Genomic DNA, 72,089 nt, shown 5'->3' with positions numbered 1-72,089 from the left:
GATTTTAAAATATATTTTTTTTAAAAAAAATTAAATATGAGTGTTGGTGCAGAATTCTGCCGAAACCAGAAAAGCTGGAGTTGGGATGACCGCGACCGCCGTCGGGACCTGCAAGGGAAGTCTAAATCGGAGTTGGGGGTGCTCCGGCAAGACCCTCCGATGCTCAAGTCAGTACTTTACTTTAATAGAAATGGAGTGCTTGAATGAGAATTTTAGCAGAGTTTTGAGATAGAGTCTAGAGCTTAGAGAAGAACGTATTTGGGAGTCCCTTTTTATAGATGGAGGGCGTAACTGATTGACAGCGACGTCTGTAACCGCCTGGTAGTGGGCCGTTCAGGATCACGCGGAGTTTGTTACGGAGAGTAGTGACGTCAGAGGACCGTTCAGGGCCACGTGGAGTTTGTTACGGAGAGTAGTGGCGTCAGAGGGCCGTTCAGGGCCACGTGAAGTTTGTTACGGAGAGTGGAGTGGTGTCCGTTGTCGTGACTTACCAGAGTATTCGGATCTGTTAGCTGGAGCTCGACTGGGATGTCTGATGGAGCAGAATGGCTCTCTTTCCCATCGATCTAGGAGAAGTTCGGATATTTTTGAGGTTGCTGTCGAGTCTACTGTTGTCGGATGCCTCGGGCACTGATGCTATAGGTGGGAGTCATCTGCTGTAGAAGCTCGGATGGAGACTTTCTGTTGGTGAAGTCCGATAGGAGTCCGATTGCTAGAGAAGTCCATCTGAAATTTGCCTGATGTGGAAGCTCGTCTGAAGATGATCCGTCGGAGAAGTTCGATTTCATGAAAAATCTGGTGGAGGGTCGGCTGGTGGTGGACTTCGGATGGCGTTAGGGAGGTTCGCCCGCTGGAGAAGTCTGGGGATCCTATGGAAGTCAGGCTGGGGAGGTTCGGCAGACACCGGAGGTGATCGACCGTTGTAGAAATCCAGCTGCTGGAGCCCGTCTGTTGTAGAAGCTCATCCGGAATCTATCCGCTATGGAAGTTCGGACGGAGTCCAGTTCTTGCAGAAGACTGAAAGGAGGCCGCTTATTATAGAGGCTCGGTCGAAGATCGATTATCGTGGAAGCTCAGAGTGGTGACCTGGCCGGTGGAGCCTGTCTCATTATAGAAGCTCATCCGGGATCTGGAGTAGATATCCAAAGTAGACCACCTGCAGTAGGAGTTCGGAGTAGACTGCTTGCTGTAGAAGTTCGGCTCTCGCAGGAGCTCGGGTGGAATTCGAAAGGCGGTCGACCATCGTAGAAACTTGAATGGAGTCTGGTTACTGTAGAAATCTTATTATCGGAGAAGCTCGGCTATTGATGAAGTTCGAAAGAAGTTCGGAGTAGGGTCATCCGTGGTCGGAAGAAGTCTGGAAGGGATTCGAAGAATAGTTGATCATTGTAGAAGATCGGCTGATAGTGAAGCCCAGAGAGCCTTTGGAGCGGCCTGGTAGATGAATGGAGAAGTTCATTGTCGGAGAAGTCTGGATGGTTTTATGAAAGCTTGGACGGTTGAGGGGGTTCAAAAAGATGCCACACAAGGTCGGAAGCCAAAAAAGTCCGAGAAGGGTCGGCCTTTTACAAACTTCGGTCGGAGGGTACTTTATACCCAACACTAGTCTCCCTAGTTTCGAGTTTGGGTTTCGAATGAAGAAAGTACAGAGAAATTCTCACGATCAAAGTTGCCCCCCTCGATTTTCGCACTCGGTGATTTTCAGATATTTTGGCATTTGACGCGCTGGTGATGGAGTCTTTTCAAATCAAGGCGATCCAAAAAGATTTTTTCAAAATTTCCGTCAGAGCGTGGCTCCAAGTACGGTGCAATAATAATTTTGTCAGCTGTCAGCTATTTTTAGCAGCCTGTCATGGTGAGTGGGACACGCAATGAGAGTAGGTCGGTCAGAGAAGATTCGCAATCATTATTGCATCGGACCTCGGGGTCTATTTAAACACGTCCTCTTTCTTCAGGGGTTTCACTCTGCCTGAGAGAATCTCTCAGTCTCCTCCTCTTCTCCGAGAGCTCCAGCTTCCTTTAGCATCCTTCTCGGCCTTAGACGTCCTCCAAGTCAACTTCCATCATTTTTGCCATCTTCCTACACTCCTCGGGCCAACCTAGGTTAGTTCTGAAATTTCTTGTCGTTTTTCTGTTCTTTCTTCTTCGTATTCCATTCATTTAGCCTCCTCGAGAGCTTGTTTGCTATTTTTTTCGATTTTTTTTTGAAGATTTTTTGTGGCTTCCATTTGATCCAAAATGTCTTCCGATATCTCCTCTTCTAGCAGTTCTAGGAGTTCGTCAGTCCCAGTTCTCCAAAGTCCTTGTACCGTAGACGAACCCGTAGTTAGGACTGAACCTCATCTGGTCTTTACGCTGGACACCATCCCCAGCTCTTTGACTCCGGACGAACTCTCACTGATAAGGATTTAGTATGGAGTTCCTTCGGAGTACGAGCTGGAGCTTCGCGGACCAACTGACCGGGCTAGCGCCCCTCCTCCCGACCGCTTCTATTTGTACTAGGAGGTCTTCCGTGCCGGACTTCGGCTTCCACTTCCGCCTTTTATCATCACTCTCTTTCATTTTCTGAATATTTCTCTACTCTCAGTAGCGCCGAACTCCTTTAGGTTTTTGATAGGATTTCTTTCTCTTTGTAGTTTAGCTGAAGTTCGGCCGACTCTTTCTTTGTTTAGAAATTTCTACATCTTCAAGCATCATTCCTCGGCAAAAGACTGGTGGTACTTTTTCCCCCAGTTCGGTAGAAAGGGATTGCTGAAAGGCGCCCCCTCTTCTATCAACAACTGGAAGGAGAGGTTCTTCTATGTCCGATGTCCGACCTTGGAGCTAGGATTACCCCCTTGGGGCTCTCTGAGGGATTCCATCCATCGGGCTTCTAGCCTGGAAAGGGATGACCTCGAAGCCTCCAAAAAGCTTGAGGCCTATCAAGCCCCCCTCCTCTCTGAACTTTTGAAAGAACAACTCTTGTTCAACGACGGCCTGAGTCCTCTTAACCCTGTCGGTACCATTATATATATATTTTTTGCTTCCCCTTTCTGTTATTCCATCTCTGAGCCGTGTTGATTTTCTTTTATTGCAGACATGGACGCAGGCGTGGCTCGAAGGTTAGCCCAGGGTCTCAAGATTCACAAGAGAAAAGGCACCTCAACCTCGGGGTCGGCGAAGAAAGCCAGGATAGAGGAGATAAGCTCGGCCGTGCTTGCGCAGGTGGCTGTCACCGTCGATGTCCCTTCCGACGCCGAACCCGAAGTCCCCCGAGCCCCTTCAAGGAGCCTCCCAGCCATGGATCCCGCTCTAGAGGCTCATCCCGAGGGGGCACCCGGGAGCAAAAAGAGGAGGAGAAAGAAGACTCTGGCTCGCAAGAGCCGCAGCCGCAAGGCTGCCGTCGAGGGGGCAGGCAGCTTCGAGGAAGATCTGGGGAAAAATCCCTTCCATAATAGGGATTTAATAAAGGAAATGGTCGACGGGTGCATCCTACCCGAGGTCATCCGTAGGATCATCCACGCCGACCCTGAGTAGCGGGCCTGAGACTCTCTGGGGTCCTTCTTCGAGGTAGATCAATTCACTCCTTCTTCCTGCCTCTTTACTTTGCCTACCTTTCGGCTTTTATATTGATTCTCTGGCCGCTCTTGCAGGTGGGACACCAGCTCATCGCCAACATCGAGGCGATGAACGATGCTAGGGAGGAGGCCGCCCGGGTGAAGGAAAGTCGCCTGGCCGAGGCCGCCCGCCTCGAGGAGAAGACTGTTGAAGTTACAAGTCTCCAAGAGGTGCTGTTGAAGGAGGGGCAGACCTCGGTGAACTTAAGGGCCACTTTGGAGGAGGAGAGGGAGAAGGCAGAGGCCGAGGTCTCCGAACTGAAGGCCCAGGTTTTCGAGCTGAAGGCGCGGATCCCATCCCTGATCTCAGAGGCAAGGGCCCGAGCAGTGGAGTTTAAGGCCTCCTCCGAGATGGAGGATCTGCAGGTCCAGTTCGACCAGGATGCCTTCATCAAGGGTTTCAAACTCTGCCAAGAGAAAGTGGCCGAAAAGTTTTTCGAACTGGATCTCGGCTTCCTGGATGAGGCGTCCGACGACGAAGCCAGACCTTCCAAAGCCGCTGCCGGTTCTCCTCCAGTCGGGACCTCTTCGACCACTGCAGCCACCGCTACTGACCTTTCGAGGGCATCGAGCCCCCTCACTTCTGCCCTAGAGGTCCGAGACCTCTAACTTTGTATTTTTCCTTTGTGGTGACTTTTCTTCATTCTCTTGTACTTGAAAATTATTTAATCAATAAAATCAGATTCTTCTTTACAGAGAGCCCCCCCTTTTTTTTCTGTATTCTTTTCCTTCTCTTTTGTCTTCTTGCACTGATTTGAGTCGTGGCGCTCTTGTCTCCCAACGACAGTGCCCTGCCGAAGCCCTTCCCCTGCCACTGGAGATTCCTCTGAAGTCGATGATTCGAGACCTCAAAAGGGAAGTTCGTCAGTTGACGAAGAAATCCAAGAAGCTAGAAGATGAACTTCACCGGCTGAGGGAGAGTCATTCAGAAGTTAATGCGGAGGCTACTCGCTTTCGGGACCTCCACAAGAAGGGTCTTATGGAATACACCCGAAAAAAGGCCGACTTCATGACGGAGCTTGAGGAACTCCGAAAACACACCAGCGATCGATCTTGGACTCAAGATTCCAAGATCAGCTCCCTCGAAGTTGAGCTGGCGGCTGCACGAGAAAAGATCGACCAGTTGGAAGGGAGCTCATCCTGGCTCGCAACTCAGGCCGAACACGATCGAGACTGGTCGATCAAATTCTTCGACCTTCAAAAGTAGCTGCAGGATGCTGAGGCGAACTACAACGCCTATCGGGTCAGCTGGAGTGGGCAGGTAGAGGACTACCGAAGGAAGCTCAAGACGGCGACCAACAAAGTTGCTCGCCTTCAGGGGCAGTTGTCTGAGAGAGCCCAGCCTGCCTTTGCACAAGGCTCCGACGAGCTCCACTCCTTGAGGGGGACCATGACAGAAATGTCTATGGCCTTTGGGCGGGAGGAGGCCAAACTGCAGCGGCTGAAGATCCAGCTGGTCCACGAGCAACAGGCGGTCAAAGATGTCGAGACGGAGTCTGAGGTCCTGAGGAAGAGGCTTCGAGAGTCGGAGGGCAAAGGCCGGCGGTTCCACTAGATGTACCGGGATATGCTACTAAGAAAGATAGAACTGGAAGAAGAAGTCGAAAACTTAAAGCAATCTCTAATAAAGACTGGAACCGAGAGCTCGAAGTCAGAAGAAGCTGAGCTTCCTTAGAGCTCCTTTTTTTTCTACCTTTCACCCTTCCATGTATTCTTTTTCTTTTCTTGTTCCTTTTCTTTTTTTTTTGCCTTCAAGGTCTTGTAATGTACACTTCACTAATGAAATGAAAAGAAAGTTTTCCATTATCTTGTCTATTCTTGTATTAAGTTATCATTTACTGAACTTCTTTTATTTTTTATCTTGTTCGATGTCGATGTTGTTTGAAGGTTCCTGATCACCGTCATGTTGATTTACCCCTTTTTGTTCATGACCGTAGGCCATTTGAGTTTGACGCTTCCTCCCGGTGCTCGAGCTTGGGGACCCGAACTTCTCATTACTTTGAGGAAGTCGATTTCTCCTCGGCCTGTGTTGAGTTCCCTCTTAGCGACTGAGGGTTTTTGATAGGAGTATCCTTTCCTGTTGAGACAAGGTTCCTTGTGTCTTTGGTGTAGTTTGTTTTTCACTTATCGCTGGTGTAGTTCGTTGCCTTCCCTTTTTATCTCTCTTTTTCTTTTTATTTGAGCGAGGGTTTTTCCTTTAGGCGAGGGTTTTTCCTATGCTCTTAGCGGGGTTGCGGGGATGTAGAGGAGCTGCTGAGGAGGCTTTTCTCCTCATCCGATCCTGATCGATCGGGTCTTTGTTTGTGTTAGGACGAGATTTTTCTTCTATCCCCGATATAGTCAATTTCAGCTCATGCTAGGATGAGGTCCTCCTCCTATTCCTAACAAGACTGTGGGGGCACATAAGGACCGTTGCAAGGGCCTCTCCCCCCATCTGGTCTTTAAGTAACCGGGCCTTCGAATTTACTCATGTTAGGATGAGATTCTTCTCCTGTTCCTAACAAGGCTGTGGAGGCACATAAGGGCCGTTGCAAGGGCCTCTCCCCCCATCCGGTCTTTAAGTAATCGGACCTTCGACTTTGCTCATGTTAGGACGAGGTTTTCCTCCTGTTTCTAACAATACTGTGGGGGCACATAAGGGCCATTGCAAGGGCCTCTCCCTCCGTCTGGTCTTTAAGTAATCTGGCCTTCGACTTTGCTCATGTTAGGACGAGATTCTCCTCCTGTTCCTAACAAGGCTGTGGGGGCACGTAAGGGCCGTTGCAAGGGCCTCTCCTCCCATCCGATCTTTAAGTAACCGGGCCTTCGACTTTGCTTGTGTTAGGATGAAGTTTTTCTCCTATTCCTAACGCGCTTAATTTTGATTGTATGCGGGAGTTACTTCTTGTTGTTATAAACCCGTGCTAAAAGAAAAAAAATATGCAAATATGAAATTTTTATTTAAGGCAAAGTTATTGGTAATACATTTGCAGGTTTTTTGAATTCCATGATCGCGGAAGGTCTGCTCCTCCGAGCTCTTTTAGATAGTATGTTCCGGACCGGACTATCTCCTTGACTTCATACGGGCCTTCCCAGTTCGGGGCAAGTTTTCCTTGATTCTGTGGTTATGAGACAACGGCTCGTCAAAGTATCAGGTCCCCCACTCTGAAGGCTTTGCTTTTGACCCAGGAATTATAGTAGCGGGCTACTTTCTGCTTGTAAGCCACCATCCAAACTTGAGTTGTCTCTCGCTTTTCTTCTAACAAGTCGAGGTTGGCCTTGAGATCCTGGGGGTTGCACTGCTCGTCGAATGCCATGACTCATGCCAACGGAAGCTTGAGTTCAATCAGGATCACGGTTTCTATTCCGAAGGCTAAGGCAAAGGGGGTCTCCCCTGTGGGCAATCTCTGAGTAGTTTGGTATGCCTATAACACATGATAAAGCTCATCTGCCCAAGTTTCCTTTGCTTTTTCAAGTCTCGCCTTGATGTCTTGCAACAGAGTCCTGTTAGTCACCTCGGCCTCGCCGTTTGCCTGCGGGTGGGCTACCGAAGTGAAGTTATGGGAGATATTTAGGTCCTCACAAAATTCAGCAAACCTTGCTTCCATAAATTGCCGCTCATTATCAGTAATGAGGATTCTAGATAAGCCGAACCTACAAACAATTGACTTCCAGACGAAGTCCTGCACTTTAGCTTTTGTGATTTTTGCCAAAGGTTCAGCTTCGACCCACTTGGTGAAATAGTCTATTGCCACCAGGAGGAACTTTCGCTGCCCGGATGCCATGGGAAAAGATCCGAGGATATCCATTCCCCACTACGCAAATGGTCATGGGGCACTCAATGGTGTGAGTTTGGAGGCAGGTTGCCTTTGGATATTTGCATATCTCTGACACCGATCACACCTTTTGACATATTCGACGAAGTCGTGGTACATGATAGGCCATTAATAGCCTTGTCGGAGCAGCTTGTGAGATAAAGATCTGGCCCCTAGGTGACTTCCACAGACTCCCTCATGTACCTCCCTCAAGGCGAAGTCGGCTTCAGAAGGCCGGAGACATTTCAGGAGGGACAAAGAGTACGATCTCTTGTATAGCTTGCCTTCATAAAGGATATATCGGGAGGCCTGGTTCCTAAGCTTTCGAGCTTCTTTTGCATCAGGAGAAAGAACCTCGTCCTTGAGGTATGCAACCAGTGGATCGATCCAGCTGGATTCATGACTGATCTCCATCACAAGCTGTGATTCTTCCGTACTTGGGTACTTCAGAACTTCGAAGAAGACTTCCTTAGACAGTTCAGTCGGAGCCAGGGTAGCCAACTTGGAGAGAAGGTCGGTCCTGATATTTTCTGCTCTTGGGATCTTCCTGATGTCAAAGCTACCGAAGGTAGAGATGATCTCGTTTACCTTTTCTAGATACTTGGCCATACTATCCTCCCGAGCTTCATAATTTTTGCTGACCTGTCCTACTACTAATTGAGAGTCACTGTAGGCTAGAAGCCGATCTACATCTAACTTTTTGGCGATCCTTAGTCCAGCAATCAGAGCTTCATATTCTGCTCCATTATTTGTCGCAGAGAATTCGAAGCGCAGCGCATACTCCGCGATAATTCTTTCTGGATTGACCAAGACCAGGCCCGCACCTGTGCCTGACATGTTGGAGGAACCATCCACGTAAAGGGCCCAAAAACCATTAGGGAGATCTGTTCTTTCTTCAGGGGAGTTCGGCTGGAGCCCTGGATTGTCGGCTTCATCTCGTCCAAGTTCGATCTCTTCCGGGATAGTGTATTCCACCACGAAGTCTGCTAATATCTGGGCTTTTATCGCCGGTCGAGGTCGATAGTCGATGTCAAACTCCGTGAGCTTGACTGCCCATTTCGCTACCCTCCCAGAGGCATCCGCTCGATGTAGAACCATCTTGATCGACTGATCGATGAGCAGTATTATGGTGTGTCCTTGAAAGTAAAATCGGAGCCTTCGAGCTGCAATCAACAAGGCATAAGTTAGTTTCTCTTAGTATACCTGATTTCGGCGTCTCTCAATACTCGACTTATGTAGTAGATCGGTCGTTGAATTTTTGCTTCTTCCTTAATCAGAACTGCTGCGAGAGCCACAGGGGAGACCGTCAGGTACAAGAACAACTCCTCTTCAGGTTCGGGCTTTGCCAACAGTGGGGATGAGCCGAGGTAGTCCTTCAGTTCTTCGAACGCTTGCTGACATCCGGTGGTCCAACAAAAGTTCTTCAGCTGCTTGAGAGTCTGAAAGAAAGGTAGGCACCGCTCGGCCAATCTTGAGATGAAGCGATTTAGAACCGCTACTCTCCCAGTAAGACGCTGAACTTCCTTTATTGACTTCGGAGCGGTCATTTCCTGGATGGCACGAATCTTTTTCGAATTTGCTTCGATCCCACGCCCCGATACCATGAAGCCCAAAAAATTTTTTGAGGTTACTCCAAAAGCATACTTGACTGGGTTCAACTTCATCCTATATTTTCGAAAGGCGCTGAAGGTCTCCTCAAGGTCGGCGACGTGGTTCATCGAGAATTTGCTTTTTACGAGCATATCATCCACGTAGACCTCCATGTTGCGGCCGATCTGTTCTTTGAAGATCTTGTTTACCAGCCGTTGATAGGTCGCCCCTGCATTTTTGAGACCAAAAGGCATGACCCTGTAACAATAAAGGCCACGGTTAGTAATAAAAATAGTTTTTTCTTCATCCTCCGGCATCATCTTGATTTGATTGTATCCGAAGAACGCATCCATGAAAGTGAGAAGCTCGTAGCCCAAGGTTGCATCCACTAATTGGTCGATTCTAGGCAGAGGGTAACTGTCCTTCGGGCAGGCTTTGTTCAGCTTTTTGAAGTCTATACACATCCTCTATTTTCCGTTCGCCTTCTTAACCAGGACTACATTGGAAACTCAGCTCGAATAGTTGACCTCTCTGATGAACCTGACTTTCAGAAGTTTATCAACTTCCTCAGCTATGGCCATTTGTCTTTCCGACGCATAACTTCGAATATTTTTCTTCGTTGGTTGGTGTTTGGAATCAACAGCCAGACGGTGTTCCATAACTTCAGCATCGATCCCCGACATGTCCGTCGGAGCCCAAGCGAAAACATCCGTATTCTTTTGTAGAAAATTGACAAGCTGTGTCCACACCTCTTTCCCCAAGTTGGAGCCGATCTTCACCACGTGCTCTTCATTCCCATCATTCAAAAGAATTGAGATAAGATCTTCTATTGGCTCACCCCGTTCTTCAGTCAGGTCATCGCGGGTGTCCAATCCATCAACCGGACAGGGGTCAGGCTGACCATTTCTTTGTAGGGCTATGTTATAGCAATATCTTGCCAGAGCTTGATCTCCTCTAACCTCTCCGACCCTCTGGCTAGTAAAAAATTTCAATTTCAAATGGTAGGTCGATACTACAGCTCGGAGGGTATTGAGGCTAGGTCGGTCGAGTATTGTGTTTAGGCAGACGGCGCCCTTACTACCAGAAAATCCACCAACGCTTTAGATTGTTTCGGATACCGACCTGCAACTACAGTCAAAGTTATTACTTCCTCCATCGGTACAGCATCGCCAGTAAATCCTACCAACGGGGAGCTAATCAGCCCCAACTGACCATCAGGGATGGATATTTTTGAGAATGCATCGTAAAATAAAATATCGATCGAGCTTCCACTATCAACAAGAATGCGGCGTACATCATAATCAACAATATTTAAAAAAACTACAACTGCATCATTATGGGAAAATTGGATCTCTCGGGCATCTTCTTCAGTAAAGGTTATAGATCCTTCAGTTTTTTGCCGCTTGAGCGGTCCGGCCGATCCACTGGCCGCTCCCTTTCGGGGCCCTCTAGAAATGGTGTTGATGATCCTGATCAGAGGTTGATCTCCAAGCTGTTCTTCCCTCCTTGGCGGGGCCCTCGATCGATCCTCCCTACCTTCAGACTGGCGTCGGATGAATCTGTCGAGCTGACCCCGCCTGATGAGCTCTTCGATTTCATCTCGGAGCTGAATACACTCCTCCGTGTCGTGGCCATAGTCACGATGATAGAGGCAGAATTTGTTTGGGTTACACTTTTCGGGGTGCGAGCACATCCTTTCAGGCCTCGGCAGCTGCTCCCTGACCTCCATCAGCACCTGGGCTTTTGGAGTATTGAGAGAGGTGTAGCTATGAAATCTTCCTGGGGAAGATCTCCGTCGAACTCTGCGGTCCGGGCTCTTCTGCTTACGAGCTCAGGGAGGAGTTCAAACATGCCTATGTCCGGAAGGAGTTCGAGAACGTGGCCGAGCTTCACTTGGCCCTTTTTCAGTTGCAGGCATGCCGGAGCCACCCGCCTGCCGCTCCTTCGCGGCCTCCTCATCCTTCAACTTGAAGGTTTCTTCTGCTCGGGCATATCCTTCAGCCCGAGCCAGCGAATCAGCGAAGTCTCTGGGATACTTCTTTCTTAGGAAGAACAGAAGATCATTCTTTTTAAGACTGCTCTTTAGGGCGGCCATTGCAATCGATTGATCCAAGTTTCAGACCTTCAATGCGACGGCGTTAAATCGGTTGACATAGGTTCGGATGGATTCTCCCTCCTTCTGCTTGATGTTGATAAGAGACTCCGAACCTCTCCTGGGATGCCGACTGCTAACAAAATGAGCTGCAAACTGGTGGCTCATCTGATCAAAAGAGAAGATAGTACCCGAATTCAGCATCGAGTATCAGTTCCTCGCTGCTCCCTTCAAGGTAGATGGGAAAGCCCAGCACAGGATGGCATCTGACGTGCCATGGAGCAGCATCATTATCCAAAAGGCCTCCAGATGGTCGACTGGATCTGAGGTCCCATCGTAGCTTTCGAATTGGGGGAGCTTGAAGTTTGGCGGGATCGGTTCCTGCATGATCATTTGAGAGAAAGAATGGTCAGTACAGATATCCTCACCATAACCAGGGGGTGTGGCAGAGCTCTTCGATCCATCGGTTCATCTCCTGGAGCCTTTGATCCAGGAGGTTCTCTCGACTGCGAGTATCGAGGGTCTTCTGGCAGAATGGAGGTAGGGACTCTCCGAGGGTGGAATCATGATCAGACTGAGGGCTCTCCACCCTTGGCTTTCCCTTTTCGGGGAAGACAGGACTACTGGCTCAAGTGGCCCGCCTTACTGCCGAATTTTGAAACTCCAGCGATGCTCTTTCCAGCCGTACTGACGTCAGCGGTTGTTGCTCTGCTGCTGCATGGCCTGCACTACTTCGGTGAGGCCTCTGACTTGCTGAACCAGCAGGTCGAACTACTCCATGCCGACTGTCGTTGTCGGAGGAGGAGGAGGAGTCTGAAAAATTGGAGATGAGGTCGGAGCTTGTGGAGCTCGCTGAGATCTAGCCACGGAGGTCATGGATCGCCTGGTAGATGCCTTTCGGGGAGGCATCAGGTGAAGATCTAGAGGGAGAAGGAGAAGAGGATGCCAGAGAAGATGATTGGAGTCAGTCCCGTTGAACATTCCTTTAAGAACAAGGGTACTGCGAAGACACTTCGCCCGACCCTTCCTCTAGCGCCAATTCTATTGGTGCAGAATTCTGCCGAAGCCGAAGAAGCTGGAGTTGGGATGACCACGGTCACCGTCGGGACCTGCAAGGAAAGTCTAAATCGGAGTTGGGGATGCTCCGGCAAGACCCTTCGATGCTCAAGTCAGTACTCTACTTCAACAGAAATGGAGTGCTCGAGTAAAAATTTTAGCAGAGTTTTGAGATAGAGTCTAGAGCTTAGAGAAGAATGTATCTGGGAGTCGCTTTTTATAGACGGAGGGCGTAACTGATTGACAGTGACATCTGTAACCGCCTGGTAGTGGGCCGTTCAGGGCCACGTGGAGTTTGTTACGGAGAGTAGTGGCATCAGAGGGCCGTTCAGGGCCACATGGAGTTTGTTACGGAGAGTAGTGGCGTCAGAGGGCCGTTCAGGGCCATGTGGAGTTTGTTACGGAGAGTGGAGTGGTGTCCGTTGTCGTGACTTGCCAGAGTGTTCAGATCTGTCGACTGGAGCTTGGCTGGGATGTCTGATGGAGCAGAATGGCTCTCTATCCCATCGATCTATGAGAAATTCGGATGTTTTCGAGGTTGCTGTCGAGTCTATTGTTGTCGAATGCCTTGGGTGCTGATGCTACAGGCGAAAGTCATCTGCTGTAGAAGCTCGGATGGAGACTTTCTGTTGGTGAAGTCGGATAGGAGTCCGATTACTAGAGAAGTCCATCTGGGATTTGCCTGATGTGAAAGCTCGTCTGAAGATTATCCATCGGAGAAGTTTAGTTTCATGAAGAATCTGGCGGAGGGTCGGCCGGCGATGGACTTCGAATGGCGTTGGGGAGGTTTGCCCGTTGGAGAAGTCTGGGGATCCTGTGAAAGTCGGGCTGGAGAGGTTCGGCAGACATCGGAGGTGATCGGTCGTTGTAAAAATCCAACTACTGGAGCCCATCTGTTGTAGACGCTCGTCCGGAATCCATCCGCTATGAAAGTTCGGATGGAGTCCGATTCTTGCAGAAGGCTGAAAGGAGGCCGCTTATTATAGAGGCTCGATCAAAGATCGGTTGTCGTGGAAGCTCGGAGTGGTGACCTGACTAGTGGAGCCTGTCCCATTGTAGAAGCCTGTCTGGGATCTGGAGTAGATATCCGAAGTAGACTGCCTGCAGTAGGAGTTCAGAGTAGACTGCTTGCTGTAGAAGTTCGGCTCTCGTAGGAGCTCGGGTGGAATCCGGAAGGCGGTCGACCATCGTAGAAACTTGAATGGAGTCTGGTTACTATAGAAATCTTGTTGTCGGAGAAGCTCGGCTATTGACGAAGTCCGGAAGAAGTTCGGAGTAGGATCGTTCGTGGCCGGAAGAAGTCTAGAAGGGATTCGGAGAATAGTTGATCATTGTAGAAGATCGACTGATAGTGAAGCCCAGAGAGCCTTTGGAGCAGTCCGATAGATGAATGGAGAAGCTCATTTTCGGAGAAGTCCGGATGGTATTATGGAAGCTCGGACGGTCGAGGGGGTTCAGAAAGATGCCACGTAAGGTCGGAAGCTGGAAAAATCCTGGAAGGGTTGGCCTTTTACAAACATCGGTGGAGGGGTATTTTATACCCAACAATGAGATAAAGAAGATGGTTAGAATTATTGAAAGATTATGATTTGATGATAAGTTATTATTCTGAAAAAGCTAACGTAGTTGCCGATACCTTGAGCAGAAAAACTATTGAGAACTTGGCTGTCTTAATCACCCAACAAAGGTGAAGTTTGGAAGACATGAGGAAACTTGAGTTAGAGGTTTGACTACATGATTCAAAGTTACAACTAGCAAATGTGAGAATTCAGCCGACACTTATAGAAAAGATTAAAGCTATTCAGAATTATAATCCACATTTATTAAAGATAAAGGAATCACTAGGATCAGCTGACCAATCTGAATTCAGGATTTACGATGATGGCTCTTTGAGTTTTCAAAATAGAATCTACATACCTATGGATTTAGAAAAACAAAATAATCTTCGAGAAGCTCATTAGATGGGATATACGGTTCATCCAGATGGTACTAAGATGTACAAAGACTTATTGGAGACATATCTATGGAATAACATGAAGAGAAAAATTGCTCAGTTTGGGGCTTAATGCTTAGTGTGCCAACGATTAAGGCTGAACACCAAAGGCTAGTAGGACTACTTCAATCTCTTGATATTCCAATATGGAAGTGAGAACATATCACTATAGATTTTGTAACTAGGTTGCCCAAGACTCCTGATGGTAATGATGCAGTTTGCATTGTTGTGGATAGATAAACAAAGTCTGCCCACTTTTTACTGATCAGAGTTGGTTTCAGTTTGGAAAAGTTAGCAAGATTTTATATAAAAGAAATTATGAGGCTACATAAAATTTTTGTGACCATCATTTCAGACCGAGACCTCAGATTCGTATCATAATTTTGGAAGAGTTTGCAAAAAGCCTTAAGAACTAAATTGAACTTCAGTATAGCTTTTCATCAACAAACTGATGGCTTGTCAGAGAGGATTATTCGGAGCTTAGAAAACATGCTTAAGACATATATTTTGGATATGAGATGTTCATCAGATGAGCATCTACCTTTGCTTGAGTTTGCTTATAATAACAATCATTAAGCTAGTATTAAAATGGTATCTTATGAAGCATTCTATGGTGCTGGTCGCCAATTCACTGGAATGATATTGGTGAGCAAAGATTATTGGGACCAAAAATTATACAGCAAGCAGTCGAGAAGATTCAGATAATCAGAAAATGAATTCCTATGGCCCAAAGTAGGCAAAAGAGTTGTACAGACGTTTGAAGATAAAAATTAGAGTTCTAAGTCAGGAAACATGTGTTTCTTAAAGTATCTCCTTCAAAAGGAGTTTCGAGGTTTGGTATCCGAGGTAAACTAAATCCCAGATATATTGAACTATTCAAGATTTTGGAAAGAATTGATGAGGTAATCTATTGAATTGCCTTACCGCCTTCACTTGTTGGGGTGCACAATGTTTTTCATGTCTCTATGTTAAAGAAATATATGCCAGACCCAAATCATGTTGTGGAACTTGAACCATTGTAAACTCAGAAGGACTTGTCATATGAAGAATATCCGGTATGGATAGTGGATCATAAAGATAAGGTGCTGAGACGCTGTGTTATTCCTTATGTCAAAGTGCAATGGAGTCATCATACCGGAACAAGAAGCTATATGGGAACTAGAGCAGACTGTTTCAAAAGGAATAAAACTCTCTATCTTTTCTTATATTATATTTTTTTCTATTTCTTTATGAGATAGAGATCGTCTTTCTTTCTTTTTCTTTTTTTTTTTTTTTGGGCATCTGAAAGAAATCTTTTGGGTGATTGTGCTGATTAAAAAAGGATCGGATTGAGCCAAGTTGTTGCATCTTTGGGATGAGATCACTGAAGACCCGCACGTAGAGGACGAATTATGTTCTTAGGGCAATATTTCACACACCTCGATTAAGACAAATCTTCTTAATCTTTTTCTTATTTTAGTATTTTGTTTTTCTTTATAAAACCATTTTAAAACCATATGAACAGCAATAGTAATTTCTAGGTATTTTGAATGTTTTCTCTAACAAGTATTCTAAAGAAGAGGCTTTTGTCCAGGATGATGTTTGTGGATACAAAGCCTAGTGTGTACTAGAAAGATGGCAATTTTGGAAAATGGTCACCAAGTAATTGGACTCCCTGTCATCAAGGTCTCAAATAAGGAGATTCCCTTTCTCTTTTTCTTTTCATCATTGCTGCCGATGTTTTCTCTTGTTTGATATCTATGGCTTATGAGGAAGGCCTCATTTCTAGCGTAGGGAATTCTTGGATATCTACTGGGTTTAAGAACTTACACTTTGCCGATGATACTTTGCTCTTTTATGTAGCTGACTTGAATTAATTGGGTAACTTATCCTCTAAGGTTTTTAATTGCTACTAAGTCCTAAGATTAACTTCTATATGAGTTTGATGATAGGTTTGGGACTGAGAGATGATGAAGAATGTTGCTTTTCTGCCATACTCCACCAAAAAAAAAAAAAATCTCCTATCAAGCATTTAGAGCCAGCTGTATCAAACAAGCGGTTTAGGAAGGAGTGAAAGAAATTAATTGAGATGTTTGACAAAAGATTAGCTTGGTTGGAAGAGGAAATATTATTTTTTTTGTTAGATGTATATTCTAAAAATTATATTGGCCGACACATATACATATTTTAGAGACATAATTTTATAATTAAATTTTTAAATAAATAAAATTTGAATTATTTTCATTCATATTGTGTTTGAATTATGTCTATGAATTGTCCGAGGAATTAATAGATGATGACACGTATTCTTAAGAATTGAGAATTTGAGGCACGTGTCATTAGTGGTTAATTCTTAAATACTTTTGATTGATAGATCGTCATGAGGACGATGACTGATCCAAAGAGAGCGGTGCACAGATCGCTTCCCTTCATGGGTAAATAAGTCTCAAATCGATAGTGTGAGGATACTAAAGCAAAAGTGCAGATGATTGATAGAGATTAAGGATATTGAGCATGACCAATATGAGAAGTCACTAGGATAGCTACCCACTCATCGATGATTTGCTCAAAGTTGTAATTGTGTGGATAGTGTTGGGATTTGGCGTCTCGAGATTCGATTCATATTGAGCCCACAATGAGATCCAAGATGACAAATGGAGTCCAATGAATCTAAGAACAATCCAAATAGAGTCCAGATTGAGAAACAACGCATAAAAGAAGGACAAGGCATGGTGGCACGGCCCACGAAATGGTGGAGGCCGGTGGATCGAGCACGCGGTGGTGCATGGGCCAGCCACGAGCGTGTGGCCCAGTGCACAAATGCGCGAGCGTGCGCAGGTGCGGCCCGTGTGGACTTTGCACGTGGTCCATGTACGTTGCGTGGACCGACGGTCCTTGGGGCATCGCGTGGACTGACCGGGTGTTTTCCGCTCGATTTCTCATGATCTACATGGATTGATGGATGGTTTCTCATCCATTTCACATGGTTTACAGGCATTTTGGTGGACCGAGGACTCAATATTGTGCAATCTGATGGATAGGAATGCAAGCGGCTGATGGCGTTGATCTTGAGAGTTGATCGGACAGCCAGAGGCTAGTTTGAGTTATAAACGGAATGTAGACTCCATGTTAAGCTGGGATTTTAGCCTTTAAGAGGCCTGTGACGAGACAGAGAGTGTGATGGTGAGTTTAATAGAATTCTGAGATGCAGTCGAGAGTGAGATCGGTAGCAACAGCAGCAGACCCGGAAGGGTGCCAACAGAGAGCAGAGGCAAGGATGCTTCAGACAGACTATCAGACAGTGGATAGCAGTCGCTTCAAAGATTCAGAGAATCTTTTTAGAGAAAAAACTTTTATGAGAGAGAGCTTCTTATTGAGAGGAAAATTGGATGGACGAGGGTTGAGGGTGTGATCTCCTCTTATAATTTTTTCTTTTTCATAGTGAAGCTTATATGTTCCGTAGAGGCGAGTCTTTTGGCTAATCCACATATTTGATTATGTTTCTATTTTATTTATTTTTTATTATAATACGTGGTATAAAAAAGATCTTATGGAGGTGGTATCTTAGTCAGACATCACCAACGAATGGTATCAGAGCAAGGTGGTACTAAAGCATAGGTTGCAACGATGGTGATCAAGATTGAAGATGGAGAAGACATGCTCAATCAAGATGGAGATCAACAGATTTGATGAGAAGAGCAATTTCTCCTTGTGGCAAGCAAAGGTGAAGAACGTGCTCATCTACCAAGGGTTGATCAATGTTCTCTTTTACAAGGAGAAGCCAACTATCCTAGAGATATAGGATTGGAGGTGGCTCTAGATGCAGGTGATAAGTATGATCTGTTTGTACCTAGCTGATGAGGTGGTAATCCATATGCTTGGCGAGACTTTTCTGATAGTACTGTGATCTAAACTCGAGGAGTTGTACATAGCAAAATCTTCTACCAACACTCTCTTCCTCTGGAGGTAGTTCTATTAGCTGTAGATGACTAAGGGATCGAGCATGCAGGAGTATCTCAGCCACTTCTAGGAGATCCTCACCAACCTCCTTAGTGTTGGCGAGAAAGTTAAGGAGAAGACTAGGGTGCTAGTTTTGCTAGCATTACTTCTCCCTTCGTATGAGTCTTTGGTGTCCACTCTTCTAGCGAAGAAGAGCATCATCAAGATGGACGAGGTCACCATGGTAATTCTCCAAAATGAGATTCTCAAGCGAGAGAATCTGGCTTTGAGCTCAGACAGCAGCTCAATTTTGGTGGTTTCTGGAAGAGAGAAGGTGGCAGATGGAGTGACAAGAGATCACGATGAGGGTGGTTCAAGTCCAAGACGAGAGACTTGAGCAAGATCAAATGTTACCAGTGTGACGAGTTAGAGCATCTAACCGGAGATTACCCTCAACTCAGGGATCAAATGAGGGCTACTGCAGCAACGGCTAGTAGCGAGTTAAAGGATGATGTCCTGAAGATATCTGATGAGATATCTACTTCTTTTCGGTAGTGAATTTAGATTCTGCATGCACCTATCATGTAGGTTGCAGAGAAGAGCAGTTTGACTCCCTAAAGAGCAGTGAGGGCATTGTTTATCTATCAAATGGATCAAGCTATGCGATCAGAGACATCGGGATGGTCAGTTGGAGGATATATGATAGTGTAGTGAGGAGATTGGGGGGGTCCAATACGTACTCGATTTCAGATGAAATTTTTTTTCACTGAGCAAACTAAATTCGAGATGCTACAAAATGATAGTTGGTGAGGAATCCTGAAGGTGTTGCACGACGATAAGATTATTCTGATGAAAAAAAAGAGGACAAAAGGATATCACTATCTGATGGAAAGTCTAGTACGTGGTGGAGCTTCAGGAGCCAAGAGGAGCCCAAAGTAAGATGAAGCTCTAGGTGGAGGTGGATTGGACACAAGATGCGAGACTCAGGAGGATGAGAGTAAATATCGCAGGTTGAGATTCCTATTACCATAGGAGGATATTCCGAATAGGTCTCAGATCAGGAAGAGCATAACACATGACAGAGATGGGATCAAGCAGCTTGGCTCGACTCCCATATTTGCCCATCCATAATCAATAGGCGATTGTCCTAGGGCATGGAGACGAGGAGATCCAAAAGCTCTCAGAATTAGGAGGCCAAATATCGAATCGAGATGAAGATTGTTAAAATTTAATGTCTCGAGATTCGATCTACATTGAGCCCATAATAAGATCCAAGATAATGAATAGAGTTCAATGAGCCCAAGAATAGTCCAAATGGAGTCTAAACGAAAAAACTACGTATGAAAGAAGAACAAGATGTGGTGGCACGGCCTACGAAGCATAGGCCTACGATGGAGAAAGCGCATGCAGCCTAAGCCTAGGTGGGTGCGTGTAGGCACAGCCCATGTGGACTTCTCATGCGGTCCATGCACGGTGCATGGACTGGCAGTCCATGGGGCATCGCATGGACTGGCAGGGCATTTTCCACCCGATTTCTCACGATCTACATGGACCAATGGGTGGTTTCTCATCCATTTCGCATGGTTTACAGATATTTTGATGGATTGGGGACTCAGTATTGCATGATTCGATAGATAGAAATGCGAGCGGCAGATGGCGTTGATCTTGAGAGTTGATCAGATGGCCAGAGGCTAGTTTGAGTTATAAATGGATTGCAGACTCCATCTTGAGCTAGGATTTTGGCTTTTAAGAGGCCTGTGGCGAAACAGAGGGTGGTGGTGAGTTCGACAAAATCCTAAGATGTGGCCAAGAGTGAGTTTGGTAGTAGCAGCAGCAGACCTTTAAGGGTGCCGATAGAGAGCAGAGGTAAGGATGTTTCAGACAGACTATCAGGCAGCGGACAACAGTCACTTTAGAAGTTCATGGGGTCTTTCTAGAGAGAGAGCTTTTATAAGAGAGAGCTTCTTGTTGAGAGGAAGATTGAGTGTATGAGGGTTCAGGGTGTGATCTTCTTTTATAATTTTTTTTTCATAGTGAAGCTTGCATGTCCCATGGAGGCGAGCCTTTTAGCTGATCTGCATATTTGATTGTGTTCTTGTTTTATTTTTTCTTGCTTTTTGGTATGATGTGTGGTATCGAAAAGATCCTATGGAGGTGGTGTCCTGGTCAGACATCCCTAACAGATAGTTTTTTGACTTACCATGCCTCGACTATTCATAGTAGGATTGCTATAGTTTGACTGTACAATTACTTGATTACCTAGTTATTTAAAATCTTACAGTGTATATTGGCTACAGTAGGTCCATCGTAGGAATAGGATGTGTATCTAGATGGGATCTATCAATCCTGATAGATACGAAAAGGTTCTATGCAGTTCATAAGACTAAGTCCTAAAATCCATGTCCATGGTATATGTAGGTGAATAATGGAAAGGAGTTTTCATAAGATTTCATATGGATCCGAGTCGATTGAATCTGACATATGACGGATCAATAAATTTGACGAGTTATCCTTGATGTGCATCTTATCGAGACTCATGATAGAAGAATCGAATTACACGATAACTGCACCTAGAGGTTCAATATTCCATTCTGCTGGCTTGCTGTACTACTACAGAAAGGGCCTATAACAGCATTTACTACTGCAGTAGTTTGAAAACCACTGCTATAGAATCTATGACAGTGATTATATATAACCACTGTCATAGTTTTGACCTATAGTAGCTGTTATTCATAACCGCTGCCACGGGTTGCATGTAGCTGTGGTTATTGTATAACTGCTGCCATAGGTCAAAATCTATGGCAGCGGTTATATGACCGCTGCCATAGGTCAAAACCTATGGCAGCGGTTACATATAACCACTGCCATACGTCTGATATATAGCGACAGTTAATCAATCGCTGCCATAGTTTTGACCTATTACAGTAGTTATGTGTAACCGTGACTATATCTTAAATCAATGGCAACGATTATAAATAACTGCTACCATATCTCGTAACTATAATGATGGTTATACTAACCGCTGTAATAGACCTATAGCAGTAATATTTTTTAACTGCTGCTATATAGGCAAAATATAATTTTTTTTCATATTTTTTTTAAATATCGTATAAATTTAAAATTTAAAATCTATCTTCATCATTCATTATCTAAATAATTATTGTTAGAGTATCGTGATAAAAGATCATCTCGATCTGATAGCTCTAGCTATGTCGATCAATAAAATTTGATTTCGTTGGTCATGAATGATCGCATAATGATTTGAGAGATAGAGATCAGTAATGGATCCAAAAACTTACAATATTGATCTCGATGATATTTTTAGCATACTATCAAAATTTTACTTCAATTGGACATCATTATCATGGTTGATTTAGCATGCAATGATTTTGACTGTTAAATAAAAAATGAGTGATCAAAAGATCAAACGGTATCTGATTAAGATAACTTTTTAAATAAATGATCTTTGTTATAACTTTAATCATTTGAATGGTGGTGATCATAAAATCCAAACTACATATATATGAACCATCAGAGAACTAATACTGAAGTTGTGAGAGAAGGAGCTAGCTCGTATTCATTTCGATCAAGGAATGGATACTAAAGTTGTATAAAATATTAATCAGAATCTAAAAGATGCCACTTTAATTATTAATTAAGAATTAAATAAATCTTATCCTTCAAATATGAGCTAATTTTTCTCTTGCAACTTCAGTATCTGTTCCTCGATCAAAATAAATACAAGCTAGCTCTTTTTTTTGCAACTTCAATATCTATTCTTCGATGGTTCATATACACATGATTTAGATTTTATGATCACTACCATTCAAATGATTAAAGTAAAAGCAAAGATCATTTATTTAAAAAATCATCTTAATCGGACATAGTTTGGCTTTTTGATCACTCATTTTTTATTTAACGATCAAAATTATTGCGTGCTAAATTGACCATGATAATAATATCTGATTGAAGTAAAATCTTGATAGTATTCTACAAATATCATCAAAATTATTATTGCAAATTTTTGGATCCATCGGTGGTCTCTATCTATTAAATTATTATGCGATCGTTCGTGACCGTCGAAATTAAATTTTATTGATCGATATAGCAAAGGCTATCAGATCGAGGTAGACTTTTATCACAGTATTTTAATAATAATTATTTAAATAATAAATAATGAAGATAGATTTTATCGTATTCAAAAAAAAATATGAAAAAATTTATATTTAGGCTCTATAGCCACTGCTATAGGTCTATAGCAGTGGTTGCTATAATTGTTGCTAAATGTTTGTTGCAGTGATTGATAACTGCTGCTATTGACCTATCGTATTGCCACCACTGGCTCCGGCCCCCTCGGCCCTGCCTCCCTCAGTCTCGGCCCCCTCGGTCCCGCCTCCCTTAGCCCCAGCCCCCTTTGGCTGCCGCCCTCCTTCCTCTAGTGCTGCCCCCATCCCTCGACCTTGGCCCCCTTTGGCCCCGTGCCCCGCCTCCCTCAGCCCCGGCCACCTTTGGCCGTCTCCCTCCTCCCCCTAGCTCCACCCCCTCCCTTGGCCCCAAGCTCCTTTGGCTGGCACCCTCCTCCCTCTAGCACTGCCCCTCCCTCAGCCTCGACCCCCATTGGCCGCCACCCTCCCTCTAGCGTTGCCCCCCCCACCCCCCCCACCGCCCCCTTCCTTTAGCACCACCATCGGTGACCCTCACAGCTTTGCGTGACACCCCTCCCTGCAGCAAATATGAATTTTTTTAATTTCATTTAATAATAATATTTATAATATTTATAATATTTATAATCATTTCATAATAATATTTAAAAAAAAAAATCTCATCGGTGGGTTCTGGGCCATGCCAATAGTTGTGGGCCGTACCATTGGATTCTGGGCCATTGGGTTCTAGGCCGTGCCGGTGGGTTCTGGGTCGTGCCGGTGAGTTCTAGACCATGCCGGTGGGTTTGGGCCATTAGATTCTAGGCCATGCTGGTGGGTTCTGGGCCATCAGATTCTAGACCATGCCGACGGGTTTTGGGTCGTGCCCACGAGTTTTGAGCTGTGCCAATGGGTTCTGGACCATGCCAGCGGCTGTGGGCCATGCTGTTGGATTCTGGGTCATCGGGTTCTGTGCTATGCTGGTGGGTTCTAAGCTATCAGATTCTGGACCGTGCTGGTGGGTTCTGGATTGTGCCCATGAGTTCTGGACTATAGAATTAATATAATTTTTGTTATGAAATTTATTGCATAAGATTTTCTGGATTGCTGTTTAGTCCCTATTGCTTTTGCTTATTATATTGCATAACGATAGACCCATCAATTGATTAGTGTACACGATCTACAATATCTATACATCTATATATTTTTTGTATCGATGGAAGAATTATGTATCATGATCAATTGATTATTCAATTTGGATAGTTTGAGAATTATAAATAATTCTATAAGTAATTACAGTAATCAAACGGTATGCTGAGGGTTCGAAAGAAATTTCGGACAGTATTTTTTTTGTTCTCCTTACATGAGAGAACTAAGTGAAAATACTGTCAAAATTTTTTTCGATCCCTATTGCTTATCATTTGATTATGGTAATGAACCTATAGAATTAATATAATTTTTGAATGAGATAGGACCTATCTTTACCTATTGCACTAGTAACTCTAAATTTGTTCCTTATGTAGCAAATACAAGGAGGTCATAAAAGTAAATACGGTGCTTTAAGTATGGGGAAAAAGGAGAAAATGCATAGCAAAGAGTTTCTTAAGTGGTTTAAAGATTATGTAAGCAAGTATATATTCCTACCTTATACATTCTATTTGAATATGTTTACTAATTAGGTGTCATATTCTTAGGTATGAAGATTATCGCTCAATGATGTGAGCCATAAAGTACGTGCCTCTACCAATAGGACCTAATCATACCGTGTGTGAGTACAAATAGCTCATCATCAACTGCTACAGATTCAATATTCATAGTCGAGCCCAAAACATGGCAACATAAAATAGTGGCATGATGTTGAGCTCTACCATTGGGTGTTATGCTAACTCGAGGGATTCACAGCCTCATATGGAGGATCTAAACTATATGAGATTGTGGAAAAGATTGATGAGTGTGGTTTTACTCTTGTCAACATGCAATATCATCTTCGTACTAAAAAACCGTATATACTTACCGCCTAAGCTAGTCAAATCTTCTACGTTAATGATCTCTTGGAGCCACAATGGGGTGTTGTTATGAGGATAGCGCTGGCATATCTTTGATGATATCGAGGTTGATGATGATGTTAGACCATGCATACAAAGTATTCCTCTAGAAAAAAATTTATTTAGTGTTGTTGAGATCCTAGATACATTTGTCAGGAGCAATGGTGATGTCCATATTGTGGATGTCAGTAGGTCAACATCTTAGTATAAATGTTAGTATTTATTTATTTATGCTCTACTAATATTATTATTTAACAACATATTATATTTGTTAATATTTATTAACGTTACAGATCATGATAGTACTGAAACTCATCTAGCTTTCACCCCCATCGCTCGACGGGCTACACAGAGCTCCGCCTCCGCATCCACCTCCGCATCGACTTTGAAGGCACATACTCCTCCCACTGCATCGGCCTCAGCTTCAGGATCATAGTATATCTCACTATCAAATAAAATAGAATTTATGGGGTCATACACAAAAGAGATTTTTATCTGATCAAATGGTTGATTAGCAATTATGAATTATTATTAGGTCTAATCATCAACATGATTGATGATTAATCTAGTGTAAGAGCTACAACAAAGCAATTCGCTAAGAGTTAGTGAGTTGTAGAAGGATTAATTAGTAATTGGATTGCTAATTGGCTCAATTTGATTGAGCAATGAGGCTGAAATCAGATCTAATTGAATTAGATTCAATTTGATTTGGTTTGGATTTGATTGGATCAAGCCTAATTGAGTTATGAGATAACTCAATCGCAAGAGAGACCAATTCCTGATTTGATCAGGATTTGGGTTTAACCAATTTTTTAATTGAATTAGGATCTAATTTGATTCTTAGTTGGACTAGGATTATTTTTTATTTAGGTATAACCAATTTCTAAATTGGTTAAGGCTAAATTAAGCACCAAAAGGAGGAGTCCCAATAGAAGTCTCAGTCTATTGGTACTCTCTCCCTTATCTCTTACGCTGCCCCATACCCACACTGCACTTCCTCATGCGCTTCTTTATATTTGAGTGAGTTTTCTCCATGCTACAAGCAGATCTCATCCCTCTTCTCAATGCCCCAATAAAGATAAGATAAGTTTGAATTTGATTTGAACTTCTTTATCCAGATGAGGTTTGACCTCATCCAAATCCCTTGACGCCATACCATAAAAGAGTTTTCTTTTGTGTGGCAAAAGAAGCATGATTTTCACTGTAAGAAACCACTTTTCACCATGAAAACACATCATCAGGGGCATGCAAAAAAATTGAGAGGGCGTGAGGCTTCTTTAGGGCTTCATCTTAGGTGTGAGAAAAAGAGAGGAAGAAAATAAAAGAAGGGGTTCTTCTCTAGGGTTTTTCTTAGTTCTCTTTGAGTGTATCTTTGAGAGAAAAGAGAGAGGAGTCTCTCTTTATCATCCTCTACATCTGTCATCCTCCTCCAGTTTCTCTTCAGAGATCTAAGAGAGTCTGAGAGATCTGAAGAAGAAATCAGAATCAACCATTAGGAGGCGTCTTCTGCAAAGGAACAAGCACCCCGGTGAAGACAGAGGCCTCTGATTGGATCAAGAGTTTCGTGTAGATATCCATAGAGGCTTGATGTGTATACGGCTCTACAAGAACCTCATCAGATTACTATGATCATCAATAGTGGATATCATCAACTCACGCAAAGATATAAAGATCAGATCTCTGGTTTTTGTTTTTGATTTAAATCTAATTTAATTTTCAGCATCCTAAGAGCATGTGATTAATCCTATTGTATATAGATTAGATCTACATCATGCATATTAGATAGATTAAAATATTTAATCTACATCAGATTTTATTCCATGATATTCATATTTTTAAAAGTTAAAAATCTATACATTCTGATTGCTACATGCATGATCCCAGAAGTGCGACATCCTTCATCTCTGCAGGAGATTGTCATGTTGAATGTGGTTTCAGTATCTCTTCCCTCTTATTTTATGTTTGTGTTCAAGCTCACTCGATGGGGGTGAAGAGGATTGTTTAGATTAGAAGAGCTTTTCTTGGGAGTGGAACTAAGCCACCATCGAGATTTTGTTGTCTGGTCAACTAGAAGAATGCCTGTAAATCAAAGAAACAAGATGGCATAGGGATTAACAATCATGAGTCAAATATACTTGGCCACTAAGTGGGTATGGAGATTCTTCATAAAAGAATGTTATGAAAGGAACTAATTGTAATTCAATAGTTGGTGACCAAGCTTAAGTACTTCTCCATGAAATTGTCATTATATTCAATGGAGAAGCATTTTTGTTGCTACATCACACATGCAATAGTTTAGTGACAGAATTTTTTCATCACTAGATTCAACTTTAGTAATGGAACTTGACTTATCAAAGAATCATCAAAATATTCTGTAACAAAATATTTTTTGTCACATATGATCATTACAAATGCAACATATTAGGGATAATATTTACTCGTTATGAATTCGGCATTTGGTGATGAAATCTGACTCATTACAAAATAACTCCAACATTTGGTGACAAAATATTTTTGTCTCCAAATATGAGCTATTGCATTCTATAAACTTGGCACACAACCTATTAATGAATATAGCAATGAAGAACATCCTTTATCGATGATTTTTTTATAAAATTTTTGATGATGAATAAAATCATCATAAAAAATATAACCTTTTTGATAATGAGTTTGTTTTCACCATTGGATATCAAACTTTGACGACAAAAAAATATTATATCATGATAAATTTTTTTATTTCTTGTGACAAAAAAATTGTCATCAAATATCTTACTTTTAAGTGATGAATATAATTTCATCACCATTAGTATATATTTTGTTAGGAAACATATGTTTCATCACTGTCCTATATTTGGTTGGGGTGGTGAACAGGAGGATGGATGGAGTTGAAAAGATAAATGGCCTCTATCCATTATTTGGCTCAAAAAATCTTACGAAGAATAGATGAAAAGGAGAAAGTACATATCCATCTTGGCCCACTAATTTGCATCCTCCCAAATTGAGAAGATACAAAGAAGGATGGATGGAATATACAATGAATGGATACAAAATTAACCTCATTAAGTTTTTGACAAACCCTAACACTTATTTATTTTTCATTTATTTTATATATACATTTTTATTTTACCTATACTATTTATCCTATGCTATTAAATTTTATTAAAAATTATTTTAATTTTAGTACATAATTTCTATAGTTATAAGTAAATAATTAGAATTGTCTTTTTTTTATTTATATTACTAGTTTTTGCTAACTATTTGTTTAAAATTAATTAACTATCTAAATTAAATTATAAATTAATTAGCTATTTAAATAACTAATACATAAATAAATTTATCCATATATAATTAATTTATAAAACTATTTATTAAATTAAATTAAATAAAAATTAAATATTTATATATTTTTCATATAATTATAAAGGTTATAAGTTTATATATGACCCTACTTCTCTAGTACAAATAAGTGATAAATTGATAATTATAATATTTTTTATCAAAAATAATTTAGTAAAATTATCATATAAATATAATTCATCATTTCTTTTGTTTTTACTATACCAAACAATCATTTTTATCAATCCTTTTATATTTTATCAAATACATAGAAGAATGGATGGGTCTTCCATCTTTCCTCTTTCTCATCTGTTACGGTGGTATCATGGATGTTTCGGATTCATAACCAAAACGTAGATTTGGAGGCATGCTGAAACATATGGTGTAAAGACTTGAGCCTCATTCATGTTGATAAGAGATATTCTGAGCCTCATTTATGCTGATAAGAGGTATCCTAAGTCTCATTTATGCTGAATTAAGGTTGGCCATTTCCATATCAAGCTAAGATATTCTATATTTAGCCATCTTCATGCCATGGTAACCATCCACACCATGCAGAAAAAGCCAAAAATAATAAATACCTCCAATCTCATGGGAGAAATTGAAGGCTGAATTATCTCGCCTACAATGGCATGTCCAACGGTCTTGCAATCTCGAGATCGCATGATCTCTCATTTGTACAACCAGTTATTCGACAGCCTTCTATATAAATCATCAAAGCTCTGAGGATCAGGTAAGCTTATCAATCCCTCTCAGAGAACTCATTGCTGCTTCACTATTCTCTGAATCTGACTTGAGCATCGGAGGGTCCTCGTCAGAGGCATAACCTCTGCTTTGGACTTGTTTTGCAGGTTACTCCAGCACCAGCAACCCTGCGTGAGGCTCAGCTTTCTTCTCTATAATCTCGATCGATTTCAAGTAGCAACAGATAGAGGAAGGGCCTACTTTCACATCATGCCACCAATGAAAACCACCACCAAATAATCGAGGCGATCTACTACCCCTCGAACTACCGTTGGTGTCAGAGAAAATCATGCACCGACATCACAACAACCGATCCCTCCACATGAAAGAGGACTCAGGCCCATTGTTAGAAAGTCAAGTAAGCATGAGATAGCACCATACAAAATTTCTTCATGGCATTCCAATGATGCCTTTTCCAAAAACAAAAGGGCCTGTGCCGATAGAGAGGCCCCTGTGTCGCCATCACCATCAGCACCGGCATCTCTATCGACTGTGGAGATAAGCATAGATCAGTTCAATGCACTGATTCAGTGAGTACGACTTCTATGGTGCAATGCTCACCACCTACATATAATGAAGATGGGGGAATCAATAAAATAGGAAAGGAGATTATAGAAATCCCTTGATGTCTTAAATATTTTTGCCTTCTGGTCTATGTTCGAACTTTAAATTTGAATTTTTGACAGAATTCAAATAAGAAAAGAGAAGACAATTGTCAGATCTAGAGAAAGAAAACCTTAATTCCTTTGCAAGCTCATCTGCAATGTCTCCAATGTACTAGATGAAAGCCAATTTGAGAGCCTCAAGAACAGGAGCTAGCCTTGTATCCAGCCAAAGTTCCTTATTCGCTCTCTTGGGACCAAAGAATTATGGGAGGCACTCGTGGCTGAGGCTGACCACGCATGGGAGTCCTAGCCAATGGATCATTTGAGAAGACCCCTCAAAAAGGTAACAATAATAAAATAAAATAATTTTTGCATGTTTATCAGACACGAGCTAGGATGATGCAGAAGTACCGAGCGACGACGAGTTCTATCTCTACTGCTGCTCCGCTTCTCCACCCAAAGGTTGACCTACTTATTCTTTGCCTCCATCTGCACTGAACTCACCATAGATCTGGGGGTTCGAGGTCACCTCACTCGTCCGATGCCCCTGACGGTGGTGAGCCTCAACTGATCCATGGGTTTGAGGCCCTCCCATGCACATGTAACACTCGTAAACAGCATCGAGGTCCCTTGTGGATTGATCTGAGGCCTCCACATGGGCACAAAGCCGTCCCACTTTGAAGGCCTCCAATTCTTAAACAAGAGTTTAGTCTCATTCTTAAATGAGGGTGAAGGCCCCTATTCTTAAATACAGGCGTCAGCTTTAAGCTGAACCTCATTCTTAAATGAGGTTGAAGGTCCTTATTCTTAAATGGAGGAGGATCGAAGCTCTTTCCACAATCAAAGATGCAACCGAACTACTCCATGTTCTTGAACAAAGGGGACAGAGTTGCTCAAGCTCGATCGGCTTTCTATGCCCTAGTTTCTCCAGTGTGCCCACACACCTTCGACCTCGAGTCTGACCAAGTTGGCGGCCACAAGCTCCTCCACATGAAAGCCGAGCTCACTGGAGCCAAGCTTCTGAGGCTCTGAAGCCTCTCCGAGCTTCCTTGCATGCCTTCATGCATGGCTGAGGTCACCGGATCCACGACCATAAGTTCTTCTCCGCTCGTGCCTCTCCTCTTCCTACACCTAGTTCACCATATTCGAGCTCCCCGACTCGCGTATTCCTACTTGCGTCGAGCTCATCCCAGATCTAGGGGTCCGAGGTCACTGCTATCCCTTCTCTTCCCCGACGGCACCTCTGACGGTGCGAAGAAGCTCACTCATGGGATCCCCTCCGAGCTCCCCAAAAGCTCCTTTGAGTTTCCTTTGTTGGGCTCCGAGACTACCATTTTCGCACCTTGCTTCTGACAGCACTGCCTCACCTAGATATGAACTTTGATGTCGCACAAGCGAGAAGGCTAGTTTCTCCGGATCGATAGAGCTCAGGACCTCTGCACATATGCAGACCTCTGGACGAAACTCAAGCAATGAGGGCTGAGTTCTCTGCCAATCCGAGGTAAAGCATACAGATCTGAGGTAAAAGCATACGGGTCCGAGGTAAACTACGGGTCTGAGATCCAAGGTGAGATCATGTAGATCCACGATGTAGGCCAATTTGAAGCAAAACAAGCCCAAACTGAGGCAAATAATAGGAGACAAGGAAAATCTAAAAGCTCTCAAATAGAGCTCACAACTCTCATAGTAAAAAACTTTCAGACCTTATTTATTATTCTGCATTATTCTTTTTGAACAACAGATCTTCAAATACTTAAGCTGGAGTGGAGGTCAGTCTAAGGCCATAATGATGATGTGAGATCTATGTCATCAGAGAGATGACTTCCTAAAAAACTAGCCTCAAAGGGTCAACAATACCAAAAGACCAACCTAAGCAAAATAGGGTAATATCAGTTTAATCACCTATTGTTTTGATTAAAAAATCAAAAGATCCATCTAAAGTCAGTCTGACGAGTCCTCTCATCTTTTGTGTGTAGTTCATAACTACAAACCTCAGATAGAGCCCATCGATCTCTATCCGGACCAGCTCGTCGAGTTTTCTACTGAGCCATACTCCTACGGAGGATAACCTACAGAACCTTTGCAACTTGTCGAGTTATCTCTGGATCCTCCAGCCCATCGATCTCTATCCGAACCAGCTCATCGAGCTTTCCTCCGAGCCGTACTCCTGCAGAGGATAACCTATGGGACCTCTACAACCCGTCGAGTTATGCTCAGATCCTCGAGCCTGTCGATCTCTATCCGGACTAGCTCGTCAAGTTTTTTTTTGAGCCATACTCCTGTGGAGGACAACCTACTGGACCTCCATAGCCCATCGAGTTATCTTCAGATCCTCCAGTCCATCGATCTCTATTCGAGCCAGCTCGTCGAGTTTTTCTTCGAATTGTATTTCTGTAGAGAACAATTTACGAAACCTCCGCAGCCCATCGAGTTATCTTCGGATCCTCCAGCATGTCGATCTCTATCTGGACCAGCTCGTTGAGTTTTCTTTCGAGCCATACCCTTACGGAGGACAACCTACAAGATCTCTACAGCCCATCGATCTATCTCCGGATCCTCCAGCCTGTTGATCTCTATTCGGGCTAGCTCATCGAGTTTTTCTCCGAGCCGTACTCTTACGGAGGACAACCTATGGGACCTCCGCAGCCCGTTGAATTATCTTCAGATCTTCCAGTCCATCAATCTCTATCCAGACCAGCTCGTCAAGTTTCTCTTTGAGCCATACTCCTATGAAGGACAACCTACGAGATCTCCACAGCCTGTCGAGTTATCTTTGGATCCTCTAGTCTGTCGATCTCTATCCAGATCAGCTCGTTGAGTTATTTTCTGGAATATACTCCTGTGAAAGACAATCTGTGGGACTTTCATAGCCCGTCGAGTTATCTCCAGATCCTCCACGCCGTCGATCTCTATCCGGGCTAGCTCATCAAGTTTCTTTTTGGATCGTACTCCTATGGAGGACAACCTACAGGACCTCCACAGCCTATCGAGTTATCTCCAGATACTTCAGTCCATCGATCTCTATTTGGACCAGCTCATTGAGTTTTTCTTCGATCCATACTCTTGTGGAAGATAACATATGGGACTCTGTAGCCCGTTGAGCTATCTCCAGATCCTTTAGTCCATCGATCTCTATTTGAGCTTGCTCGTCAAATTTTTCTCCAAGCTGTACTCCTACGGGGGACAACCTACAGGACCTCCACAGCCTATCGAGTTATTTTCAAGTCCTTTAGCCTGTCGATCTCTATCTAGGCTAGCTCATTGAGTTTTCCTCCAAGCCATACTCCTACAAAGGACAATCTATAGGACCTTTACAGTCCATCGAGTTATCTCCAGATCCTCCAGCCCGTCGATCTCTATCCAGACCAGCTCGTCAAATTTTCTTCCGAACCATACTCTTGCAGAAGATAATCTATGGGATCTCCACAGTCCATCGAGTTATCTCCGAATCCTCCAACCCTTCGATCTCTATCCAAACCAGCTCATCAAATTTTTCTCCGAGCCGTACTCCTGCAGAGAATAACCTATGGGACCTCCACAGCCCGTCATCTCTAGGTCCTTCAGCTTGTCGATCTTCATCCAGACTAGCCTTTGATCGACTGAAGATGAGCTATGCACAAGTTGCCTCTCATGTTCAAGTGCACATGCTGCCACTCACAAGATGAGTTGAGCACAAGATGCCACTCGCATAAAGACAGATGTCGCTCACAAGATAAGGAGTGCATAAAATGCCACTCGTGTGAAGAGCAGAGCAAAGATGGACGTCCCTAAACCTGAGGCATCATATCAGTAGTACTCCTTTCATCTGATTCTCAGACTCAGTAGTAGGGGATAGTATTATGGTGGTATCATGAATGCCTCGGATTCGTGATCGGGATGTAAATTTGGAAGCATGCTGAACCATATGCTGTGAAGACCTGAGCCTCATTCATGATGATAAGAGGTATCTTGAGCCTCATCTATGCTGAGCTGAGGTATACTTGGCTATTTTCATACCAAGCTGAGATATTCTATACTTAGCCATCTTTATGCTATAGCAACCATCTATACCATGCAGAAAAGGCCAAAAATAATAAATATCCCCAATCTCGTGGGAGCAATTGAAGGCTGAATTATCTCACCTACAATGGCATATCCAATGGTTCTACAATCTCAGAATTGCACGATCTCATAGCTGTGCAGCTAGCTCTTCGACAGCCTTCTATATAAACCATCAGAGCCTCGAGAACTAGGTAAGCCTATCAATTCCTCTCAAAGAATTTATTGCTGCTTCACTGTTCTCTGAATCTGACATGAACGTTAGAGGATCCTCGTCAAAGCCATAACCTTTAGTTTGAAATTATTTTATAGGTTATTCCAACACCAGCAATCCTGCGTGAGGCTCAGCTGCCCTCTCTCCGACCTCAACCAATTTCAAGCAGCAACATCATCTATCTTTCTTATCCTATTGATCCTTCATATCAATAGAGGGTCAGTGATGCACTTTTCATGATGAGTGCCAAGATGATATCTTTTGTTGCCTAAAATTTTGAATGCCGAGTTTGAATTTTCTTGGTGACAATTTTTATTATCAAGAATAATCCATTTTATTGTACGAGAAGTTAATGTATTATTTTTTTTTTTTGGCTTTTACTTTTCAGACATCCAAATTAGTCATATTTTCATAATATATTAATATAATCTTGAGTTTGTCTTCATCGGTATCAATCTTTGACTCTCCAGCCCTCACCATTGACACTCAATGGAGATAAGCGTAGCCTTCGCTAATGGTCAAGAACCACCCACGAGCCCCTATTTTCTTCTCTCTTCTCTCATTTTTTCCCTTCCTCTCTCTTTCTCTCTCTTTTTGTCTTTCTCTCAACTCTCTTTCCTCTCACTCTGTCATGGGTTGTGTGGATCCTCGTGGAGTGTCCCTACCTTGTGACCTTGGTTCACCCAAGTAAAAGGGCCTGAACCATCCCGATAGCTGTGTAGTATGTCAGCCTCATCCAAGTCCATGTTGGGTGCCAATATACTCCATTATCGTCCTTTGTTGTGCTATCATTTCCTTGGTTTGATCCTTGTTTCACAATTTTATCAGCTGGGTTACCTGATTAGACCAACCTAGATTGCTAGACACCACCATCCGATCAACCTTGTTTCCTTCTACCTTTTCTTCTATTTTTCTACAGTTGCTCATACTTTTTCTAATTGCTAGATCTGATTTTATGTAGAAGTGCAATCATTTGGACAAAAGGAAGTTCGGCAAAGGAGTGTTCTACTCATAGTCCTCAAATCAAGGTTTCAAGAGGAAAATTTCAAAATCTATATGGATTTGTCTTATACTTATCGAATAAGTAGTGATCCATTTTTCTAGATTTTTAAATTAATTAATATAAATTTTTTTACATCAAATAAATTATACATCAATTTACATGCAGTTTATAAATTTTATGAAACTATTTTTTGAACTAAAAATAAATTTGTAATTTGGGAGTCATATTTTTATTATGGAATATATATGCCATTTATAGATTTTATATGGAGTATGCATATTTTGATTGGAATATGATATATATTATTCTATAAAGGAGCTTCAATACATTTTGGATTTGGCCTCTTAGCTTGACTATGTTATTGACATACTAATGGGAGTTATAGCTTTACACTTATGACCATTTCGGGACTTGCTTATCATGAATCTATTCCATAGAAAGTGCAGTTATATAAATCTACTTTGTAGGGATTAATGTGGTATGATATTAGGTTAAGTGCAGTACTGTCGACCTACTTTGTAGGAGTTAGGTATGATATTATAAATCTACTGTATATAGATCAAGTAAATGGGTTAAACATGTTAAATGAGTTTTTAATGGGTTAAATAAATTAGATTAAATGGGTTAGAAACATGTTAAACAGATTTTAAATAGATTAAACAACTTTTAAATAAATTAAATCGATCAAATGAATTAAACAGGTTAAATAGATTATCTGACTTAACCCGATCTAAATAGTAAATAAATTAAATGGGTCAGATATCTAAAATTCAAATTTGACCTAAATATTAAACGGATTAAATGGATCAGCCGGTTATGATCTGAACCCATTTAGTCTAAACTCAAATTTGTTCATGATAGATTGAACATGAGTCAGATTGGTAGGTCAGATCACATTTTACCGGCCTTAGCAATAATACTATAGATGGAGATCAAGGTTGCAGCAAGTCCTACTATCCAAACAGCTTGCCACCAAGAAGAACTGGCCAAAAATTTCCAAATTCTGAAAGAGAATCTTTCAATATTTTAATAAAGTCTGATAAAGACAGCATCGCTATGTCTCAATAACATTACATAATGAGAATGGGAATGAAAAAAGTAGCATCATTTTATCAAAAACAAAAAAAAGTAGCACCTGAGAGTTCAAAAATGTATAAAATAGCATGGCATGAGTCACCACAATAATTAACCCAACAAGCATATGTTAACAAGTAACCTCACACTAGGGGTGAAAGTGGTATGGATATTATCCATCCGGATCCATTTTCATATCCAAATCAATCTGGATATAGATAGAAATTTGAGGATCTGACTAAATCTATATCCATATCCATCAAAGAAAAGTGAATATGGATATGGATAGAAAACTATCTGATCCGTATCTGAATATCCGAATCTACATATAATCCTATATAATTTTATATGGTACTTATTAATTTTTTAAAAAAATACTCAACTATATAAACATGTTATTAACTTGATTTATCATCTATTTAGTAATATATTTAACTTTGTAGTCATAAAATTTAATTATCTAAGTTATATCTGTCATTATATCCATACTTCTAGTATCTAAATTATATCCGCATCTGTTTAAAACAAATATAGATATAAATTTTTATATCTGAATAATATCCGTATCTGTATTTGTATTTGTTAAATAAAACAAATATGGATATGGATATGCTGGTATCCAAGCTGTATCCAATCCAATTTTAGCGCTACCTCACATTATAGCATATGAGGAATTGTTTGTTAATGTGCATTCCAACTGAAAATCATTATTTATTAACATGAGTTTGATGAACCCTTGTCGGGCAGGAAGCCCCATGAAATATGATAATTGTTGTGGTAGGTTAGTTCTAGCATACCGCCACGCATTATTTAGAGCTTCATTTCACATCATATATAGTATTCCGCATTACAACATTGTTTCATCAAAATGAGATTTCAAAAGCCCATTTTGATGAAAAGATTTAATTGACTAATAATTTGAGCATACTGTAGCCCATTTACCATTTGTTGCAATCAAAGATTCATAGCTCGACACGTGAGGCCGCTTTGGCTCATAACCATCTTTGGACTTTAGTGGGCCTGATCATTTAGAGCCTCATGATTTTGTCCTTTACAAGGCACCTTACGTTGGAAGGATGGTCCCTTCCTATATAAGCTAGATTTTTTCTTGACTTCAACCAATATGGGATTAATGATGCCCTTTTTTCTATACCACAACATAGCCATCTAGTCAAGAGAAAATCTGTATACTCCCATAGACTGTGTCTGTGTACTTCCACAAAGTAGTGTTTAGGCAAAAGGAGCCCACAGTCCATGGAGGGTGAAGCCCTCCTTCTAGCGCCAATATTGCAGTCAAGGGCTAATGGCTCAATACATGAGGTATTGTTCGCTTTGTCTCATAATCATCTTTGGACTTCAGTGGGCCTTAATCATTTAGAGCCTCACGATTTTGCTCTTTAAAAGATACCTTATGTGAGAAGAATGGTCCCTTCCTATATAAGCTAGATTCTCCCTTGACTCCAACTAATGTGGGACTAATGCCCTTTCTTCTACACCACAACGCCATTCATACCCCTTTTTAAGATAAAATGGTGGAAGCTTCATTTCTTTTCAATAATAGTATAATCCATATCATGTTATAGGAGAACATGTACAGCAATAGAGAGCAACTAACCTGCCCATGAAGTCCCCAACCAAAAGTAAGCAGTGCTCTTGTGTGAAATTCTTTGTGCACCATGGGCAGCACAGAAAATCCGATGTGGACTACACCGCCTCGTTCGATTGGTCTGCATAGTCACCACTTTCCAACACGCATTTAATGCCTACAAGTTAGCTTTTTTATTTAAAAATTTTGTATGACAAAAATGCCCCTGTCCTTTGAAAAAATTATGACATTTTATGTCCATATTATGACATCTTGTGTCCATAATATGCACAGGATGTCATAATTTTTTTTAAAGAATATGATATTTTCGTTATTCAAAATTTTCAAACGAAAAAGCCGACCTGCGAGCATTAAATGTACGTTGAAAAGTGACTGGACAAAAATATCCCTCTCATATTATGATATCCCAAAATCAAACTTCTGGAGGCTAAGGTGAAACAAATCGATTAAAATAGGGTAACACAAGCCTAATTATCTACCATTTTTTTTACTCCAAGGCTTGATTTAATTGAAAAATCAGAAGGTCCAGCCAGAGCCGATCCGATGAGTTTTCTTATCTTTTGTGTGCAGATCTATAACTTAAGACCTTGACGACTAAAAAGTGATGGCAAGCTATAAGGACCCTTGAAGGCCATACTTGCTTTTCAGCGAGTCAACCCCCATAAAAATCTTAGTCATATGAAAAGTGAGGGCTAGCCTATAAGAACCCCCAACACTCATCGATCCAACCTATATGAGCAAAAGACCTCATCAGTTTGGGAAGTGGGGGCTAACCTATAAGGACCTCTAAAGACCGTGCTTGCTTTTTAGCGAAGCCAGCGCTCATGAAAACTTCGATTAGTTGAGAAGCAAAAGCAAATCGAAAAAAACTTTTGAAGGGCTAACCAACAAGGACTCTCAACCCACTGACTTCGGCAACAAATAAGGAATAACTTATAGAACCCTCGAAGGCCCCTCGCTTTTCAGTGAGCCGAGCCAATAAAAATCTTGATGACTAAAAAGTACTCCCTTTGCCTCATCGAGAGCCACAGACATAGCATGTCTTCAGCAAAATTGAAGTACTCCCTTTATCCGATCTAATTCTGAATTGGACTCGGGAGTAGGAGGCATGTATTGGGGATGATTTTGTACTAGCCGAAGACGTGAAGTATACAAAGAAAAGATTGACCTTTATGGATCCTCAAGTCGTCCTTCTCTTTCAAAATACAAACAACCCTGAAATGATAGTTGGCCACAGAGCAAATAAGGAAGAAATAACAAATATATCTCTTTAGATAAAGAAAGATAATGGCTAAATCTTGCCTGATGAGGCAAGGCTAACTACTTGATTTTTTTTTCTCTCACGGCTCTTCAGTCTCTACCTATAAATAAAGACCCACAAGGGACCCCCAAAGTATGAAATCTTCTCTCTCCAAATATGCTCACTTCTTTCCTATATTGTTCAGAGTTCTGACTTGTGTCGAAGAATCTCCACTAGAACCATCCCAGTCGGAGACTTTTTCTACAGGTCTTGCCGTCGCTGCCCAATTCTGGTCAATCCAAGCTCGAGATGAAATTCTGCAGTAATACCTTTTAATAGTAGTATAATCTATATCATGTTACAGGAGAATATGTACAGCCATGGAGATTTACTTATCTGCCAATAAAGTCCCCAACCAAAAGTTAGGAGTGCTCCTGTATCTGCAAAAGCACAAAATAATGATTACAACTCATTATGAACATATACATGACCTAAAATATGACGATATCAATTAGGTATGGTGTTTGTATGCATGATGGGGATGGATGGAAGGAAGATCACATGAACAAGGTAACTGGCGAAAGACTGAGAAGAAAATTATGATTCTAGTAGCCACTCCCATGAGAATTATCATGAGGAATTACACATTGAACCTATTTATGATGCGTTTCTCTGCCCGCTTACCAAACAGGTTACGAGGGATTCTGTTACCTTAGAGAATGGATCTCTGCCCACTTACAAAACAAATTATGAGGGATCCTGTTACCTTAGAGAATGGACAGCCCTTCGGGAGATAGGCTATTGAGAAGTGGTTCAAGGAATGCAGGGACAGTGGAAGGAAGCCAGTCTGCCAAAAATGCAGGTCGAGAAAGCATGCAGTAAGGAATGCAGAGTTAATATCTAAGTTTTCTGGCATGCTGAAGAGAAGCAGCAGGAGAGTGTGGTGCCAAGCATTAGAAACTCATCTTATTCTAGCTGAAGAGGACCTTGGGCTTGCTGGTTTTCCTTTCAGATGCTCTGCATCTTTCCAAAGTTCTGTTTCTTGATGACATATTCACAATTTCCTTAATTCGCAGGAAGCTATGGCAGCAGGGGACACCATTCATACAATTGTGAATTTCTTGTCACATGAGCATTCCCAGTGTTGTTGCTGAAATCGGTTGAGGTCGGAGAGAGGACGGCTGAGCCTCGCACAAAATTGCTGGTGGAGTAACCTGCAAAACAAGTCTAAACTGGAGGTTGTGGCTTCGACGAAGACCCTCCGATGTGTAAGTCATATTCAAAGAAAGAAGCAGCAACAAATTCTCTGAGAGGGATTAATTAGCTTACCTTTGGTCCTCGGGGCTCTAGTTGTTTGTACAGAAGATTATCGAACAGCTGGTTGCATAGCTATGAGATCGTGTGATCCCGAGATTGTCGGGCCATTGAACATGCCATTACGGACGAGATAATCTAGCCTTCAATTACTCCCGCGAGATTGGAGCCAGTTACGTCTGAGTCGATCCACTTGGGATAGACAGCTGTCACGCACATCAAGAAAATAAGTTGATCGAGGCAATAGAGGCGGCTCGTATGCTGAACGGACCGTGCGGACACCTCAACTCTGCATAATGATTAGTGGCTGTGGTGGCAGCTCGGAAGCCTGAAGTAGCCTGTAATATCATTTCGATCCGAGCACTTATGGTAACTGCCGATCTGAGGCACTCACGGTAACCACTGTAACACTACCCCCTATTTCTGAGTCTAAAGGACAGACAAAAGAAATACCCCAAAAGTACCTCAAATCGAGGGGCATACGTGCCTTCAAATTGACACCTATCTTCAGTATTTAAAGTGAGTGACATCAGCTTAACGTAATTGATGTGGATGGCTGTGAGCAATGGGACCATTTAGGCGACGGTTCTTTCAAAAATTTAATTATCCAGTGGCGGCTTTCCGTTTCCTTCTCTCTTTTAAATTTGTGCTTCAAGGGCATCGAAAGTTGATAGCAAGCTTCTCCTGCTCTGATTGTCTATTGTGATTCCTAGAAGAGAGATGGATCCCCAGTGTGTGAAGAGACTTGAATTGATATCGGCCCATAGAAGGTAGGCCAGGATTTTGCCTACTGATCCACTGGCTCCAATGAGGGGTGATATCCAGGTTTTGACTGCCAAATCGGAACCTGCGGTTAGAAAAAATGAGAATCCTGCTTCAATCGTCGAGCCTATGATTCCTTTGCCAACGGTCGTGGTGGTCACACTCAAGGAGACCCCATTAGAGAGGATATTGGTGGAGCAAGCACAGGAGAGGATGCAAGCAACCACCCATCAAGAGCTTCAGCGGAGGAGATACCAGCGGAGGGTGCGGTCGATTTTCTCGAAGGGATGCTGGAAGCGGGCACGGAGATTGGTGAGTCCCAAGAGCCGATGATGGCTGTCCGATGTACCCCTATGGTTGTCCTCTACGCAGATCCTTCACAACCGGCATCTTCTGCTCCCTCAGTGATAGAGGATCTCCAAATCACAGCAAGACTCGTGAGGGATTTTCTTCCTCCGTTCGAGGGACGGCCTTTGGATGAACGAGGAGCGCAACAACAAATGCTGGGCACCTTTAGATCTCTCATCCAAGTTGAAGGTCTCCAAATACTTTTCTTTCAATCTTCTACCACCTGCAATATTTTTTTATATTTATTTATAAAATTTTGCACAGATGGGACATTACCTTGCCAATTTTGTCGGCTCCACCCCTGATGATCCATTCTTGGAACTTATGGCAGCGAGGGAGGAGATTCACATGTTGAAATATCAATTGGAGCAGATGGAGAACAAGAATGATAAGCTGGTGAAGGAGCTTGACTCTTCTGAAGAATCCCTCCATGAAGCCCAGGAGATAATTAATTGTCAAGATGAGGAATTGAGGCAGACTGAAAAGTAGATTGAGGCTCTCGAGTGGCAAAGATCTAAAGTTGAAAGGAAGGTTGAAGATCTCGGGGGAAGGAGAAGCCACGATCATTCCCTCCTCGAAACTCATCCTCGAAGGAGTCCCAGCGAGGGCCCGTCCAAGAGGGCTAGAACTTCAAAAGGGACGAGCTGTGGAGAAAGAATGCCTCAGGGAGATGGTCACTCCACTTCTAAAAAGATCCAGGCATCTCCAGAGCTACCTACTGAAACTCGGAAGACCTAAAAAAATGCTAAAAATAAAGAAAGTCGGTTGGCTAAGAATGGAGCCAAAATCATAATTCAATCTTGCAGGGCGACGTTCTTAACGGGCTTCGAGAATGTAGCCATCCAGATCGAGGAAGATGTTGGTGCCGAGGAAGGCTGTTACGGGGATAGTTGCCCTAATAATGCTTCCAAGCAGTGATTCGCATTTTTTCTCTCTTTTTTTTTTTCATAATCTGAGCCTTCCAGTCTTGTAATAGAATTTTCATAGGAACATATAAATGTATTTATTTTTGGTTCCATGTATGGATGGATACGAATCATGCTATGAAGCATACTGATCGAGTGTCAATATATACTAGGCACCTGGCTACAACTTGAAATCATAAAACTTGATTAGGGCTATAACTTAAGCAAATGCATAATCCAGCCCATGTTTCGAGCAAGGCATGGGCCAAGCCATAATCTGGGCTGAAATCCGAGCTAAATTAAATTTAGCCATGGTTAGAACCATAAAACGCAATATGAATTAGAATTCAAATTTTAATCTGGGCCAAATATCTCATACCTATCATACAGATTTTGAAAAGACTGAAATTCGAATCGTATCCACGTAGAAGGTGTTGGCGTACGTCTCTGCATGTCCTCTCAAAAGTGGCGTAAAGCATGATTTGTCCGCCACTGACTTTAACTACCGAATTGGCGGCAAAAATTATATCTGTCAGTGGTCGCCATGCATTGTGTGCGCGTTCGCCTTTTGCCAATTCACATCTCCTGCAATTACTGTGCTGATGGGAGGCGGCCCTTGGAGGTTTCGCTGATCCATGGACTATTTAAGGCCTTAGACAAGATCAGGCGTAGGCCTTTGCAAAGTTTCTAATTGTTTTTCTCCTCTTTTGGCGTAGGCACTTCTTCTTCCTTCCACTATCCTCTGTGTTTTTCTTTTCAGATGAGAGAAATGGACTCTACAGATCCTGACTTTGCACCACTAGGATATCGATCCAAGCTTTCTGAGAGGGACATAGTAGTACTTCATGATCAATACCAGATCCCTTCGGAGTTCCAGATAGAAGTTTTGAATCCGGATGATCGAGTCTGTCAGCCGCCTTCAGGATGGATGAGCATTTACGAGGAATGTTTTTGGGCAGGGTTGCGACTTCCTCTCTACCCCTTCTTTGTGGCGCTCTGATTTTTCAAGATATCGCCATGCACGATTGTGCCGAACTCATGACGGCATATCTGTAGCTTCACCGTAGTGTGTCTTGGTTGGGATTAATCCCAGCATTACATTCTTTTGCCTCCTTTTCAGCCTCAGACAACATCCAAACTCATGTGGGCGGTGGTACATGATGCCACGAAAGAAAAAGGATGGCTTCCGTTTATAATTTTTGGGCATGCCTTCTGCCATCCATAATTGGAAATCGTGGTTCATCTTCATCTCTCAGATGTCAGGCAAAGATTAGAGCTTCATCGTTTGGGGTGAACCACAAGAGGCCATGCTAAAGGAGCCCTCGATGAACGAGCACTTGGGGTAGGATTTGGCAATTTTACATGACTTCAAGGTCCTAGATCTAAGAGAGCTACTATCGACCCAGACACTATTCAATGTCGGCATCAGCTAGGCCACTCTCCAAGATAAGTGTGGGTCGACTGCTTAGGCCTTGATATCTTTTAATTTTCATTACTCCTCCCCTGATAATCCAGTCATCTAAGTGGTAGAGGTAGTTGCTGGGAAGAGCCCGAGTCCATCGAAGAAAATGATGAAGAGGATCCTACGAAAAAGGGTAGCTGTGCCCATGAGTGGGTAGAGCACTTATGCCAGAGTTGGGAATCCTGCGCAGCCAACTCTAGAGTCAGAAGAATCCGAGCTTTCTCGCACTGGCGACCCTGGAATCATGGGGGTGTGTGGTGGCTCACTTGTTGCCTCGACTACTGTGGGCAACCAGGAGGGCCAAACAGACCAAAACTTGAAGGAGGTAATTCTGAGTTTGCCCCTCCTTCAAGTCCGTCTGCTCAACCAGTATCCCCAATCATTGATCCCTCAGGCGAGGCGACAGCTGAGGCGATCGATACATCTAGAACCGCACCGACCACCTTAAGACTCGAGGCTTCAGCCTTGAGGGACCCCAGGTTGGCAAGTGAGTTGCTCTCCGAGATGCTCCTTCCTGCCAATGCAAACGAGCTGCTAAACGTCCCTTGGAAGGAGATGAGGAAAGCAGCTGTGAACTACCTCATCCGAATATGCTGAAGCTCATGCAATTTCATTTACTTTGTATATATATTTATTGTTTACTCACCAAGGCTATTTTTTCATCAGCTCATCTATTATTTGAATGGGTACATAGAGATTTCCCACGAGCTCATGAAGGAGAAAAAAAAGTTCGAGCTCGAGGTCGAGATGCTTTAAGATGCAAAGGAGAGGCTGAAAGGGAAGTTGGAGAGGCCTCCATGAGAGCCGACATCGTCGATATGAGAGCTGAGGATGCTGAAGCTGCATTAAAGGAAGCTATCGAGGAGAACTTCCAATTGCTGGAGAGAATAAAGGAGCTCGAGGCCCAACTGGAGGCAAGCGGAGAAGAAGATAGTGGAGGCTGCTTCCAAGGCTATTGAAGACTTCCAGATCTCAGAGGACTATGAGGATGAGAAAGTCAAATATTCTGCTGATGCCTATGATGTTGGGAAGCAATCAATTTGGGACAAAGTTGTCATCAAGCATCTAAAATTGGATCTGAACTTCTTAGATAAAATCTGAGATCCCACCACAGTGGATGTCTCCATGACAGGTGCCTCAGCTCCAAGCGCTGCCTTGTAGCCTTCTTATTTTTTTTTTGTTTTGAAGTAGGATCCTTCATGGTCATTATAAAAACTTAAGAGAAATAAATAAAATTTGTCTTAATCATACCTTGTCCTTTTTACTTGTGCATGCCAATCCGAGGCGATCATTTGTTAATGCCACTCCAGAGCAATTAGTTAATAATGTTGCTCCGAGGTGATTAGCCGAGCGGTAACTTCATTCTGCTCTTTTAATATAGACGATCATAGGGAATGATGGCCGTTGACCTTCCTGATAAGATTATACCTGAGAGAGAGTATAAGATGTGTAAAGGCATGCCACATGGCCATGACTCGATTTGCAAAATATCGTCAGGATTTATTTTTGATAGTGAAAAAGTACATCATTAATTGCTTGATAAATAGTCACGTATTTTTTATCATCGATTGGCAATTGATGCAATCGTTGGTGCTTATAAATAAAGGCCAATGGATGGAAAAACTCAATCTCCCATCTTCTTCCTTCACAAAAACTCCTCTATCCTGCCATGATGGCATCGCCCCCACACTCCCCTTTGCATCCTCCTTTGCCGTTGATGAAGGCCAGGGTGGTAAAGGAGAGGTGGGCCTTTATAAGAGAGGCCTAGAGAAGGGCGAGAGCCAAGAGCATAGGTCTATCTTCCTCTCAGCTCATCCTATGAGTGGCAGGCTTAGCTCATCTGGATCTAAGAGGTAGTGTGTGCTTGCAGCATCTTGTGCCCTTCTCGACTTTGTGCGAGGGGCAGCGTGTGCCTGCGGCATCTTGTGTTCTCCTAGATGATGTTTTGAGAATCCAATTAATTAGCCCTCATGAGAGGCATTGTACACCTGCGGCATCTTGTGTCTACGAGATCTTGTGCTCTTCTCATCTTCATGCGAGGGGCAGCGTATGCCTGCGGCATCTTATGCCTACGGCATCTTGTGCTCTCCTCGGTAGCATTTTGAGGATCTGATTAGTTAGCCCTTACGAGATGCATCATGTGCCTGTGGTATCTTGTGCCTACAGCATCTTGTGCTCTTCTCATCTTCGTGCGAGGGGCAGCATGTGCCTGCGGCATCTTGTGCCTACGATATCTTGTGCTCTTCTCATCTTCATGTGAGGGGTAGCGTCTGCCTGCGGCATCTTTTGCCTACGGCATCTTGTGCTCTCCTCAACGGTATTTTGAGGGTCTAGTTAATTAGCCCTTTGAAGGTTCCTTAGGGTCTCCTTCCGCTTCTCGTGCGACTTAAACTTTGCAGGGGTCTTGTAAGTTAGCCCCATCTCTAAGTTGTCGAGATCTTCCTGGATTGTCCTCTGCGAATCGACTGTAGTCACGATTAAGGAAACTTGTAAAGTTAACTAAAAAGAGATTTAAACTTTTTGGGATGCCTTCGTGCCAGCATAAATTGGTGAACCAAAAGACTCATTCGTATAAAAAGATATTACAATATCATTGATAGTACATACAAAGATTGGCCGAATTCCATGGTCTAGAGATCGATGTCCCATCAAGCTATTTGAGCCTATAAGTTCTAGAGCATACTACTTCGTCCACCTGATAAGAACCTTCTCAATTGGATGACAGTTTCTTCTGCTCAATGGACTGTGAAACCTCAGCCCACCGCAACATCAGATTGCCAGCTCAAAATTCTGTCAGTTTAACTCGGGAGTTGTAATACCTGACCACTCTCTAACGGTAGGTAGCCATTCTCACAGTGGCATGCTCTTTGCTCTCTTCAATTAAGTCGAGGTTAGCCCATAGCCATACTGAGTTGGTACCTTCATTGTACTCTTCGACTCTAAGGGAAGAAAGTTCGAACTCTATAGAGATGACCGTCTCAGTCCCGAATGCCAAGTTGAAAAAAGTCTCGCTAGTTTGGAGCCTTTGGGTGGTTCGATAGGTCCATAATATATGATAAAGCTCGTTGACCTATGACACCCCAATCCGATTGATCCTGGACTTTAAGCCTTGCAGGATGGTTCGATTGGTCATTTCTACCTCTTTATTCGCTTGTGGGTGGCCTACTGAAATACAATGATATTCAATCTGATATTCTCTACAGAACTCACAGAGTCAGGTACCGCTGAATTGTTTGCCCTTATCTGTAATCAATATCCTAGAGAGATCGTAGCGGCAGATAATAGATTTTCAGATGAAATCCTTCACTTTGGCTTCTGTTATGCGGGCCAGAGGCTCAACTTTGACCCACTTTGTAAAGTAATTGATAGCCATCAAGAGAAACTTGCGCTGACTTGAGGCAAGAGGAAAGGGGCCAAAAATATCCATCCCCCATTGGACGAACAGCCAAGGGGCGCTGACAGGAGTCAAGGATGTTGCTGGATGGTGCTGGATATTGAAAATTCTTTAGCAGCGATCACACTTTCTGACAAACTCGTCTGCACTTGCTACATGGTTGGCCAGTAGTATCCCTGATGGAGAATCTTGTAGGAGAGAGATCTACTTACCAAATGGCTCCAATAGATGCCTTCATGGACCTCCTATAGTGCATAATCTGCCTTGGACAGACGCAAACATTTCAATAATGGCATGGAGAAGGACTGCTTGTACAGCTTATCATCGTAGAGGACATAACGGACAGCTTGCTTTCTTACTTTTCGAGCTTCCCTGCGATTAGATGGCAGCTCATCTGACCTTAGATATTTGAGTAGAGGATCAATCCAGCAGGACTCTTCATCAATTTATTGAATAGCGAGGGACTCCTCGAGGCTCAAGGTTTCAATACCTTGAAATAAGTCCTTTTTTTTCAATCGGTGGGTAGCAAAGCTGCCAACTTCGATGGTGCATCTACCTTGGTGTTGTCCATTCTGAGGACCTGCTGAATGTCAAAGCTCAAAAAAGTCAAGGTTAAGTCTTTTACTTTTTGGAGATATCTTTTCATACTCTCCTCTCAGGCCTCATAGCCACCGTTGATATGGCCAACCACTAACTAGGAGTCGCTGAAGACCTTTTGATGCTGGGCCCCTACTTCCCTCACCACTCTGAGGCCAGAAAGTAGGGCTTCATATTTCGCCTCATTATTGTTGTGGGGAAGTCAAAGCATAAGGCGCATCCCGCCACCTCTCCTTTAGGACTGGTTAGGATAAGTCCAGCCCCTGCTCTCGTCGCACTTGATGAATCATCCACGTGCAGCATCCAGAGCTCCTTTGGGTCAGAGCCTATGTCTACCTCCTCGCCTCTCGAGCTTTCATCAGACCCTGAGTTCTTTCCTTTTATCGAACTCCCTACAGCCCTTGAGTCCTCCTCATTTGGAATGGTGCACTCAAGGATGAAGTTTGTCAGCACTTGGGCCTTAATGGAAGCCACGGACAGCACTGCACGTCCAACTCGATGAGTTCCAAAGACCACTTCACATCCGCCCCAAGGTATTCGGACAGTGGAGAATGGCTTTAATTGGCTAATCAGTAAGCAGGATCATCGTATGAGCCTGAAAATAAGGCCACAACCTCCTCACCATGACGACCAGTGCAAAAATCAACTTCTCAAATTTAGAGTATCTAATCTCTGCATCATGGAGGACCTTATTGGTGTAGTATGCAGGCCTTTATACTCATCCTTCTTCCTGAACCAAGACTAAACCGATTGCGATAGGGAAGACAACGATATAGAGAAATAGCTCCTCACCATGCTGGGGCTTCGAGAGCAACGGTGAGGAGCTGAGGTACTGCTTCAACTCCTCAAATACCTTCTGGCACTTGATGGTCCACTGAAAGTCTCTTGACTGTCTAAGGGTCTTAAAGAAGGAGAGACGCCTTTCAATCGATTTGGAGACAAAGCGATTGAACGAGACGATCTTATTAGTGAGGCACCACACTTCCTCGATAGTCTTTGACAGCGCCATCTCAAGGATCGTCTTGATCTTCTCGGGATTCACCTCAATGCCTCTTCAAGAGATCATGAACCCAAGAAACTTGTCAGTGGTGACTTCAAAAGCACATTTCATCGAATGCAGCTTCATCTGAAACTAACAGAGAGTATCAAAAGTCTTTCGAAGGTCAATAACATGATCTGGGATAGCTCGACTCTTGACAAGCATATCATCAACATATACCTCCATATTACGGTTGAGTTGATCTTTGAAGATTTTATCCACCAACTACTGATAGGTGGCCTCTGTATTCTTCAAGCCGAAGGACATCATCCTATAACAATAAAGTCCACGATCAGTGACAAAGACTGTTTTCTTCTCATCTTCAGATGCCATCTGGATTTGATTATAACCAGCAAAAGTGTCCATGAAGCTAAAGAGCTCATGCCCGAAGGTGGCATCCACCAATTGATCGATCTGAGATAAAAGGTAGCTGTCCTTGAGACAGACTTTGTTGAGATCGATAAAATCGATGCACATGCATCACTTTGCATTTATCTTTTTGACTAGCACAATATTGGCTAGCCAATCTGGATACATGACTTCTCTAATAAAATCAACTTTGAGCAATTTGTCCACCTCCTCAGCTATAGTCTTTTGACGCTCCAAGACAAAACTCCGCTTCTTTTGCTTCATCGGACGATAGGTTGGATCCACCCCTAGATGATGAGATATCATCTCCGAATTGATGCCAAGCATGTCTGCAGCCGACCAAGCGAAGAGATCTGCATTCTCCTACAAAAGAACTGTTAGCTGATTTTTAGTTACATCATCCAAGCATGAGCCAATCTTCACTGTCCAGCCTAGATTCTCCTTCTCCAGCGAAACATCCAGGAGGTCCTCGATCGGCTGGGGATGCCCTTCAATCAAGTCATCACAAACGTCCAGCCCTATTGGGAGCTCAGGTTGGACCTCCGCCTGAGATGGTTGGCCTTCTGCTCAGAGTTAGTGGCAAAGCACTCTCAAGCCATGGCCTGATTATCTCGGATCTGCCCTACTCCATTTCTGATCGAAAACATCACCATTAGGTGATAGCTTGATACGACTACCTTTACAGTACACAAGCTTGGACAACCAAGGATTGCATTGTAAGCTGAAGGGAGCTTAACCATCAAGAAGTTAACTTGAATTGTCGTTTGTTGGGATGGAGTGCCCACGATGAGAGGTGACTTGATCATTCCCTCCGAGATCACCAAGCTCCCAGAGAAATCCTGGATCAGGATGTCGAATCTACTCAGTTGATCAGGTATGAACCCCATCTGGATGAAGACAGTAAAGTACAAGATATCTACCGAGCTTCCATTATCAACAAAACATGATGTACATTGAAATCAATGATATTCGCTATTACAACTATCGCATCATTGTACGGGGTCAGGACATCCTCTGCATCGTGTTCAATGAAGATGATAGCCTCCTCCTGCTCATCTTCAAGCCTCGACCTCTTCGCCTTCGGGGGCTCCGTGAATCCAAACGACCCCCCAATGATCATGTGGATCTCTCCACGAATGGATCACTCTTCTTCCACCGCCTATCTCCCCACCTGTCGTCCCTCTTGCTGCACCAATGCCGGCTACGGCTGAGGCAGAGGGAATAGTTGTTGAGGTAAAATAGGTGGCTGTTGAACTCTCGAAAGTCGACAGTGAAGAGCCACCCTTCGAACAAAGTGATTCATCCTCCCCTGTCTGACGAGTCTCTCAATCTCGTTCCGAAGCTGGTAGCAATCTTCAGTATCGTGACCGTGGTCACAATGATAAAAATAATACTTATTAGGATCACAGCGGCACTCCGACTTCATCCGCATCTGCGAAGGCTCAGACTGCGACGCCATTTGAAAAAGTGCAAAAAAAATTTGGACCATTTGAACTGCGATCATCAGATTCTGGACTTGCTGGAAAAGCTGGTTAAATTAATCAGCCATGACTGACGCTGGCTAGGCCGACTGGGCTGGTGGCAGAACCTCCGACGTCGTTGGCTGAACTTAGTTGTTGGCTTGGCCTACCACCTAGTGGGAAGGTGGCGGCGTTGGAGAGTCGAAAAGATGCTCGTCTAAAAGTCATGATACGAATATCGATCCTTCCTCTATCTGTTGCTGCTGAAATCGATTGAGATCATAGAGAGGACGACTGAGCCTTGTGTAGGATTGACGGTGCTAGAACAATCTACAAAATAAGTCCAAACTGGAGGTTGTCGCTCCAATGAGGATTCTCCGATGCTCAAGTCAAATTTAGAAAAAAAAGCAACGATGACTTCTCTGAGATAGATTGATTAGCTTACCTTTGATCCTCGAGGCTCCGATTGTTTATATAAAAGGTTATCGAACAGCTGGTTGCACAACTGTGAGATCGTATGATCTCGATATTGTCAGATCGTTGAACATGCCATTACGGACGAGATAATCCAGCTTTCAATTGCTCCCACGAGATTGAGAGAGTCGGTTACACCTAAGTCGATCCACTTGGAGTGGACAACTGTCGCACACATCGAGAAAATAAATTGATCGAGGCAATAAAGATGGCTTGTATGCTGAACAGACCGTGTGGGCACCTCAGCTCTGTATACCGTTTGGTGGCCGTAACAGCAGCTCGAAAGTCTGAAGTAGCTTGTGACACCATGCCGATCCATGCCGATCCGAGCACTCGTGGTAACCACCGATCCGAGGTATTCACGGTAACCACCATAACACCCTGAAAGGTAAGGAAGCTGCATCATCTTTTATACAAGCTTTCAGAATCTGAACCCCTGTGTAAAAAGATTTCTGGGGTCAATGGAAGGAGAGGAACCGATCCGAGCTTTTAGAATCCGATCCGAGCACTCGCGGTAACCGCCGATCCGAGGCACTCACGGAAGGCAAGCGGTAAATCAGAAAACCTTTCAACTGTTGAGAGAGCTGAAAAAACTATAGAGAATCTGGAAAAGTGGGAAAACAATGTGAGGCAAATGGCTGAAAATGTTGATGATTGTATCAGAAACCTGTGACAACAGAACTATGACAACCTCCACATGTGATGGCCTTTACACAGCTTCTTGCGACTTTATAAGATTGCCCTTCTGAAATCCTATTCCCACAATGTTGATGATTGTGTCAAAAACCTGGGACCAAACATTCATTTCATCAAGGTGGGAGAGTTCATAGATAGTGGGAAAACTACTCTTGTCATTATAACAAACATAACTCTACTGGGCATTACAACAAACAGATGGAAGACAACTCAATAATGGTACTTAAAATGAAAGTAAAAATTTTGTAAAGGGGCTTTTTTTGGTGGAGCCAGGGGAAGGCTATTAATGGTGGTGGTGGTGATGGCAAGGTGGTGTTCTTGATGGGGGAGAAGATGAGGCAATAGTAGTTCGGGGTCTTGGTCGACGGCAAAGGCGAGGGGATAAGAGGCAGAGAACTCACCTACACAAAAGTTGGCGAGTGGAGATAGGAGGTGGTGGCTAGATCTGGGCTTTCGAGGTTAAGTGCAACAATGGGGGCACGAAGGGAGAATTCGACGATCTTGGAGGAAAAAAGGACCTTTGGAGGATTTTTTTTCCCCCCCTATAGGCTTTGCCACTTCCCATCGTTCCATCCTCCCTGGGTTCAACCAGCCAAAAGGTGTCAAGGAATGAAAATAGGTTTTTTACCCATAGGATCCACATATTCTATAGGATTTTTTGGGCTATTTTCAACCTTTCCAAATAGGCTCCTAATCCTATTTGGATATTTCTGCAGGGTAGGACTAAATTATATGCAAAAATTATGTCTAATAGAATATAAGGCTTAGCCCAGCCCTTGCCAATTGGACCTCTTCCACTGCATTCTCGTAGGGTGGAAAAAATAACCTAAGGAGGTCATGTTTTTCTCCCAGTGGGATTTGGGCCAGCCTAGTCTGAAAAAAATTCTTGTGAATACTGTGAAATAGGCCTTGCCTGGCTTGTGTCCCTGTAAATCCCATTGCATTGCACAGGATTATCCAAACAGGCCCAAAATGTTTCTCTTTTGCATAATAGCAGGAATTTTTTATGCCAGCAATAGTGATATTAAGTATTCCTTAGTTGATCGCCACGATTCTCAATCCACTAAAGGTTGTAGACCTACAAGCTGATGAATTGGGAGTGTCAAATGGTTCGAGAAGGTTCTAGATGGTGCTTCATGCTATCAGCTGTCATAAGCTGAATCGAAAAAAAAAAAAAAAAAGAAGAGAAGTTCAATTTTTAGATGGGCCTGGAGTGGAGGGCTCTATTATCAGCAAGGCCCCCTTCCTGTTGTGCTGTTCTGAGAAGAAGATATGCAGTGCAATATATTTCTCAATGAAGTTGCGTGCGAGCACTCATCTGTGATTGCCTGCCTAATGCTTTATTTACAGAATGGAGCAGAGACTGATTCTAGGTACTGTCTCAATATCAAGAACCCTAAAGGAAAATGATTTGCCCAAGGCAAGATATGACTCTTATAATGTGATTAATTAACTAACAAGAAGTTCCTTTAGAAGTTCGTGCTTCCACATAAGAAGACTCCAATGCTTCATGAAGCTTATGTTAAAACTTGCATGATGCAAGCACTAAGCAAAAGAAAGGGAAAATAACTATCAGGCTCAAGAGTATAAATCTTGTAAACTGAGAATTTCCTTTGCTTTGGATGTTTGAGCTATACTTTGAGCTATGATTTAAATGAACTCTTAGATTTATATTTCTTCATAATTTATTCATGTTACCTGTTGTCGATTATGTAGTTTTTTAACAACGAAATAGGGTAAGCCTTTGTTCTTTGTAACCATCAAAGTATAGGCAAAAGATTAACGAATATGTAACTTGGAGGAAGGTCATCGGTTGGAATAAAAAAGGTACAGGTTGCCACCAATTTTTTAAGAAGAAAATTGGAACCTTGGGTTTTTGATTAATGCACAAAAGGCTAGGGTTACAACCATAGGGTAAGGTTCAAGGGCACAGCCAGGGAAGCATTAGCGCCCCTAAAGTCAGATCAATCTTAATGTCAGGATCGTTCAGACATTGAGGTGGGCTCTACTAAAGCCACTTTTGAACAAACACTCACCAAGGTGAGTTTCATTTCACAAAATGAAGCATCGATTACACGCCTCGCCAAAACAGATGTAGGTCCAGTGTTTGTGATGCGGTTCTATGGATTAAAGGGAAAGAGGATTTAAGGGTCATGTACCCCACCTTTCACTATAAGCCTAAATCAAAGAAAATCAAAGAAAAATGCAAGAAAATTAAAAGAAACTATACTCCAAAGACCAAAGGCATGGATCCAAATAAAATTTCACTCATGGCACCAAAGAATACATCATTTAAATGTTTTGATCTATGGCAAAAAGCCTACATGTAATGGGAAGTTAAAAGTGAGGAAAGAAAGTGTTAGATCTCATTTCGGTGTCACAAAGAAATCTCTTCTTGGGAGAGAACCCCTTCGACGGTCTCCCTTCTCTTTGCTCCTCATTGGAATCCTTGATCTTCTAAATCTAAGATCTCTAAAACTTGAAAGAGTGGTAGGAAACAAGGTTCGCCATCGTGATACCGGATCTCGTACCAGTGAAATCTCACTATAGTATCAGCATGCGGTATAGTATGGTACAGTTGTGTCGATATGAGATGGTTCAGTGTACCGATACAGTATATCCGTACCATCTAGTATGGGACGGTATGGCGAACATTGGTAGGAAGGAATATCTATAAGTTAGCAAACTATATCTAAGATTCTGAGGCTATGTAATGGAAGTGGATCTAAGGTGAGAGGAAAAAACATACGAGGGGAAATTCTCAATTTCTCTAGGGCTCTATGCTCTTTTTTGAAAAAAATATAGAAAAGATTCTAGAAGCTCTCTCTTATGAGGTATTTATAGGTGGAGGGAGGGGCGAATCAAGGAATAGTGTTGGAACTTCTTGATAATTTTCTAAATCTAAGAGTTCATGTGGTGCCAAGTGTAGAAAGCAAACAGGGGAGAAAGGGTGGCATGGATGTCCACGTTCTCCAAAATCTTATTGACTATTTTCCTTAATGTTCTCATTTGCATTGTTAGAATAATGAACATTTTTCCTTCATGGTGGTCATTTCTAATTTTCAATACTTTGCGAGAATTTTCTGCCCTAGTTTGTCTACCTCTACCATAGAAAGTATTGAGCACCTTCCTCTAATCCCGCTCACTTCTATTCCAAACCAAGTGTCAAGTATTTACATCTGTAAAGGAGGGTCACATTATATGGCCATACCCTTGCATGCGTAGAAGCTATTTCCGAGTTGGAATCCATGACTTCCAAATCAAAATGGAGCAACATTACCATTGCACCTAAACTCACCCTCTCTGACTAACTATCTCATTCCCAAAATTAGAGCAATGAAATTTACTTATGGGCCTGCCTATCTCTATTTTAAGCTTTGAGCATCAAGTAGTCACCTATGAGTATGCCTATATCATAACGATTTGACAAGACCTCAAGTCTTCATAATGCAACTTGGAGACACCTCAAGTTCTCACAAGATGGTTTGAAAGCACCTTAAGTCTTCACTAAATCATTTGTAAACATCTAGAGTTCTCATAAGATAGTTTTGGGACACCTCCAAGTTCTCCATGGTTGAAGACACCTAATGTCATCACAGAACAATTTGGAGACATCTCGAGTTTTCACAAGAGATTCGAAGACACCTCAGGCCTATACAATCCAATTGGAAGACAAATCAAGTTTTAAAAATATGGTTTGGACTTTGGAGACACCTCATGTCTTAACAGAATCTTTTGAAGACAACTGAAGCTCTCACAAGATGGTGTAGAGACACTTCAAGTCCTCACAACAAAGTTTGAGACACCTGCAGTTCTCACAAGAGATTTGGAGGCACGACAAATATTCGCTACAATTAGAAGACACCAAGTTCTTGAACTCCAGCACTCAGAATATGAAGAAGTTCAAATATTAGGCTTACTCAAAGAAGACTCCTCTTCAGCTATTTAGGGGAAAGATTTCTGCAACTTATACATTGTATGTTATGCATACAACTTGTAAAAGATATAATGCATTAGTGCATTTGTTTTTTTTCCATAATTCTACTTACACAATTGCACAGATGCATACACATTGCATGTGCCATTTAATTTATTAGAATGGGTTAAACAATGCTTAACAAATGAATCAAAGTTGTTCCTTATCCAAGGATGTAATTAACTGTGGTTCCATCAGGACTGCAGGAGATGGATTACCCGCATCTTAAATTGAATCCTATTGAGGACGGAAAACTTACACCCCAACCATTCTCTTCACCAGCAACACTCCTTGATTAATACTGATGATTCTCTATCTTATCACAGTGATAAGTATGCGTCAACATTACTTGAGCAATAAAAGCAGCAAATAGAAGGTTTTTGGTAGATGATGAAGACAAAACTTATAGCAGACAACACAGTAAGGCATGCAAGCAAACACACAAAATGGACTATTGACCATTTATTTTCAAACTCGATTGATTGTTCAAATCTTTTCCTAAGTAAAAATCATATATAACAGTAAAAGTACTGAACATTTCTTGGTAAAACAATCTCCCATTATCTGTTGTTTGTTTATTTTTCTCCTAAGTAGAATTCATATATAAGAGTAAATGTATTGAAGATTTCACGTTAAAACAATCTCTATAATATGTTGAAGAATGCAGCCATGTCCATGCCATCCACATTAAAACTTTTAGCTGGTAAGTGCACATTTCTTTCCTTTATGCAAAGAAAGTTTGAAGTTATCACTCCATTTTATTTAGAAATGATATGGAAAACAAGGCATTAAACAAAAGGAAAGACAATATCAGATCCCAAGAAGTAATCAAAGCTGCCCAGTCAAAAGCTATGAGAATTACAGCAACATATAACTAAATAATCACATCGAACCAACATGGAAACAGAACAACATATTTATATTAAAATTAAAAAGAGATAGTCTTAAATTTTGGCATATTCCTTTATAGATCCCATCAATCATAATTTTAGATGAAAATATCCTTTAATAAATTTCAAAATATCTATTAAATAACAAAAAATTAAAAAATATTTGTGCTTAATTGGAAAAATTCCTTCCATATTTTGGAGATATGCTCCTCGTAAACTCCCGATTCCCACTTTGCTCTTTCTTTGCTCTCTGTCTCACTTACACATCTTTCCTGCCTCCGCCTAATTTTCTATTCCATCCATTGTTCCATCTCCCCTCCACCAATCCCATCTCCCTCATGCCTCCAACACCCCTACCTTCTCTCTTCGCCTCCATGGCTTCTCTCTCCCCAGCCCCCCTCTCTTTGGCCCAACCACCCATGCACCATCCCTATTTCTATATCCCTTTCTCACCCCAATTCTTACTGTCCTCTCTGGCCTAGCCCTCCATCCCAACACCTTGACGCCCTCTTCTCCACTATGCCGTGAGTGTTGGACCTTTCTTGATTCTTTCCCTTTAGTCCTAGCCTTCATCCCTCCATAGACCTATAAAATCTTTTAATTTTAGTATTTTATATTTTTATTATTATTTAATTTGTAAATTTGACTTCAAACTCATGAACATTACTTTTATTTTCAATGTATGTATAAATTTCTTTTATTTCTATTATATTATAGTTGGTGTACTTTTCTGAATTTCATTCTTTTTTCTTTTTGTTGGCCATTTTGTTTTATGTTCTTATTATATATGTTCATATTTTTGTTATTTCAATTTTGATTTTATTTTTTACTCTTAATCTTTATTTCATTTTATACAATATAATTCCTTGTATCATTTTTTTTATATTTTTATTATAACGTATTTTATTAATCATTTTTTTACTGATTTATCCTTTTCCTATAACTATATCAATTTTGCTATTTTGGATTGCCATATCAATCGCTTAATAGTTTTCATTTGCATTCTTAAATTTCTATTTAATATTTTTCTTTTTTATTTCATTTATATCACTTCTAATTTCCAGCTCTATATCTTCAATTAAGTTTTATAGTTTTCTTTGTATTTTAGTATCCTATTCAATATTTTTCTTCTGAATTTCTGTATTTTTGATGCATAAGATTTTCCGTTTGTAAATTGTTTTTTTGTTTTTAGTTCACAATGATTGTTCTTTAAGTTCCTTTTATTTTTGTTTCAATTTCCTTTTTTTTGGTTAATCTGTTTCCTTTTGTTTCTAAGTTTTACATCATTTGCTATATTTTGCAAGTGATCCATTTTAGTTTCACAGTTCTACTACATTTTCTTGTTTCATTTTGTTTTATCTTGTGTTATGAGTTTTATTTTCATTCTAAATCATTTTCTTTAATCCTATTTCTGTATTTGATTGTATATTTTCTGGTTATCTTTTCTCTTACTATTCATATGTCATTTCAACTAGAAACTGAAAATGTTAATAAATAATTTATTGTCTTACTGTTTGTATCATTTTTCTGATAAGTGTGGACTGCACATGCTTATTTGCAAAATAAAAGAAAAGCAAAAACAAAGATATCTGATGACCACATTCCAAAGTCTCACTTGAGAGTCCAGATAAGGCCTGTCTTTCGGAAGTTGTCGTTCCTTCTATTTGCCTGCAAGAAGTGTGCAACTAAACTTCAAACGGCATCATCTTCTTTTGAGAATCAGAAAGGCCACCTGCTCAAGAGGAGATACTAGCTTTTATTCAATGGAGAAACCAATCATGGTTCTGACATAGATTCTAGCATTCATTTCAAATCTTTTAACCTACAGCAGTAGTTCTAATAGATGATTAGGCCTAAGGAGTTGGGCAAATTATTTTATTTTCATATGCACTAAGAACTTGTGATAATTGTTATTCAAAAAGAAAATGAAGTAGATAATGATTTAAAATTTGCTATCTTGCAATGGAACAAGTCCTTGGGGAATAAAATAAAAGGTTAAACCATTGATAAAAGTTAAAACGGTTGATAAAAGGTAATCCCCACAAGTGTCTAACATCAACGAATCAATAAATGACAATGCACACAGTTACTTCTACATGCACATATTAGAAAAAATGCATGATAAAATTTGAGAAGCAACAAGAAGAAAATAAAAAATCAAAATGAGGGGAAAAAAGAGCAAATATCTATCTTAAGGATCATCCAATCATCATTGTCAAGAAGGTAACATAACTGACTCTTCAAAAGGGCAAAAGGGAAAAATTTCAAGAACACAAAGCCAATAACGAAGCAAAGATGATTAGTTTTATCCAAAAAAAATGCAACAAGCTTCTTTTTATTCTCTTAAAGATTTAAATAGTTAAGATCATAAAAAAAATAACTAGATTGCTAACAAAATCAATTCTTATTACCTACTACAAGATATGAATGGTCATGTTACGAGGGAAAAAATGAAACAAAAAAAAAAGTTTGCTCAGTGACTACTTTAGAAATTCAGTTTAGAAAGACTTACCATAGAAAGTTTTTGTGACCATCTTTAACTATATTAATTTATTTTGTTGCAAGATTCGCCGTGCCAGATAGGTCGGCCAACAGCACGATTCGCTATTCCCTTGTGCTGTTCCATGCTGGATCTATACCAACATAGAAGAGAGGGTAGAGGAGAGGGAGAACGAGAGAGAGGAAAAGAGAGAGAGAGGGGGGTGGGATAGAGAGGAAGAGGGAAGAAGGGAGGGGGAGAGATGGTGAAGGCTGACGTAGGCCGGTGGAGTATGACCCGACACGACAGAGAGGGCAGGGAGAGGAAGAACATGAGAGAGAAAAAGAGAGAGAGGGCAAGGTAGAGGAAGAACGTGAGATAGGAAAAGAGAGAGAATGAGTGGGAGAGGAAGAGAGAGGAAGGGCTGCCAGAGGGTTAGAGGTGGCACTCCATGCTCCAAACGATCGAATAGGGAAAATAGGGGTCTATTGAATCTCTCTTTTTTAGTTTACAATTTCTATGTGAAGTCAGCAACAAGATCACCCATGGCCTCTAATAGCCCACCCTTACTCTCCTTCCCTCCCCCCTCTCCCACTTCTCCTCTCTTTCCTTCTCCCTCTATTCCTCATTTGCCGGTTTCTCGCTTGGAATGCCGCAACCATTACCGATCTACCACGGGCATGGTTTGGTATACCCTAAATCGAGTGGTTCACGAAGGTTCCACATTCCTTGCTTTGTAGGCAAAAGTTCAAATAGACTATAAATAGAAAAAACTAAGAATGGCAGAAAGGAGATATGTAGCATACAACAATTCCAAGACCTTGTAATGATCTAGGGCCTCATGCAAAAAGATTGGCTAAAAGATACTATTTGAGTTTCTTCGTGCTGTATAAGTGCCCAAGATTTATCCAATGCATATGGGACTAAACACATGCTTGCACAGGTCTCATACTCTCCGCCTTTTTAAGTCCTGGAATCCTTTCTAAATTAAGGGTCCAAATCTAATCACTAGAACCATGATCAGCTCATAGTCAACCCCAATAAACCCATGTTGTAGATGTCCCTTAATCCATATAGGCCCAGGTCTGCTATAATATAGTTTGTGAAGAAGTCAATTCATGAGCAGTTTGTAAGATAATGTCATGTTATACCTTCATCCAGAAATCTTCATTGTCTATTTGTAAATTAGATGAGAAGTTCATTAAATCTTGTCTTCTTTACTGAGACAAAAATTAGAGTGTTGGCCTTCACACAGACTTTCCATAACCTTAAGTGAATCTTAAGTCATGATATTGGGAAAAAGTCAGCCTGCAATTCCATCTCAAATCTTGATGAAAATGCATAAAAGAATATCAGAACTTATCATCAGGCACAAATCCTCTCTGCAGCATTTCATCATGAAGCCGAAATGCATCCTTCAAATTATCAGCGGCCACAAAGCCATTTATTAATGTTGTATATGTAGATTTATCAGGTTGAATTCCTCTGTTGGTCATTCTCTTGAAGACCCAATCAGCTTCTTGCATCTTCCCTTGTTCACAAAAACCACTTATGATCACATTGTATGTGATCACATCAGGTAGCACCCCTTCATCATCCATCTTGTTAAGCAAACCAAAAGCCTCCTGCATCCTTTCTTCTTTCACAAACCCGTGAATGAGAGTGTTGTATGTTATCCTATCAGGAAAGATCCTTTCTTGAATCATCCTTTGTAAAAACTCTTCAGCTTTTGATGCATTGCCCAACCGACAGTAACCTTTGATAATTGAGTTATAAGTCACAATATTAGGCAAAATTCTTTTTTCCGTCATTTCATCCCAAAACCCAAAAGCTTTTTCAATTTGCCCCTTACTACAATGGTAGTCTATTAGAATGCTATAAGTAATGTGATTGGGCAAAATTTCTCTATTGCACATATCATCCCACAACTCATTAGCCTTCTCCACATCCCCTTCTTTGCAGAAACCATCAAACAAAGTATTGTAAGTAACAATATCTGGTTTCAAATTCCTCTCCAGCATCGTATCAAACAAATTCAAAGCTTTCTCTATGCACCCATTTTTACAGTATCCATGTATAAGAGTTGTAAAACTGCAATAATCAGGGGAAACCCCTCTTTCCATCATTTCACTGAACAGCTCATCTGCCTCCGGTAGCCTCTGCTCTTTACACATCCCATTCAAAATCGTATTGTAAGTGACCACATCTGGCATGCAACCATGATCTACCATCTCATCCCGCATCTTCAAAGCCTTAGAGATTAAACCAATCTTGCAAAAACCACTAATAAGCATAGTATAAATCACATTATCTGGAACCAAGCCAGCTGTCTTCATCTCTTTAAAATACTCTAGTGCCCTATTCATATCCCCTTTCTTAGCAAACAAGCCCATCATAGAGCTAAAGCTAACCATATCAGGAACAAGCCCACGATGCAACATTTCATTATAAAACCTTACTGCTTCCTTCACATTCCCTTCTTTACAAAACCTACCCAGAAAAATGTTAAAAGTAGAGGCATTCAGCACCAATCCACTGGCCACCATTTCTCCAAGCAACTCCTGCGCTCTCTTGTACTTCCCATTCTTACAGAACCCATTCAGAACAGCATTATAAGTCCGAACATCAGGCTTCAATCCCTTTCCAACCATTGAATTCAGCAACTCCAAGGCTTCTTCCAGACGCCCATTGCGACACCATGCATCGATCAAAGTATTGTAGGTCACAATATCCGCAAAAATTCCCTTTTTCTCCATATCTGACAAGAACAAGGCGGCATCGTCAGACCTCCCATCCTTGCAGAAGGCGTTCACCATGATATTCAAAGTGTAGACATTCAGTTCGGTCCCCATTCCGACGACCTCTTTATAGATCTCAAACGCCATGTCGACCCAACCCACCCGAACCAAGCCGGCAAGGAGGCTATTGCATGCATTGACCGGGACGGATTGCTTCCTCGCATGCAAGACCCGGAACGCCTCCGAGGCCTCCCTTAGCTTCCTCGCCTGCACGTAAGTGCGGATTAAGAGGTCGAACACAGATGGATTCGAGCCGAAACCACCGTAGGTGGAGCGCAAAGCATCAACAATCTCCGACCTCGAGGTGCCCCTCCGCCGGACCATCCGGAGTATCAGGGACTGGGCGTCGGATGTCCTCTGGTTCCGGATACAAATATGGATCATCGCACTGAGAGACTCCGAGGAGAGCCTGAGATCGGATCTCCGGGCCAAGAGATCGACGAATCTCTGGCCTAATGCCGGGCTTCTTCGGCTGCATTTGGAAAGGACGTCGAGGACGACCGAGGGGGGGAGATTGGAAGGGGAATGGAGGAGAGGATTGGGAATTCCGCGCTCGAGGTCGGAGACGATCTCGTCTAGGTTCTCTGAGCTAAGGTTAGGGTTTTGGAGGAGGGTTAGGGTTTTGGGAGGGTTAGGGTTCAGGAGGGAGCGGGGGCGGGGAGAATACCTGCTGGTGTTCCTCAAACGCGACGCCATTTGAGGAAAAATCCGATGCTCCCTGGGTCGTGCGTGCTCGGCAATAACTCAGAAACCAAGTTATTGGTTGCACCAGGTCCACCAGCTCATCTGTGGACCAATCAAAAAAAATATGTCATGCTTGTGCGGACGTGGACGTTCTCTTTGTGATTGCGTCGGTCCACTACTTGGATTCTGGACCTGGTTCAACGGATAAATTCACTGACCAAAGGCGGTAGGGCCTATGGTTGATAGGCTGGGCCGAGTGGAAACTATTTTGAATTCATTATCTAAATAGTATTAAAAAAAATATTTATTATATTAATATATTTTTTAATTTATTTATTAAATTAATATAAATTTATAAAATATTTGAAATTATATTTTATAGTCTCCACGTCACCACCCTTTCATCCCACAGGGACCACCACATCAAAAAAAAAAAAAATCGTCATATGAAATGACGTTTTCAAAAATACTATTTTTTTTGATATTTTTCATCTTATCCCAAAAAAATGCTATTCAAAAAAAAAATTGAAATGGCATTTTTGAAAACGCCATTTCAAATAGCGTTTTCAAAAATGCCATCTTTTTTGGCATTTTTATCCCTTAAATACCAAAAAAAAAAATCAGAAAAACATACCTACGGCGAGCTCCGGCGGCACCTTCTTCCTTAGCCCGACGGCGAGCTCCGACGATGATGAACTCCCTTCCTCCCTCTCCTCTCTTTCCTCCTCTCTTCCTCCCTCTTCTCTCCCTCTCCTTGGCCCGCCGACGGTGGCCCCGCGCGCCCCCCCCAACTCCTTGCTCGGCGGCGGCCGCCCCCCATTTTCTTGGCCTGGCGCTGCCCCGCTCCCCTCCCCCCTCCTCGACCGACGGTGGCCCCTCGACGGCTGCCCCATACGCCCCCCCCACCTTCTTGGCCCGCCAACGGCCTGGCGACGGCAGCCCCCTCCCCACCCGCCCCCTTCCTTGGCCTGACGCGGCCCCACACCCCTCCCCCATCCTTGGCCAGTGGTGGCCCATTGGCGGCCGCCCCCCTTCCCCTCCCCACCTCCCCTCCTCGGCCGGTGGTGGCCCCCCCGGCGGCAACCGGCCCCCCTCCCCACCCCCTATCCATGGCCCCGCGGTGGCCCCGCCCCACCGACGACAAGCGGCCCCCCTCCCCTCCTTGGCCCGGTAGTGTCCCCGCGCGCCCCACACCCCCCCCCCCCCCGACGGCGGCCCCCTTTGACCCGGTGGCACCCCCCCACCCCCCACTCCTTGGCCCGGCAACAGCCCCCCCCTTGGCCTGGCAGTGGCCCCCCCAGCAGTGAGTGACCCCCCTCCCCACCCCCCCTCCTTGGCCCGGTGGTGTCTCCGCGCGCCCCATCCCCCCCCCGGATGGCGCCCCCCCCACCCCTTGGCACTCCGTCGGCCCAAGACCTCGGGCGGCAGCGGCCCCCCTTCCCCCAACCCCCCCCCCCCCCCGCCTTTGGCCATCTGCCCGCGGTTGCCACCCCCCTCCCTCCGGCCTAAGGCCCTCAGCCAGTGGCAACCCCCCCACTGGGCGGCGGCGGCGGCCCACCCTTCCCTAGTTGGTGCCTTCCTACCACCGGTCGGTGCCTTCCCGCTGACTCCCCTGCCCGACGTCCTTCAATCTTTTTATTTTTTATTTTTGTCTCATTATTATCATTATTATTAGTTATCATTAATATTGTTGTTTGCTATATTTTATTTAGAAATAGATTCGGCCTTGATTCAAAATTCGATTTGAGCCTAATTTAAGAATTTTAAATATGTTGCATTTCATAGAACCGTAGATCCGTCAGTTGACCAATGTAGGATATTCTACGACATCCATATAAAATATATATTTAATTATATATTTTTGTATAGATGTCATAAAATATATACATTGGTCAATTGATTATCCAGTTTAGACAGTTTGAAAATTATATTTAATTCTGTAAGTAATTATATTATTCAAACGATATGCAGAGGGTTTGAGAAAAATTTCGGATGGTATTTTATTTTAGTTTTTCTCACACATTTTCAGCCGTGTGGGGAGAACTAAGAGAAAATATTGTCGAAATTTCTTTCGGTCCCTATTGCGTATCGCTTGATTACTGTAATTAATCTATAAAATTGATGCAATTTTTGAATGAGATAGGACCTATCTGTGCCTATTAGTTGATGATAGAATGTATTTATTATATAAATCTTTTGAAATGATAAAATAATTACTAATATTAAATTTTATGATTTTGATATTGTCATAGATTTTTTTAAGAAAATGATCAGTACTCGGGTTCGTCTACTATTGTATTATGATGGCATAATACAAAATGATGCAGCTGGCGTGCAGTACAGTCATCCTGCAAATCGGATGATTAGGGTATCTTCATTATCATGTCAAGAATTATTGGACCATTTATACAGTAGTATTCCTGTAGACAAAGAAAAATATGAAATAAAATTGAAATGCAGATCTCCTAATCTGTTGGGACAGTTAATGCAGAGCAAGTATATCTTAGTTCTAATTAATGACAATGAAGATGTTGAAGAAATACTGACATTTTCTTTGAAATATTCAGAATGTCAATTTTTAGAATTATAAATTGAAAAGGAAGATGTACCGAGCTTTGGATATTATAGTCGGCTTTTAACCCAAGCGGACAATACTCTTGGGCCTTCCTCGCCTTTCGTAACTCCTCTGGTGCAAACCAATAGTGTTAAGGCCATATTTGCAGAACAACATTCTACTACTACTGATCTTAGTTGTCCAATTATTCAAAGTCCTATGATGACTTCTCATGTGTCTTCTACTATAGTGACTTCTCCTATGGTGGAAGTAGTAGTAAGTGCGGGATACGACACTCAAATAGGAGATGATGACTGGATAGGCGGTGGAATAAATACTGATAATCTAGGCTTTGAGTCAGATGAAAGCGATGATGAAAACTATTGGATGGATGAAGACAGTAGCAGTCATGATGATGATGAAGAAGTTGAGCATGGTGATGAAGATGTTCAGCCTAATATTAATATGGAAGAACCTCAACCTCGTTTGTACGAACCTCCATAATGTTTTAACAACATAAATTTAGATGATGGTGGTTGTGTTAGTACTGGTCGAAGATTGAATTCTGACTATCAGTGTTGGGACTCCTCGATGACTGAATTTTCTAAAGGTCTCATGTTTGAGAGTAAAGATTATCTAAAGAGAGCTGTTGATCTTTATCACATTACGAAGCATCGGACATACAATGTAGTTCAGTCACATTCAAAGTTGTGGTCCGTACGATGTGCATCATCAGGTAATGTTCAAAATTGTAAATGGAGGCTTTGTGCTGCATTGTTAAAAAAATATAGATATTTTTAAATCACAAAATATGAGGGTCCTCACACTTGTTTGTTTACGGGATTGAGTCGAGACCACAAACATGTCAGTGGAAGGATGATTGGCATACTAGTCCGACATATTGTTGAGAAGAATCCTGATGTTAAAGTTGAAGCTATTGTGGCAACTGTAAATGATCAATTTCAATACACAGTGTCATACAGGAAAGAATGGTGTGGAAAGTAGAAGGCATTGGTTGATATTTATGGAGAATGGGAGCCGTCTTATGCAAAATTATCCTATTATATGGCTGTACTATAACATGCAAATCTCGATACTGTTGTTTCATGAGATTTTTTTCAAACTACCAATTTCAATGTTCGGATTTTAAATTATATTTTTTGGGCTTTCAAACCATCCATCCAGGATTTTAGCCATTGCCGTCTTGTAATCAGCATTGATGGCATGCACTTGTATGGAAAGTTTAAAGGTAAGATGTTAATTGCAATAGGAATTGATACAGAGAATGGAATATTTTCATTAGCATATGCGATTGTAGATGAGGAGACGACTTCCAATTGGAGTTGGTTTCTTTTCCAGCTCAGAAACACATGTCGTCAAAGATAAAAATAGAGTATGCTTAATTTCTGACAGGCATCCAAGTATATTAAATGTCATCACGGATGAGTCTATTGGATAGAGTCCGCCACGTGCCTATCATCTATACTGCTTAAAATATATCTGCAATAATTTCAATACTCATTTTATAAATATGCAGCTCAAAAGAGCAATATGGCAAGCAGGAAGTACTCATCAAGTTCGTAAGTTCAACTTTATTATGGGTAGGATCAGAACAGTGAATGAAGAGGTTTGGAGTTAGTTATCTGAGTTAGAAAAAGAGAAGTGGACATTGACACATGATGACAGCCTATGCTATGGTGTCTTAACTACAAATTTATCAGAGATTTTTAACAGTATTTTACGAAGTGCTAGAAATATACCAATTACAGCTTGTGTTCCAATGACATATTATCGTCTTGTAAAATACTTCAATATGAGACATGCCCAAGCCTTAAGATATGTACAGGAGAACCCAAATAATCTTTTTACTCCTCATGTTGCTATTAAGATTGTTGAAGATCAAGTTAAAGCTAATCAGCATCGAGTAACAACATTCAAACTTCAAAGAGGCATATATGAAGTGCTTACAAGGAGAGCAAGCACAAGATTACGAGGTGGAGGAAATTTCCATACTGTTGCTTTAACTAAAAAAAATATTTTTGTAGAAAGTGAGCATGTACAAATATCCATGTTCACATATTTTAGCTGTGTGTCAAAAAATTGCTGTATATTTTAGTGGGTTTGTGAATGATGCATATACAATTACAGCATATATGAATACTTGGAGTGACAAGTTTAATCTATTATCACATGAAGATTATTAGATGCATACACGTATGTTTAAATATATTCCTAATCATCATCGTTTGAGATCCAAGCAGAAAGGTAGACCAAAGTCAACAAGACTGCGAAATGAGATGGATAATAGAAAAATAAGAAGTAAGAACCACTATGGCATTTGTAAGGAACAGGGTCATGATCGCCACCGCTGTCCTAGGATACTTTAACACACTTCAACTTCAAGCAGTGGAAGAAATTAAAGGCACCGAAGATGTATTTTCACTATTATTTTATGTATTTCTTTGGGATTGTATTTTCATTGTTATTTTATATCCAGAGATGAACTAAATTGTGTGTTTAAGTTGTATTATGTGACAATATTGTGTTTAAAATATATTTTTCATAAAATGAATGGCTATCATATTTTTTATTTTTTAGTACACTTGTGATAATACCATTATTTTAGATTCATTAGCATATTATGACTTACGATCCGTGATATTCCGACCCTTGAGACAGCAGTATTCTTACATTGCAAGAGCACCGTCGATCACAGACTATTTTAGATGATGGCGTAAGCATTCCAATCCTACTCTTACTATTTAATCTTTTTTTGAAAAATCATATACGTTATCTAATTATTATATCTTATTGCAGGAGCCCAGACATCTTCGTTTACGATGATCCGATGCTGACTTTTGGAGGACAGAAGACATCCCACATAGAGTGGTAGATTATTTACGATATCTTGGATTCTATGGAGTGTATCAGATTGGTCGCATACAGATGGACGTTGATCTTATTACTGCTTTGTTTGAGAGATGGCATCCAGAGACACACATATTTCATCTTCCATTTGGTAAAGTGACCATCACGTTACAGGATGTCAAAATCTTTACCGGACTACCAGTTGATGGCGATCCAATTATCGGAGTTGATCTCATACTTATCATTCTGGAGTGGTAGGCTTTGTGCTTGCGATTGCTAAGGTTTGAGCCCAACGCTCAGTTTTTCGATCATTCACGACTCAGGATAGAGTGTTTGGATGATCGTTATCGATATTTTCATATTGGAGATGATGCACCAGAGGAGATGGTGCAGCAGTATGTTAGGGGTCAGGTACTGTGGTTACTAGGTGGTATTTTATTATCCGATACTTCATCGAACAAGATAAAGTTGATATTTTTATCATTATTAGAGGATTTAGACCTCGCTCGTAGGCTCAGTTGGGGCAGTGCAGTACTAGCTTGCATGTACAGGGCTATGTGTCGGGGTTCTTATACTGACTAGAGCGAAATTGATGGTTATCTTGTATTATTACAGGTATATGAATTAAAAATTTTTATTTTTAATATTTTATTGTAGCCCAGATTGGGTATATCATTTATGATTTTTTTTAAAATTTATAGATTTGGATATGGGAGCGGATGCCGACTATCAGTCTATTACAACGACAGTTGCTCGAGATACCATTAGAGCAGCATGACCCTGATATTCCATTCAGACTAGACGGACCATTGGGATATAGGTATAAAAATATTACTTCTTTTACTTGAAATTTAGTACTATTTTAAATTCGATAAAATTTATTTAACATAAGTAGACTGTGAAGCAGATGGAACGTTGCATTTAACGTTCATCACGTATCGACGAGAGTGGCATGGATTTATAGGTGCCAGCTGGATACATTAGTTGATACACATAGGCGGATAAATTTGATTTACTTACAAATATCATTTTACAGTATTCATAATCTATTAAAATTTTAGCTTCCTAATTTTTTTTTATTTTAACTCTATCAGTTTTTGTGGGAGCTATATACAGATGAGATATTGGCTATATTGCCGCAGATGTGTACAGTTGAACATGACATATGGACTGCTAGGGTATCACTTATTTATTTTGATGTGATGGAGTGGTATCTTTTCGATCGTGTCATGCGGTAGTTTGGTCAGACTCAGAGCATCCCAGAGTAGTTTGATATCAGCCAGAGATTTCATCGTATTGATCGATGAGGGAGAGCTTGTATTGACTGACGTATCAGACATGCAGAGTATATCGCTATTTGGGATGCACGTCGAGATCACATAGTTCATGATGATCCTATTTTGAGAGACCGTCCATATACCGAAGACTACATGGCTTAGTTTCTTAGCATTACAGTACGAGTCATTGGACAGTCTTGGTATGCAGTTCTAGGGTATGAGGGTGAGAGTTCTGCTGTGCATCTTTTGGTAAGACCACAAAAATTATACTTCATATCAATATCTTTATTTCTAATAATTAAAATTAAAAAATATTTTATGTAGTTCTGTTATATTTTTATTTTATGTTTTACAATATATTGCTAATTTTATTTTTATTATGTAGACTGATTCTATGTCAGGTCTTGTGTTGGATGCTCGTTGTGCTTTATCTACGACTGATGAGGATGAGCGGATCCACATACTGCGTGAGATGGAGAGAACAGGTTCGAAAATATTGGTAGCGATTGACGTTGACCCAGATAGCTGTGCGTCTTGGTATGGAGTAGCCGATGATCACATATGAGATATACGCTGTCACCATATATTTCACATATGCCATCACTGCATATTCCATAGATATCATCACTACATGCTGCACAGATGCCACCACCTTTTGATCCACAGATGGCAGGGCCTTCTTCTTCCTATATGCCCCAAATGACATCATCGGGTACCAATTGGCCATATGAGTATAATATTTTCTTTTCAGGGCCATCCGTATATCTAGATGAGGGGATTGAGGGTGTCACTCAGTCCGCAGATGCTCCGACAGCATAGCAGATCATTCCTGAGGGGATTGAGGAGGTTATTCTTAAGCAGCATGACCAGCAGACCTCCACTGATATGGGGGAGGAGCCATCACAGCAGATACAAGAGCAGGAGCGGCCGTTGAGGACCTTCCTGAGAAAGTCCAAGAGACCACGGGCATCATGACGTCCTTGTAGGACTTAGTATTTTTTAGATTTGTACTTAGTATTTTTTGAGATATTTATTGTACAATTTTTTTTACACTTGATATTTTTTATCCTATTTTATATTATTAATTATTATTTTTATCAAAGATTACTTTAATTTCAAATGATCGAATGTTATGCTTTGTGGACATGGATACACATATTCTGATGTATCTCAAAAAATTAGGAGAAAAAAAGTTATGCTAAAAGGGCTATAAAAATTATAACGTAAATAATAATAATAATATGTCAGATAATTTAATTATATTATTTAAAATATTCAATAATAAGCTAAATCAGACAAGTCGGTGGGGAATTAGTAAAGTTCAGACCGATTTTAAAGCAAATGAGATGAATTGGACCGCACTGGTACACCTCGATATGGTACGAGCATGAACTGCTACATATAGTGCGGTATGGGTCGGTACAAGTCGGTAAGGCACCGGTATGATATGGTGCTTTTACCAACCGCTCGGTGCGATGCGGTTTGGGCCATAATAAGTCAGTATGGCATCGGTATGAGGATGACATGGATTGATTTTTTTTTTTTTTGTGGGCCATTGAACGGCTTTGAAAACATCATTTAATTAAAATTTATTTGAATTCAAAAATAGGGATTTAGTTTTTTTTTTTTTGCGATTTTGAAAATGCCATTTCAAATAGGGAACCAGGTATGTTTTTTTTAATTTTTTTTGGGTATTTAATAGGTAAAAATGCCATTTCTAATAGTGACTTTTTTTAAGTAATTTTTTTTTGCAAAATGGCATTTTCAAAATTTACTGTTAAATACCAAAAAAACCTGAAAAAAACCTAAAAAAGAAATTAAAGTAAAATAAAAATAAACTTTAGTTTAAATAAACTTTAATTTAAAAAAATTAATCTTAAATAAATTTTAATTTTAAATAAATTTTAATTTTTAAAAAATAAAAAAAAATAATTTTAAATAATTTCAATGCCCCCCAAAAAGGAGAAAAAAATAACAAACATAATGGTGCCGACCAGTTCTGGTGCCGTATCATCACCGTACCGACCAGTACCGGTACCGTACCGATCTATACCGGTCCAAACCATATCGAATCGAGCAGTTGGTACTTGCATCATACCGTATCGATGCCTTACGAACCTGTACCAACCCATGTTATTTTTTTTCTCTTTTTTTGGGGGGGACCATTGAAGGGTTTTGAAAATGTTATTTAAAATTAAAATTTATTTTATTTTTTTATAATTAAAATTTATTTAAAATTAAATTAAATTTTATTTTATTTTGTTTAAAATGTTATTACAAATGATGATTTTTTTTTTCATTTTTTCCTTTGAAAATGCTATTTGAAATGATATATATTTTTTTTATTTTTTCTTTGAAAATGCCATTCCAAATGGTGACTTTAATTTTTTTCAGATATATTTTTTTCTTTTGTATTTAACACCTAAAGTCGCTATTGAAAATGATGATTTTAAAAATATCATTTCAAATGATATTTTCAAAAATACTATTTCAAATGGCGACTTTAGCTTTTTTTTTTGCTGATCCACGTGAGATGGAAAGGTAGTGACGTGGACACTATAAAATACCATTTGAAATGATATTTTTTACTTTTGCATTAGTTTGATAAATAAGTTAAAAAATATATTAGTTTGATAAATATTTTTTTTTAAATATTATTTGGGTAATGAACTCTAATTATTTTGGTGCATCATCCGATAATTTTGAAAGATAATTTGAATTGCTTTTAAGATATATTATTATTATCATGTTATCAATAATATTGATTATTATATTTAGTATACATAGATTATATTATAGTAAAATTATTAAAAATTTTAATAGACATATTTAGTATGACAATCATATTATCAGTAATATAAAATCAAATTCTCAAAATATCTTTAAATCAAATCTATTAAAAAATCTATATATTATAACTTACACTCAACATCATTCTAGTGTCGTGGCTACCAGACGGCAACATGTTTGACCACCGGCCACCGTCCCAGCTGCAGCCATTGATCGTTGGCCACCACACCCACCTTCACCGTAGATCGCTGCCCTGAGCCGCCACCACCGTCGATGGATGACCATAATTTTTTATCTTTTTTAATTAAAATATATCCATAAAAAATATCAATTAATTTAACTTCATATATCATAAAACATATTTTTCAAGAGGACAATAGGACATTCGATTTGATTGCTTCTTCTCTTTTTTATGAAAGAATGAAAATATCTCGACTTCTATCTTGTCTGCACCTCTCTACACCTTTTATCTCATCTTATTTGTCACCATCGCAAGCCCACCACTATTTTTACATATTTTATTATTTTTTAAGAATTAATATCTATTATTTTTTTTTTTTATTTTTTCTTCCTGTCTCTAGCTTCTCCGTGCCCACCACCCCCTCGAGCAGCACCATCTGTGGCTTCTCCGACCCCACCCCTCGGGCCCCACTCTATCTCCCTTTGCATCGCCCCTCCCGACCACCTGTAGCTCCTCCACACCATCTCCCACACCCACTGCCCATGCCTCTCGCTCCCCCCTAGGGCCTGCACCTCCTCTGCTCTTTGTCCCCCGCAAGCCCCCACCCCCCATCGTCTATGGCTCTCACTCCCCCATCCCCCCACCCGGTGCCATGGCTCCTCTGTGCGCCCCCGTCCCCCTATGCT

General features: G+C 41.6%; 1 protein-coding gene across 3 annotated transcripts; it reads right to left on the bottom strand.

The window, feature by feature from the left end:
- Window positions 1-38,089: 38,089 nt before the first annotated feature.
- LOC105034092 (uncharacterized) lies at window positions 38,090-61,761 on the bottom strand. 3 transcript variants are annotated; one of them, XM_073253663.1, is made up of 4 exons: window positions 58,285-61,761; window positions 57,388-57,504; window positions 50,902-50,997; window positions 50,183-50,814 (listed from the first exon to the last, which is right to left on the bottom strand). In XM_073253663.1, the coding sequence occupies exon 1, from the start codon at window positions 61,743-61,745 to the stop codon at window positions 59,604-59,606; it is 2,142 nt and encodes a 713-aa protein (XP_073109764.1). In that variant the 5' UTR covers window positions 61,746-61,761; the 3' UTR covers window positions 50,183-50,814; window positions 50,902-50,997; window positions 57,388-57,504; window positions 58,285-59,603. The 3 variants fall into 3 exon arrangements, with proteins under 3 accessions (XP_073109762.1, XP_073109764.1, XP_073109763.1); XM_073253661.1 differs by lacking the exons at window positions 50,183-50,814; window positions 50,902-50,997 and adding an exon at window positions 38,090-38,526; XM_073253662.1 differs by having other exon boundaries at window positions 50,183-50,997.
- Window positions 61,762-72,089: the final 10,328 nt, after the last annotated feature.

The sequence above is a fragment of the Elaeis guineensis genome, chromosome 3, assembly GCF_000442705.2.
Source record: "Elaeis guineensis isolate ETL-2024a chromosome 3, EG11, whole genome shotgun sequence".
Lineage (NCBI taxonomy): Eukaryota > Viridiplantae > Streptophyta > Magnoliopsida > Arecales > Arecaceae > Elaeis > Elaeis guineensis.
The sequence above is the reverse complement of the archived record's forward strand: the minus strand, read 5'-3'. Positions and strand labels throughout refer to the sequence as shown.

What these genes read in the sequence shown, in the direction of transcription:
- LOC105034092 (XM_073253661.1), bottom strand. Translation starts at nt 61,745, where the DNA reads ATGGCGTCGCGTTTGAGGAACACCAGCAGGTATTCTCCCCGCCCCCGC.